This window comes from Miniopterus natalensis, chromosome 14, assembly GCF_054644295.1.
Source record: "Miniopterus natalensis isolate mMinNat1 chromosome 14, mMinNat1.hap1, whole genome shotgun sequence".
Taxonomy (NCBI): Eukaryota; Metazoa; Chordata; class Mammalia; order Chiroptera; family Miniopteridae; genus Miniopterus; species Miniopterus natalensis.
In genome coordinates this window covers 16,532,139-16,603,078 of record NC_142094.1, presented here as the reverse complement: position 1 = coordinate 16,603,078, position 70,940 = coordinate 16,532,139, and the positions used below count along the sequence as shown (strand labels likewise).

The 70,940-nt window shown below is 45.8% G+C and overlaps 2 protein-coding genes across 5 annotated transcripts; one reads left to right on the top strand and one right to left on the bottom strand.

Annotated features, from left to right (window-relative positions):
* Positions 1-14,751: 14,751 nt before the first annotated feature.
* POLR3A (RNA polymerase III subunit A) lies at positions 14,752-58,988 on the bottom strand. Its single transcript, XM_016216657.2, has 31 exons — positions 58,821-58,988; positions 55,629-55,764; positions 55,224-55,361; positions 54,609-54,780; positions 54,206-54,360; positions 51,755-51,994; positions 51,471-51,633; positions 51,124-51,260; positions 49,914-50,017; positions 49,362-49,503; positions 46,642-46,782; positions 43,306-43,375; positions 42,768-42,895; positions 42,450-42,588; positions 40,958-41,122; positions 38,134-38,306; positions 37,388-37,499; positions 36,109-36,227; positions 34,362-34,499; positions 32,448-32,618; positions 30,979-31,092; positions 26,609-26,695; positions 26,433-26,515; positions 25,711-25,881; positions 24,598-24,691; positions 24,126-24,218; positions 22,669-22,833; positions 22,026-22,190; positions 21,695-21,826; positions 20,414-20,546; positions 14,752-18,593 (listed from the first exon to the last, which is right to left on the bottom strand). Exons 1-31 carry the CDS (start codon positions 58,862-58,864, stop codon positions 18,445-18,447), a joined length of 4,173 nt encoding a protein of 1,390 aa, XP_016072143.1. The 5' UTR covers positions 58,865-58,988; the 3' UTR covers positions 14,752-18,444.
* A 3,078-nt stretch (positions 58,989-62,066) lies between these two features.
* Positions 62,067-68,270, top strand: RPS24 (ribosomal protein S24). 4 transcript variants are annotated; one of them, XR_015715632.1, is made up of 6 exons: positions 62,067-62,149; positions 63,586-63,651; positions 63,742-63,951; positions 65,042-65,152; positions 66,561-67,812; positions 68,188-68,270. XR_015715632.1 is itself a non-coding variant. In XM_016216661.2 (6 exons), exons 1-5 carry the CDS (start codon positions 62,147-62,149, stop codon positions 67,791-67,793), a joined length of 393 nt encoding a protein of 130 aa, XP_016072147.1. In that variant the 5' UTR covers positions 62,067-62,146; the 3' UTR covers positions 67,794-67,812; positions 68,188-68,270. The 4 variants fall into 4 exon arrangements, 3 of the variants coding, with proteins under 3 accessions (XP_016072147.1, XP_087680419.1, XP_087680418.1); XM_016216661.2 differs by having other exon boundaries at positions 67,791-67,812; XM_087824293.1 differs by lacking the exon at positions 66,561-67,812.
* Positions 68,271-70,940: the final 2,670 nt, after the last annotated feature.

Genomic DNA, 70,940 nt, shown 5'->3' with positions numbered 1-70,940 from the left:
AGTGCATGCAGGTTCCCATGTCTCCATATCCTCATCAACACTTGTTATTTTCCGCTTCCTTTTTGTTTTTGATTTTGTTTTTATAGTAACCTCCCTAATAAGCGTGTGGTGTTTTACTTTTTTACAATTCTTGCCAAATGAGCCCAGACCCTGGCATGTTGAGTGTTTATGGAGTGAATGAATGAATGCGTGAATGATGAATTTGACCACAAATGAGCGCGGTAGTTTTGGTTTCCAGGATATATTCTTTGAAGAATAGTCTCCAATAGGTTGATGTCTTGTCCAAGGTCAAGAGCCTGAATTTGAACTGCAAGACCACACACTCTGTACAGAACAGAAACTTTCCTCTGAGCCCCAAGGGGTTTGTTCCTGCCAGCCAGGCCCCAAAGGCCCATCTTCAGTCCTCTCGGTGAGCAGCTCCTACGGGTGGGGGGAGGCAGCTCCTCCCTAGAGTCACCTCTCCAATCTGGTTCCATCTTGCTCAAGGCAAACAAATCTAGGAGAAAGACACCTGCTGGCTTGCAAAATCCAAGGACCCCCAACCCCAGCCCCAGCCCACCAGGGATGCTCTGGTGGCCGAGGAGGAACACAGGCAGTTCTGCCCTCCCACCCCAGTGCTCAGTGGGGCAGAGCGAGTCACACATTTCAGCAATACTCCCAGGCCCGCTTAAAAGCTGAAACAAGTGACCTCCACTGCTGGGTGAGAACTCCTCCGGATGCCTGCAGGCTTATGCTGGGCTGACTCACTTCCTCACCTTAATTCTCCCCTAATACCTTCCCTTTCTCTGCAGCTTTACTCCCGGCACCACTGTCTGGGTGTGGAATGTCTGGTGAAGCTGAGCAGGTGGGTCGCCTGAGCTGTCTGCCCAGACATTAGGGACCTAATGAATGGGGATAGAGGATGTGGGGTGCGAGGGTGGGGAGCAAAAGTAAAGCTAGGTTTGTCTGCTAGCTCTGAAGTGCAACCTGATCCCCTCAGCCAGTTTGAGTCTGCAAGCCTGAGCACAAGTCCTCAGCTCCAGGCAGGAGTCCTGGGACTGGAGCAGGGGCTGGTGGAAGATGGAGCAGAAGATGAGAGGAGCAGAGGAAAGAGTGGGGAGCCATGGCTGCTTGGGGTTCCAAGCACTTCCATCTCATGCCGTCTTCCCTGGGGTAGCTCCCACTTGCCATCCCTGGGGGAGCAGCACTGCATCCTGAAAGTCAAATTTAAAGGTTATGCCATGAGTGCTGGTTTCCTGGATGAGTCTAAGGAGGTCTCGCTACTAGCCTGGGCCTGCCTATTTGAGGAAGTACCACTAGTCCTCTCACCATATGCTCTTTCCTTCTGTCTCCCACTAAACCGTTCTTTGAGAACCCTGGATTCTTCATCTCTAGCTGCCTGCCTCAGCTTGGACATTCTGAGATAGAAATCAGGGCAAAGTTTAAATTTTTGTAAAAGTTATTCATTCATATAGCACAGAGTCAAATAGTGGTGAAGACTTAAGAGAAAAGAGCTCTCTTGCTCATCAGAGGCATATTCCTTCAATTTTTATGACTCATTCTTCTGGCATTTATCACAATTTCCTAAATAATGTAGTTTTATTACTATTTCATAATTTTTCAGTTTTAAGCACTGCTTATTGCATTTCCCACTCCAACAACTCACTCGCACTTCCCGGCCCCCATCCTCCCAACATAGCCATATAATAACTTGGCTAGAGCCACAATCGGTGTTTACATTATTACCACTAGGTAAACACTATTTCCATGTGTTTACACAATAAGCCCTGGGATGGACTATGATTACTTCTCTTTTCATGCACATGTTTTTATTTCCCCTGGAGTTAATAATTATCCCCCTTACCCCATTCACTTAGTTTTCTTTGTACTCAATGCCAAACTCTTCCAGTTATTGAAATCTCCCCTCAATACATTCGGATGATATTCTACCAATTTTATTTTCTTGAAGCCATCTCTCCTGGAGCTTTCTGACCTAATTTTATTTAGGCTGGCTACCCTCTAGGCTTGTTGTACTGTGTTCAGCCTGCAGTATCTCTTCACTAATATCCTGGGGATTCTCTATACCTCCCTCTGTGTCAGATTCCTGTTTCCTATTGTCTGTTGTTTTCTTGGTTTAATGCCTTATTTTGGTGAAACACGTCCTCCAGCAGCCTCCTGAGTCCATGAAAAAAAAGTTTGATCTCAAATGACTGAAAATGTCTTTTTCTACTTTCAAACTTGATTGATAGTTTGGTTGGGTATAAAATTTAAAGTTGGGGATAATTTTCTGTTAGAATTTTAAAAGCATTGGTTAAATGTGTTCTAACTTTCAGTACTTCTATTGAGACATTCAAGCCATTCTAATTACCAACCTGTTCCTCAATTCCTTGGGAAACTTGTAGAACCTCCTCTTTGATTTCAGTGTTCTGAATTATAATGATTTATCCTGATATATGTCTTATTTTCATCCATTCTTTCAGGCACTCAATGAGCCATTATAATCTATACTTCAGTTTTGGAAAAATTTCTTCATATACTTCTTTGATAATTTCCTCCATTTTCTCTCTTTTTTGTTGTTGTTTGTTTGTTTGTTTGTTTCTGGAACTCTTATTATTCATAAGGCAGGCCTCCTTGATTAGTTCTCTAATTTTCTTCTTCTTTTTCTTTTTAATGTCTTTATTGATTTCAGAGGGAGAGAGAGCAATAGAAACATCAATGTTGAGTCCTTGGTCAGCTGCCTCCTGCATGCCCCCTACTGGGGATCAAGCCCGAAACTCAGGCATATGCCCTGACTAGGAACTGAACCAAGATCTCCTAGATCATAAGTCAATGCTCAACTGCTGACCCACGCTGGCTGGGCAATTCTCTAATTTTCTTATCTATTCTCTCCAATTGTCCATGTCTATGCTTTTGCACTACGTTCTAGAATATTTCCTGAATTTTCTCTTCTAATACTTCTATTGAGTTTTTTTCATATTTTTAAGAGCTCCTTTGCCCTTTGATTGTTCCATCTTTTAAGAAAATAATATTGTGCTCTTATTTCAGGATTGTATGACATGTTTAAAGTCTATATAAAAATATGTCTATATGTGTATTATATACATATGTATTTAATAGTATTGTGTTTCTGTTTTAGTGATGAAGTATATTTTTTAAATTACTCTAAGGGTCCTAGCTGGTTTGGCTCAGTGGTTAGAGCATCAGCCAACTGAAGGGACCTGGGTTCGATTCCAGCCAAGGGCACATACCTTGGTTGCAGGCTCAATCCTGGGCCCCAGTCAGGCGTGTGCGGGAGGCAACCAATTGATGTGTCTCTCTTTCATCAATGTTTTTTTTCTCTCTCCCTTCCACTCTCTCTGAAAAGCAATGGAAAAAATATCCTTGGGTGAGGATTTAAAAAAATTAAAAAATAATAAAATAAAATCACTCTAAGGATATTAATGATCCATTTTTTGTTGTTTTAAAATTTTTTCTTCTCCCTGACTAAGCCATTTCCTCCAAGTTTGTTTGTTTTTTTAATGCCTGCCTTTCATGTTAGATATTTTTATAGATGTCTGATGATGTCGGTTTTCTGAGTGGGAGCACTAGAAAGCTAATTGGAAACCGTGAGCACGTGGCAGGAGCCTTTTGACTGGTTGAGCCATTTCATTAGTGAACCTATTATTAGCATCCTTAGGTCTTTGCAGGGGTGAGGGCTAGTTAGATTCCCCAAAGTAGTCTTTCATCCATCTCTTAGCCTTAGTGTCCTGGGTGCTGAAGGCATGAAGTAGGCTGGGGCTCCCCACTACTTCTGTAAATATTTGCTTAATCCCATGCTCTAAGTACAGCCCCCCATTACTAGCTTAGCTGGTATCCCCCGCTTTAGAGACCATCTGGTTTACTTTCTCCTGAGAATAAACTTTTAGTCTCCCACTAATTATCTAGGTGGTAGAATAGAAGAGGGCATTTGGGATGTCTAATTTCTTCCTAAATTTTAGAACAATTCTCTTGTTCTTACCCACACCTTCAGCCCTAATTCTGATGCCACCAATTCCTGAGCTTTTTGGAGATTCCATGTAGTAAATCTACTTGCTTTTGGCTTCTTCCCCTGCTGATTTAGTATTCAGCTATCTTGGATGTGCTAAGTTAGTTACCGCTCATTTGTTTCTCAGCTTCCAAAGTTGTGTAGTTGTTGCTGTGTTGTTGACTCCATTCCCATTCCCAAGGCATGGCCCCTTTCACATGTGTGTGGCCTTTCTGGCACCTCAACTGAAAGCCCCTTCACCTCGTCTGTCAACTCTGGCTGGGGCCAAACTCGAGCTCTCCCAGCAGTGGACAGCCTCAGAGACCAGGACTCAGCTGCCGTACCACAGAGGCTGTTCCCTGCTCTGTGCCCTATGTATGGGTGGTTTAGGAGTCAGCCAAGCTTCACAGGGAATTTTTAATTGATCAACTTTATTGATATTAAATATAATATATTGATTTACTTATAATAAAATTCACTCATTTTTAAGAGTGCAATTCAAAGACTTTTGGCAAATGTAAATAGGTGTGTAAACATCAACACAATCAAAATATGGAACATTTTCATCACCTAAAAGAGCTTTCTTGTGCCCTCATTGGGGATTTTTATGTAGATTTTTTTTGCTCCCCTGCATCTCCTCCCCCACCCTCAGTTAACCACTGCTTTAGACACTGTTTTCCATAGTTTAGAAAACATCCTCAGGGTAAATGCTGAGGTAAACTTTATCTTGATGATCACAGCCCCACACTAGCTGATGGCCCTTACGTGCAAAGTGTTGTTTAATATCTTTTGTCCAGCCGCTATAGCTGCTTATGCAGGGATCAGGGAAGCATAAATGTGATACCAGCTGCTCCATCATACCTGGAACCAGAAGTTTAAAAACAGCTTTTTAAAAACAAACAAACAAAACAAAACAAACAGACTCATAGAAACAGACCAAAGGGGTGGTTACCAGAAGGGAGGGGTGGGGGCAGGGGAGAAAAAGATGAAGCGGAACATAGTCAATAACGTTGAGATGTTTGCACAGTGACAGATGATTAATAGAATTAGTGGAACAATCACATTGTAAGTTAGGAAAGTGTCGAATTACTATATTTTACACCTGAAGCCAATGTAACCAATATAATGTATAAAAATTATACTTCAGATTTTTAAAAAATGTTTTGAAATACACATTTTGTACATTTTTTAATATGCTGGCTTAGACAGAGAACATGCAGAGAACACCTGCCAAAGTCTTTCCTACAGCAATCAGGTGGGAGCCCTTGTGTTTGGAGCCCTCCTGGGACTTGAAGGACATTCAAAGAAAGGGATAAAACGTTCAGAAGATCAAGTCATACGCTGCCACGTATTCACTGCGTGGCCTCCGGCCACCCCTAAGAGGGAGGTGTTGTGATTCTCAAATCAACCACTTGGGGAGGTTGGTAACTTAGAGCCAGGTGGAGCTGGGTTTGCTTCGTTCTGACATTGACTGTGTGCCCTGAGAAAGTGACAGAACCACTCTGGTGCTTGGTTTTCTCATTTACAAAACAGTAATCCAGCCTCCAAGTGATCCAACCTCCAAGGATCACTTTAAGAATTAATGGCATAGAAGATGCTTTGTACCCCCCTGAGTACTTCAGAAAGTGGGTGGACATTATCTTTTGGACAGTCCAGTGACTAAATCCCCTCTTCCTCCACATGTGAAGGCCTTCCCTTGCCTCCTGCTCCCCAGGACAGGAGTGACACTGTCCCCGGCCCCTGGCTCCTGGTGGCCAGCGTCATCAACAGGATGCTCCTGCAAAGGGAGACCCGTGAGCCTTTCCTTGGCAGTGGGGCTAAGGCAGCCCAAGGCCCACTGGCACAGTGCCCCGAGTCTAACCAGCCCAGAGCTGGGTGCTACCCAGAGGCTGCGGCTGCAATTTGCCCTTGGGTTTTGCCCACTTTCTCATCATGGGTTTCCAGCCTTCGTGATGATCCTGTGAGCTGCCTGTTTCCAAAAACAAAACAACGAAACTTTTCCACATCATTAGCCAGATGTGGTTTCTATTTCCTGTTACCAGGAACTCTGATTAATACACCTGATGCCAGACAAAGCAAGTTATCCAAACAGGGCGATGGTGCTTGAAACGGTCATGGGACACTTGCTGTCCTGGTTGCTCTCGGAGGGTTAAAAACAAGCCACTCGTGGAAAGCAAAACACAGTCAACAAAAAGCGGAACCGGAGTAGAGAGCATTTTTCCTGTCAGATTAGCAAATGTACGTACATACATGTATGTGCCTGTTTGTAATTAAATTATAATAGCTGGGGTGACAGGGGAGCCAGGTGGCCCACCCGTGACAGAGTGCTCAGCCTCAGCCCAACAAGGGTGCCAGCCTCGCTGGTGGAGAAACACTGAAGGACGGCCTCCCTCTGCCTTGAGCAGTGTTTTGTTGCTGCTGCTCCTTTTAAAGATCAAGAGGGGTTACTCCCAGGTGCACGGATTTGTTGGGAAGCGTGACTGCAGCATTAATTACAACAGCCAGTATATGGAAGCAGCCTAGATGTCCATCGGTGGGTGAACGGATAAAGAAGACGTGATCTATGGCACAACACGGAACAGTAGCAATAAACAGGATGAGATCTTGCCACTTGTGACAACACGCATGGACCTAGAGGGTATGTGCTAAGTGAAACAAGCCAGACGGAGAAAGACACATACCGTATGGTCTCACTTACATGGAAGAAAACAAAATAAATTAATATACAAAGCAAAACAGAAACTGGCCCATAGATACAAAGCACAGGTGGATGGTTGCCAAAGAGGAGGGTGTGGGGGCACGGGAATAATAATAATAATAAAAAGACAAGCCACTGGCTGTGCCTTTAAAAAAAAAAAAAAAAAAGTGGTAAAACATACATTACCTGAAAGTTACCATTTTTAAGTGTATAGTTTAGTGCTATTCAGTACATTCACATTGTTGGGCAGTCAGTCCCCGGGCCTTTCTCATCTTGCAAAACTGAATCTGTACCCATTAAACAATAATTCCCTATCCCCTCTTCCCTCAACCACGCAACTACCCTTCTACTTTCTGTATCTATGAATTTGACTACAGATGCCTCATATGAGTGGAATCCTACAGATTTTGTCCTCGGGTGTCTAGCACAATGTCCTCAGGTCCATCCTCACTGCAGCATGTGCCAGGATTTCCTTCCTTTTTTAGGCATGCTGCTTCAGGGCCTCATAGACAATTGTGCCGTGTATAGACCAATAATAGTCCATGGCGTGCATAGACCCCATTTTGTTTATCCATCCACCAGTGGACATGGGGTTGCTTCTGCCTTTTAGCTGCTGTGAACAGTGCTGATGCAAACCCGGGTGTGTAAGTATCTGTTCATTAGTAGCCCGGGTGTCCGTTCAGGTCACCTTCCTTTGAGACTTAAATAAAGCCAACTTGAAGTACACCTACAGCCCCACCCGCCCCTAAACAAAATAAATGAAAGCCGTTCTTGACATCAGCACAGCACTAGAAGCTCCCTCCTGCCTTCTGAAGATTGCTATGACACTGTTTCTGGAGTGCTAGGTGCTATGCTAGGTACTCCACACACCTTACCTCTTCTAGTTCTGATGACAGTCCCATGAGGTGGGTGAGGGCCACTCCCGGCCCATTGGGGTCTTTGCATAAATTAGGAAAAGATGCTTGTTCTTCCTAACAGATCTACAGCTAGGCAAGCACAGTGGGGGCTGGACCAGCGTCCCTGCTCAGGCTCTTGGCAGGCTCCCCACACCCCATGCAAGCCACAGCTAACTGTATGCACAGCACTATTGCCTATGAGGCCCTGAAGCAGCACAGCTGGAACCCGGGTTTATGGAAAGGGACAGCAAGGTGTGCTGGTGCAGGAGTTTGCCTGAGGTCTTGGAGGCCAAGGCAAGCTTAGAGCTCAGCAGAAGGAGGCCTGTTTTAAAATGTAGACATGATTTTTCTTTAGGTGTGGTGAGACGGTACCTTACTCACACTGCAGGGCCACACTGGGAAGCACCAGGGTCAGTCAGGAGGCTGGGGGGGGCGGTGGCGGGGGTAATGGGCAAGACTGGAAGGATGGGCAACGCAGGGAGAGCAGGTTTAGGACAGGCTAGTCTGAATAATTTCAGTGGGCTCTGGGGTGCAAGAGCTGTCCCTAGTTGTCTGATACCTGGCCCTGGGGTATTTAGGGCAGGGGAACAGTGACCCAAAGTGTGAGAGCCAGGTAAAAAAGGTGGCTGGGGTACAGGCTCCATTTGGTTGGTTTACATATGAAAGATGCACTCACAGGAGAGCCCTTTGCTATCTCTAGGAATCAGCTAGTCCTGGGAGGGGCAGTCTCTCCAGAGCCAGCAAGCCCCAGAGGTCAGAGCATCAGAATAAAAGGCCTGCTTTCTACGAGGCCAATGCCCAGGTTCTTAATCTCTTTGTCTTCCCTCCTTCATGCTTTCTCAGTGGCTTTCCGATTTTTACTTTTCTTTGGGAAGTGGACTCCTTTCTCCAAATGGAATCCCAAGGCAGCCCAGTTTGTTGAGGAATGCTGCCCTGGCTGAGGGACATGGGGAGGAAGGCCTGATGCGGAGCCCTGCCCCTGGGCACCCACTCACCACAGAAGCAGCTTTAGAGCCCTGCTGGCCCTCTCCAAGAGAGCAGAGGGTGAGAGAGAAGGCCAGGCAGGAGGTAGGACCTTAGAACAGCCACTCAGTGATGGTGTGACCTTGGGCTAGTGCTTTCCCGCTCTCTTTTTAAAAACCGCTTTATTGGGATATCACTCACATACCATACAGTTCACCCATTTAAAGCATACAGTTCAGTGGCTTTTAGAATATTCAGAGTAGTGCATCTATCACCAAAATCAATTTTAGAACATTTTTATCACCCCTGGAAAGAATCCTCATACCCAATATTCCCATGCCCTAGCCCTAGGCAATTACTAATCTACTTCCTAACTTTGTAGATTTACCTATTCTGGACATTTCATACAAATGGAACCACTTTAATGTGGGCTTTGTGAGTGGCTTCTTTCACTTAGCATGATGTTTCTGAGGACGATTCCCATTGCAGCATGTGTCTAGTACTTCATTCCTTATTATGGCTGAATAATATTCCATTGCATGGATATACCACATTTGCTCATCCGTCCATCCATTGTTGGACATTTTGTTTGTTTCCGGCTTGCTATTATGGATAAGTTTGCTATGAACATTCATGCACAAGTTTTTGTGTTAACAGATGTTTTGAATTCTCTTGGGAATATGCCCAGGCATGGAATTACCGAGTCATGGGGTAAGCCTATGTTTAACCTGAGCAACTGCCAGACTGTTTTCCACAGTGGCCTGTTATGAATTGAGTGTTTGTGCCCCCCCCCCCTTACCCAGCCCCATTCATGTGTTGAAGCCCTAACCCAATGTGATGGTATTAGAGGTGAGGTCTTTGGTAGGTAATTAGATTTCTGTGAGAACCTGAGGGTGGAGCCCCCACGATAGGATTAGTGACCTTATAAGAAGAGAGAGACCAGAGCTTCCTCTCTACCATGTAAAGGTAGAGCAAGAAGGCAGCCAGCTGCCCGAAAGCCTGGGAGAGGGTCCTCCACAAAGCACTGCATCTGCCAGCGCCTTGGTCTTGGGCTTCCCAATGTCCAGACTGTGAGAAAAAAGCCTGTTATTTAAGCCACCCAGTCTACAGAGTTTTGTCCGAGCTATGGCATGACTGCAGCATTTTGCATCCCCATCAGCATTATATGAAGGTTCCAATTTCTCAGCATCTTCTCGAATAGTTGCTATTGTTGGACTTTTCATTATAGCCCTTCTCATGGGTGTGTGAGGGACCATGAGCATGGTTTTGGTTTGCGTTTCCCCGGTGGCTCACCTTCCCTCCTCCTCTGCTAAGACAGAATCTAGAGCTTCTCCGACATCCCAGCCCGACATTCTGGGTTCTTTGAGTGTTTCCTTTAGAGCCCTGAGCGCCCGCTGCTGTGGCTGGGGGCTAGGGAGTGGGTGAGGGAGAGGAAAAGGGAAGGAAGGGGTTCGATTCCAGCCCTCAGGAATCTTTCTGAAGAGTCATAGTCGCAGGCTGTGGGAGCAGGTGGGACTTTTGCCTTCATCCTGCCCAAACTGCCAAACTACTCTACAGGTGAGGAAACTGAGGTCCAGAGGGGAGACAGTTACCTGACGGTGCTCAGGCCACTTTCTGAACCAGTTTCCCCATCTGTGTGATGGGGGTAATATCTACCTTATGGGGTTGTTTGAGGGTATAAGTAACAGTAAATACTCTGTAAATAACGTATTTAATTTTAATTTTGGGATAATTAATATTTACATACCTATGTAAAAGAAATTCAAACAGTGTTCAAAGCAGCATACAATGAAAAATAAGCTTCCCTTCCCCTCCCCCTTCTTGGGGCCCCACTCTCACTAGTTTCCTGTCTTTGCCTTCAGATATATTCCATGCATACGGTAGAAGTTATTTATCACAGGGGGCCCCAGAGTTGGTGGAGATCATTAACTTGCCTGCCTCTCCAAGCTGGTCTTTCCCACCCTGCCCCTTCAGCCACCTTCTCCCGCCAGTACACAGAACCGTGGGGTTCCCTTATTTGTCTAGCTCCCCCTTCCCAAGCCGCCTCCACCTGGTAATGATTTCCTAGAGAGTCTCCCAGGGGTCTCCATGGGGACGTTTCCTGCTCCGATCTCCATGGTAACTCTTCAGGTTGCCATGGTGACACTTAAGTGATTATTTGGAGGCCCTTAAATAAATCACCCATGGTGGTATATGCTAGAAGCATTTGGCTCCGACTCTTATGTTCAGGGCCAGGGTTGGGGCCCAGGCCCGCAGGCAGAAAGGGGAGGAGGTGGGGAGGCGGTTGTCAGGGCCGTTGCCCTTGGTTCTAACGTGGAGAGGGGCCCTCTCGGGGCGAAGGTGGAGTTGAGCCTTTTGGGAAGCGGTGCCAGGACGAGCAGTCAGGCTCGTGCAGTCCTTGAAGAGAGATCCCGCAGCAAGGAGGGCACCCGCAATAGGGCTGTGGGCGCAGGGTGGGGGCAGCTGCGAGGAGCTGGAGGGTGACTGAGCAGGGATTCAAACCAGGCTTAATTCTCACCTGAGGATATTTTTCCATTGCTTTTTAGAGAGAGTGGAAGGGATGGAGAGGGAGAGAGAGAGAGAAACATCAGTGTGAAGAGACACATCGCTTGGTGGCTTCCCACTCTCGCCCCCGACCAGCTACGGATCAAACCTGCAACCTTAGGTATGTGCCCTTGACCCAGAATAGAACCCGAGACCCTTTGGTGCACAGGCTGAGGCTCTAACCACTGGGCAACACCAGCCAGGGTTCAACCAATATGTATGTATATTTAAATATGTCTTTATTGATTTCAGAGAGAAGAAGGGAAAGGGAGAGAGATAGAAACTATGATGAGAGAGAGTCATTGATCCACTGCCTCCTGCACACCCCCTGCTGGGGATCGAGCCCGCAACCTGGGCATGTGCCCTGACCAGGAATCGAACCAAGATCTCCTGGATCCTAGGTCCATTGCTCAACCACTGAGCCATGCCAGCCAGGCTCAACCAATATTTTTAAAGCACCTATTGCATGTCACGCATGTGCTGAGCCCTGACGATACAGCAGTGACTGAAAGGAAAATACCTGCCCTCGTGGCGCTGACATCCTACTGGGGGAGGTACAGTTAGCACAATAAGTAGTAAAATACAGAGGCTGGATGGTGGTTTAAGTGTTCGGAAGGGAGCCAGGGGCTGCGGGACAGGCCGTGGCATACACTGGCACAGGGGCTCCGGTTCCTGGGCAGTCGGGGGGTCAGCTCCGGGACCCTCCCTGGGGGGGGTGAGGTGTGAGGTGTGGCGTCTCCAGCAGCAGGGCCCAGCTCCTGCGCGAGCTAACACAGCTAAGCAACTTTCAGGCTTCCAGCTTCCCGATGCCTCACGAGACACCCCGAAGTCGGCAGGCCTGGCCGAGTCTGACCTGTTTTACAGACTGGGGAACCGATAGCAGCGGAAGGGGGGCGGCATGCCGGTGGCAATGCGGCTGATGGCAGGAGTCGAGGGTAATGGCCAGAACTTGAGTCCTGGGTATCTTAGTCCAGGACCATTTCTGCCAGACCAATGGACTTACCGCCAAGTCTGCAAATTTGTACCTCCCCCGGCACTGTGTTACTGAAGGCTGAACAAGCCGCTTGTGTTGCCCAACTGGCAGGCTGGTGTGTGTCTGGGAGTGGGGAGTTTGGTTTATTTTATTCCTAATGTCAGCCTCAGGAGGTTATGACACGCTCCCGACTTGTCTGGGGTGAATCGGCCGTGCTCATTCTTTGGTGATAGAACAGACCGAAGGGCATGGTTCTTCTAACCCCTGGCTTCCCCGGGAGGCAATACCTCCTCCAGGAAATGGAGAAGGTTGGAAATGCAGGTCCAAGGCACACAGTGTGGCCTCTGCCAGAGTCTCCTAAGGAGGTGGCGAGACTCAAGTCTTTCCACTCCAGGCTCCCTCTGCCTTTCCTGAGTGCGAATTACGCACCGTCAAACAGGCCTTGGGTTTTGGGCCTGGATAACAGGCAATAGAAAAGGATTTCTGGACAGTTAAGCCCCAAGAGGCGTTCACTGGAAAGTTCCTCCGACAGCGAGTGGACGAGCTGAGTCCAGCTTCAGGAGGCGCAGGAGGCCATGGCACCGGGGCCTGGACTCAGCTCAGACATCGGTTGTTTCTGGAGAGGATGGGATCGCTCTCCTGCTGGTGGCTCTTGGCCATTGGAGGGCCCAGGGTCTCCCCTTCCACAGAGGCTTCCTGCACGCTAGTCTGTCGGCCTGCAACACCCTCCCCCGTGCCCTTCTCAGTCTTCAGGCGTCAGCTTCGCCGTCACCTCCTCACGGAGGCCTTCTCGGACTACCTGGTGGAAGCAGGTCTCCGCGTTTCTTCTGTCACTGCAGCTGTCTCTTTCCCAGCTCTCAGCACCTTGTAACTGGATGTTTGCTCTCTGTTGCACTAGCCTGTGCTTTCGTCTGAACACAATGCCACTAGTCACATGGCTACTGAGCACTGGAAACTTGAGATTTGCAGTTAAATGTACAACATATACTGGATTTTGAAAACTTAGTATGTAGTGTAAAATAGCTCATTCATAATTTTTATATTGATGTTTTGGGTATGATGAGTAAAATAAGTCATGTTAAAATTAAGTTCACCAGTTCTTTTTAAATACTAGAAAATTTAAAATTCCGTATGTGGCTTGTATCGGATTTCTGTTGGACGGTGGTGCCCAGATTAATTCTACAAGGACAGGACCATAGAGACTGCTCATCACTCTATACCCAGCACTTGGTCCTGGGGCCAGGACACAGTAGGTGAGCAATAGTGTAACTTACTGAATAAGTTTGACAGTTATATTTTCCATCAGTTCAGATATATTTTGCACAGTCTGCTAAGAGAATGTGATCTAATTTAAAAGTCAGTTTATTAAAAACAATTCAGGCATAACATTTGTAAGAAACAGAAACAAAGGGAGAGTGCAGGGGTCAGGGTCTCCTCAGCCTCTTCTGAAGAGGAAGGTTTCTTGGTCCTACCCACCCAGCAACATTCAAGTTCCGAGCGCTTTGGGGGATATTCTGACCTTTGTTAAAAAACAAAATCCTGATACACCAGAGGCCAAGACACAGTTTCCCACTTCCTGTTCCTCCCTTTTTCTGAGCAGAGGTGGGGCAGGAGTTTATCTAGGGAAGCCTGACCTCCAAGGCCACAAAAGACAGCTCTATCTGGATGAATTAAAAAGGGTCAGAGGATTGGATTTTAGTTGTGAATTCCCAGACTGTATTTTTTTAGTAAAAATAGTGATAGTAATTGCAAACATACTGAATGAGTGCATCTAAGACTTTATATGCACAATCACGCTGAAACTTCACAATGACTGAGTTAGGTACCCCTCAAGAGCATTCCTGTCTTATAAATGAATGAGGCAGAGAGGTTAAGTTATAGGTCACCAGATAGAAAGGAGAAATTGGGATTTGAGTTCTAATAGTCTGATTATGGAACCCAAGCTTTTAACCACAAGATGACTGCGGCCAGATGGGTAAGTTCCATGTATACAGGGACATTCTCTAAGGGCCCAGCACACTGCTGGGTACAGAGCAGAAGCTTAACAAATATTCAGACTTAAATATCCACTCGCTAACACTGCAAGTATGTTGGGGTTGCGGCGAGGATGGTAGCAGGCTTTCTCAGTGACTGCAGGCTGTGTCCTCTGCTCAGGAGACAGCCTCTAGCATACAAGCCCAACGGGAAGAGACCAAATTGGGGTCCTGAAGGGCCCTGAAGGGATGATTGGAAGCTGGGGGTGGGAGGGCTGGGCTGCTCTGGCTCAGAGGGACCTTAGTGAGGCCTGATGTGCTGAGCCTGCCGACGTGAACAGGCCCTAGATTATGCTGGGTGCATTTTTTGCCAAGTTGAATGCAGAACCTCTTTTCTCCACCCCCTTTTGCTGAACTATTTTAAGATGCATTTGTACCTAACTTACCTGTCTTGCTGTATTTCTAGTACCTAGCACAGTATCTTGGACATAGTAGGCCCTTATTTGTTGAATGAACAGTTAAGCTGGGAACCTGATCCTGGCCAGATGGCACTTCTAGTACAGATGTAGGGGGCACTGCACTGCACTGCCTCCACTGGGTGTGAATTAGCTCCACCACAGGGGTGGGGCTGGCGCTTACCTTTGACAGTGGGCTTACTGCAGGGAAGATTAGTTATTTTAGTTAATCTCTTCCCATCCACCTGCCCCCCCCCCCCCCCCCAAGATCCCTCAGTCTGTTCCATGCTTCTGTGTCTCTGGATCTATTTTGTTCATCAGTTTATTTTGTTCTTTAGAATCCACATATGAGTGAGATCATGTGATACTTGTCTTTCTCTGACTGGCTTACTTCACTTAGCATAATACTCTCTAGGTCCCTCCAGACCTAGGGCAAGAGATCCTTTTTTATAGCTGCATAGTATTCCATGGAGTAAAAGTCCCGCAGCTTTTTTATCCACTCATCTACTGATGGGCACTTGGGCTGTTTCCAGATCTTAGCTACTGTGAATTGTGCTGCTATGAACATAGGGGTGTCTGGGGTTTCTTAGGATATATTCCCAGAAGTGGGGTCACTGGGTCAAATGGCAGTTCCATATTTAATTTTTTGAGGAAACTCTATACTGTTTCCCACAGTGGCTGCAACTTTAGTTATTTTAGGAGCCAGAGCCCACGCGTACCCCAATCATCCTGTTTCACAGCACACAGCAGCAATTTTCAACCTTGCTCATCTCACGGCTCACATAAACTAATTACTAAAATTCTGCGACAAACCAAAAATGATATTTTTTTGCCAATCTGACATAAAAATAGGTGTGATTTTGATTCATTCACACCAGACGGCTATTGTTGTGTTGGCTGCTGTCATTTTTTTATTTGACAGCCTAAGGGAAAAGAGGTCAGTGCCCCTGACTAGTCAGGTATTGCATGTTTTAAAAATTCCTGCAGCACTGACCTACAGAGATGAATTGCTACAGTTTTATGTACAGCAATTTTTCTTCTTTTGAGCTTTGGTAGAAAAAAAGAATTCTGCCAAGAGACAGCAAAAATTTACGAAAAATCGTTATACAGTGTCAGGTTCAATCAGACACAAGTCAATGTGAATACACACGGATAAACCCTGAAATAGAAACACACCGTAATTTAACTGACAGACACTGAGACTCCGGGATGTTTCTCCTACGCTCAGCGCTGAACAAAGCAGGGGGTTGTAACTGAGTCAATAGCTATTTTAATCCCTTGTACAAAAGATAAAGAAGGGCAAACAACTAGACAGATCACTAGTCAGAAATATATATCCGTGAGTGGATGAGACAGACTTTACACAGTTTTCTCATTTCTTCCAAGCAGGCCCAGAATAAAATCCTAACCTACTGACTCACTCTTGAGAACACAGAGCTATCTGGTCTTCCAGCTCGGTGCCTGCTATAAGGCCTAGTGCCAAGGGCAGAGCAGATGGTCACATTAGGGGACATTTCACCACCCACCCATAGCACACACAGTGGGGTGCAGAGTAGGTTCACCAGCCAACGCTGCCTATGCCAGTGGTGCCAGCAGGGCAGCAGTACCCGAGGAGAAGCAGCGCCTGCAGGGCCATCACCTCTCACTGGGCGGTGAGACCCTTGCATAACCCACATGCTGACCTAAACCCAACTCCTTGTCTGTGCCCATCGCAATCGCATCTCAGGGACTCATCAGCACCCAGAGCAGCCCCTCAGGCAGATGGGACTCCTGGAGATGTGTCTTTAGTATCACAGAAGCACACTATGGCGTGCTCGCTCCTCCCTCGTTTCAAGTATGTCACAGAGGAAAGTGGGCGCTGCTGGTGTTCCCTCCCGCTACCCAAGTCACCTCCCTGGCCCTAGCATGCGCCCTGTAGTCCTGGATCCGATCAGGCCTGCGCTTCCTTCCCAGGCAATTTTTCAGGAAGGCAGCTTTGTGGCTCTGCAGTTCTTCGCAGATTGAGAGGCACTGCCTGTGGCGAGGTCTCAAGTGGCAGCCCTGGGTGAGTGTGTTAACAGGCCCGGATGGGTCAATTCAAAGATAGAGGGGAGGGGGCTGACCACGAAGAAAAATGACATTTTCCCCACATCACTGATACCCTATGGAAAGCTCATTGGTCAACCTTCTGGGTGCAGGGGGACCACAGGGCCAAACTACAAACTGCAATACAATTTTAAAGCTGAGTCTTGGTCAAAAATAACTCAGGTCAAGAATTCCTAATTCAGAATCACATTAGCATGGGAGAGAAGGCACTCATTCTAACACAGACCCGAGAACCAACGGCGGTACTAAGTACCTTAGCAGCATGAATGCAGAACGTGGGAAATCAACTAGGGAATGTCCAAAGAGCCTAAGTCAGTTTGTAAAATACCACTTGCGTTTCCTGAGCCTCTCCTACTTTTTCTTTGACCCTGTCCATCTCTTAATCATCCAGACCATCTTCTGGCTCAACAATAAACTCTGATCTCTTCGGTTTGGGTTGCTAGATCTTCCAGTGGCTTTATACAACTGGATAAATCAGCTGAGTCATTTTAGAACTCTACTTCAAGTGCACGGAGCCCGAAGAGTCAGAAGAGTGGGACCAGGCTCCAAGGACGTTCTCCTGAGAGAGGAGCTGCAGCCACTGCCACTTCTCCGTGGCCCTGGGCCAATCCTGAGGAGCAATTCAGTACAAAGACAGCACTGTCTCCAGAAGCAAACCTTTCTGCTCTCTAGGAGACAAGGGTGTACATTCTTCCCTAGTTGCAGGAAGCCCCCTCAGAGCCTTGAAACCGCCCAGCGAGGGTGCAGTCACCAGCAGAGGTCTGAGCAGAGGGTTATATGCGGATCTTTCTGGGATGCCCTGCTGGGTCTCTCTGCACAGCCTGACATGTGCTTCCTACTGTCAACAGCATTTACTCTTCAAAGAGCCTGCTGTTGCCAACTAGGGCAAGTCCCCAGCTCCAGCTGACCCTCACCCCGTGTGGGCCTCCTCCCATCCTGTCTGGGTGACTCTTCTACCCCTTACAGCTGGCACTTGCTGCCACTGACCCTGGGGCACTTTTCAGGCCACCAGCTCTGCACCTGTCCCACGCACACATAGGCGATTACTTTAGGAGGGCTGTGGATGCCGCCCAGGTAGTGCAGGCAGCCTGGCCCAGCCTCACTCACCATCTCCGAGTACACCGACAGTCCCCACCTCAAATCCCAGATGCCCGCAAGGCTTCTCCAGACCACGAAGAATGGGCCTGTCACAAGGTAGAGTGACAAGACAGTGCCACCGCCTGTGGGAACTGGAGGCAGATGAAAACAACGGGGCAGCCAGGGAATCTGTGAAAGGTGTTTCCGAGCAGCTGGGGCTCAAGATAGTCTCAGCTCAGTGTCCAATCCTAGACAGACTCATTTGCTCAACCAGTTTTTCTAGTGACGTCAATGCTGGCTTTCTTGGTTTCTGCAGCTTCTTAGTTTCAAAAGTAAAACCAAATAACAAAAACTCCAAATTTTTCAAACTGAACAAATAAATAATAGTAACAATATTTACATGAGTATATTACACTGAGATTCAGGCAGGACTCAGCAACGGAAAACCTGGGACCGTGCTCTGGACCCCTCATTCCTGGGCAGGTGTGACGCCCCTGGGAGCCAATGGGTAGACAGGTGAGGTGGGGATGAGCAAGGATGTGTGGCTGGGCCTCGTCACAAGGAGGGTGGGTGGCAGGTGTGAAGGAACCTTAGTTGTCCTGACCAAGCACTGTGGGGTGGTCAGGGTCACTGGATGAGCAGCTCCCGGGGGTACAGGGAGTCTGCCCTGGCTGCTGGCATGCTGGGGACATCAGGGCCTCTGTCCCAGGGAGCATGACGTCGAGGCAGCTGCTGCTCTTGAGCCCCTTTCTAGATAGGACAAGGAGCCAAGGTCAGGAGTGGTCCCTCATCCCCGGACTATGTGACCAGGGGGATGTGGAATTCGGTTGTGTCGAAGATCAGGGGCCTCCTGGGAGGGCTCGGGTCCCTGTTGGCCTTGTGGAGCAGCTTGAAGAGCCCAGTTCCAATGTTCATGGGGATCCCCATGATGATGCACTCAGACACCCCTGAAACCAACCAGAAGGAGATTAGAGAGCTTCTAACACACACTGGGTTGTGAGCACAGAAAGACTGACAGAGGAGCCAGAAATAGGGATTCAAGTCCCAGTTCTACTACACAGCAACTGGTTGAACCTGGGCTGGTCCCTTTGCTCCTCACCTATGACATGGGGATGGCTGTGAAGCACAGGCTGGCACCATGCTCCTAGATGGTGGAGAGATTTCTGACACTTGGGGGAAGGGCAGTGCCTACTCACAGCCTGGCTGCTGGCTGGAGACTGACGGCTCAGCGGTTCTCTCCGTCTGAGCCCAAGACACTCTGTAGCACTAACTTAGACAGCAAGACTGGTGAGTGATGCTCAGGGAATCCTGAGTTTGCCACCCAGTGCTTCCTTAACCCAGGGCCCAGAAAAGCAAACAGTAGGACAACGTCACCAGGTGATGAGCTCCCTGGAAAAAGCAAGGTGCTTGCTGTGATCAGGTGCCAGGGCTGGGCGAGGTTCAAATACAGTCCCGAGCCTTGGGAGACCTGCAGCCCTAACTGGAAACACTCAGGAGGCAGGGCTCCCTGTAGAGCGACAGAAATAAGGAGGTGGCGCAGATTCTTTCTCTGAGCTCCGTTTCAGCTTTATAAGATCCAAATCCTGGCCTCTGCACCAGGCTTCTGGCTCTAAAACAAGCAAGTGTGTCCTTATTACATTCTGGGTTTTGTGCTATTGGGAAACCAGAGAGGCAAACCACCAAACTAAAAGCCATGCCCAGCTGGTGTGGCTCAGTGGCTGAGTGTCGACCTATGAACCAGGAGGTCAAGATTTGATTCCCAGTCAGGGCACCTTTGCTGGAATCGAACCTGGGACCCTCCAGTCTGAAGGCTGACACTCTAACCTCTGCACCAAAACAGCTTGGCTCCTATACCCCTTTTGAAGGAGGAAGAGTTCATCTTAGGTGTAGACTGACTGAGGCCCCACGTGACCATCACCTGTGAGCAAGTCCACACAAGAGTAGAAGGTGAGGTGGGAAATGGCCACTAGGAAGCAGAGCTCTGGAGGGGGGGACGGTGGCCAGGCCTGGAATCCCCATGTGGGCTTTTGGAAGCTACTGAGCCTCCTTCGACCAGCCCCTCACAAGCTCCCACCTCAGGCCTGCAGGGTCTTAGCAGGAGAAAGGCTAAAGTGGGCACTTGTAAAGGACTCAGAGCCAGGTGGGTAGCCGGCACCTCTGTGACAGTACCCCTCACTCTCCCAGGGTCCTGTCAGACGTGCTGTGTGGTCGGGGGTAAGGCCAGCGCAGGGGGAGACTCTGCGGTGGGACTCAATGGCAAGCAAGCTAGTTTCTTTCTTCTCATTTGTGCAAGGGTTTAATACCTACACCTCACAGAGGTGCTGAGACACAGGCATTTAAGGTGCCCAGCACAGGAGATCCACAAACGTAAAAGGCAGGCTGGCTGCCTTTGCTGGGGGTCAGGGCAACAGGGATACCTGGCACAGGCCCCTCCTGCCAGCCAGCCTTGGCATCACAGAGGTTGTAGGAGCGGTATGGTTGACTCCGCGGGCTGGAAAAGTTCCCACACACCCAGGGTCAATCTCTTCTTCTTGGACTAAAAACTGTCCTGACAGAGCAGCCCTCTCGGAGGTGTGGGGGGATGCAGGATGCTACAGCCAGGCTTTGGATAAAAGATTGACTGGTTCCAACTCCATGACCTGTGACTTTATTCTTACGCAATAAAAGCTCTTCCTATTCAGTTTGTCCACCTCCCAGAAAGCCCCGGCCAGGGTCTACGTTGCCAACAACCCAGGCCTCTGGTGATGCTCTTAGATAGCAAACCTACCACACACGGAGTCCTTCTGCCCAAAGTAGGCGGCGTCAAAGAGGTGGTCAGCTGTCTTCTCAAAGGAGGCCAGCATCAGCACACTCTCCTTCATCTTAGCCAGGCCAAACCTAGTAATGCCCAGGACTTCACCCTGTGGCAGGGAGGAATGTGTCAGACTGGCATCCATGCCCCCGTGACAGCTCAAACCAACCACGTCCATGGCAGCTTCTCAACAGAATGAGCAAAAATCAGCCAAATACAGTGGTTGTTCAGGTCCCAACCTCAGGTGTGCACAGGATCCTAGCAGCTACTGTCCCACCTGTGTCTCAGTGAGGCTACTAGTCACTGACAACACGGCCTCCCAAGCAGCGGCCACTGGAACAGAGCATCAAGAACAGAGAACTAGAATTAAGAATCTAACTTTAGAAAAGGAAGTAATTCTCAAGGTATTTGTCTCAAAGAGCTCAAAACTCAACTCAAAAACCTCAAAGCACCCTGGCTGGTTTGGCTCAGTGGTTAAAGCCTCGCTCGGCCCGTGGACTGAAGGGTCCCGGGTTCGAGTCCAGACAAGGGCACATACCTCTGTTGCAGACTTGATCCCCAGGCCCGGTCAGGGCACGTGCAGGAGGCAACCAATCGATGTTTCTCTCTCTCTCCCTTCCACTCTCTCTGAAAAGCAATGGAAAAAATATCCTCGTGTGAGGAATAAAAAAAAAAAATTCCCCACAAAAGGGTGTGCCCACTGTTTACTGCAACTGCAGTAACGCAATATGTGCACAGAGTAAGACTGAGGGGAGACTCAGAGGACAGCTGCTCCTTCAGGGCTGGGCTGGGCATCTCTCCCACCACTTTTCTAGACACTCTGCCGTCCAGTACAGGTCTGAGTGGGAAGGGGCATGGAAACCTGCTGCCCTATAGCACTGCCAGAGGGAAGACATTTTGGGGAAAGGAAAATAAATATAACCAACCAACCTCAGTCCCCGCACAATCATGTTAACTTAATTCTTTTCCTGAAAGTGGCTACAGAAGTATGATAAATGGGTTTAACAGGGCTGAGCAACTCAGTTTGCCTGGAAATCCTTGGGCTTTTGGCAATGGCTGGCTTTGCTTTAGGATAAATTTTCGACTGAGAACAAAACCATTCTCCACCTCTAGCAGGAGGCTGCAATATTCATGCTGGAATTTGACCAGAACACCAGCCTGACCACCAGGCTTCAGGTTTGGGGGGACGGTGGCATCTGATTTCCTCTCAGTGGCCACCACAGCCTCATTCTCCTGAGCCAGGGCCCCTCCGCGCACCTTGTAGGTCATGAGGTCGGAGAGCAGCATCACGTGCCTCCTGTCAATGCTCATGCCATGGTTCACCATCGTGTACTGGATCTCGTTGATGATCGTTGTCCGGGCAGCCTCAATGCCCAGAGTTTTCTCCACCTACAAGGAGCCAGGGTGAGCGGGAGCAGCCACTTCTGGGTGCTACCCAACCCCTCCCATCTGCCCTGCAGATTCACGGCAAGCCCCACGCCCTTTCCAGAAACAGCAAGGCCCGAGGAGTGTGCCAGGAGCCAGCTGGGCCCAGAGGGGGCTCCAAGGGAGACAGGATGACTGTAGGGGACCTGAGTGTGAGCAGTACCTCATACGTGTTATTGGAGGTGGTTCGGGTGCCCTTCACACCGTGAGTGGCCATGACTGCCCGCAGGTTATCACCCTCCACCAGGAGCTTGTACTTCTCCCTTCCACTCTGCTCGTCGATGTGGATGACAGCTCTGGACACCTCTGGGATGCCCTGCACCACCACCTGGACTCAGAGACACAGAAGGTTTGAGACCCTGCAGCGCCCATGGCCTCCACCAGCCTGGTAGCCTCAGGAACTGCAGCAGCAGTGCCAACGTGGACATCGAGCCCCGGGCTTGTTCCCGGGATCACCCCTGTTCCTCAGGGCTGGGTGTCGGTAACATAGCAACCCTAAAAGTGCCCGCCAACTGTGCTGGGGTCAGGGAGGAAGCATAGTCAGGGGACTGCGTCTCTCTCCACTGTCAGTTTTATGGGAGAAGAGAAGGGAATTTACAGACGGAGCTGGCACAACAGTGCTAAGAAAGAGAAAGAATGAATGAATTCCTTAGGAAGAAATGGGTGCCATCCTCAGTCTTGGTAGGGACAATCCTTAGGGTGCGCTGGCACCTAGAGAGTCACGTTAGAGGTAAATGTGGCCTCTCCTTTTACACAACCCCTGGCATTCGGCTGGGCAGGGCCCTGAAGGGTGACAGTCGCCTCACCTTGGGTAGATCCTCTTTTAGGAACTGCAGCACATAGTACATGGAGCTCTTGCTGTTTTCTCGGGGGGTGACACACACCACAGCCTCGCCGTGGACAGCCACGTCGCCCGGCTTTACACGCAGCTTAGACATGCAGATGGAATACCGCACTGTCTCCGCGTTCACCTGCAAGGGGTCCAGGCATGGGCCACAGGCCCAGGACATTAATGACAGAGGATTGGAGACTCTGATTTCAGTTTCTCAGCCTCTTTCCTTCACTGCCCCTTCTAAGAAGCCTTTTCAGGCATTTTACCCCTAATCTCTCTCCCCTCCACGGAATTTTAATACCAGAGATATATTGTGTACTTGTTTATGTACTGTATGCATATTTCTACTTTATTCATAAAAAGACCATAAAAAGTTTTTTTATAGTCCCTCCACACCCCCCAGTTCATAGCCACACGCATGGGCTCCAGGGGAGCCCGGAGGCTGGTGGCCAGGACAACTTAATTAGCGATGCCTCCCCTGTGCCGGCCTCACCACTGCTGCTCCTGTGCTATACTCCTGGATGCTGCACCACACTTCTGGTAAAAGGGCCGCAAGTCAGGTGGCCAGAGCCAGCCTAGAGACACCCCTACCCTAAGAACTGGCTGCTCAGTCTGGGCCATCTTTCCCATGGACAACACATGAGCCTGGTGTTCGAGAGAACAGGGTACAGAATGTGTAAAGACTAGTACAGATTTTAACTACCCGAGGGAAGAAGGAAGCGCCAGGAGTTTACTCAGTGTGCATCCTGCTTCAGTCCCTGAGAAAGGCCCCTACGTAAATGCCGAGACAATAAGCACGGTTCACCCGCCCACCCAAAACCAGTCACCAAGTAGCTAGGCGCTGCGCTGGTGCTGGGGCCGCGGATGTGTAAGACACAGGCAGCCCTACGGTCCTTCCAGACACGGGGAAGACGGACAAGGAGACTAATTATTGTAATACTTTGTCACAGTGAATGAGTATGGTGGCCTGCACAAAATTTCAATTGATTTCCTGTGCGTCTTTATTTAAAAAAATTTTTTAAAAAAATTGATTTCAGAGAGAAGAAGGGAGAGAGAGAGAGAGAGAAATGTCAATGATGAGAGAGTCACTGATTGGCTACCTCCTGCACTCCCCCAGCTGGGGACTGAGCTCGAAACCAAGGCATGTGCCCTGACCAGGAATTGAACCGTGATCTTCCGGATCCTAGGTCTACGCTCAACCACTGAGCCACACCCGGCCGGGCTCCTGTGTGTCTTTAGATGGTAGTGTCTGTGTCAGGGTCAGGTGCAGAAAGACAGACTGTGAGGGTGCAATGGACTCACACAGAACAACCAAAGGCAAGCTTCTGCTATGCTTCCGGAGTCCTGCCTCGCTCCTGCCCTAGTCTATCAGCGCCTAGCTTGGGACTGACAGAGGATGACTTCCTCTCCACATTTAATTACATGACTCACTTCCAGTCTCAGAAGTCTAATCCGTTCCAGGGAGAGCTTGACGAGAATAAAGCAATCATCGGGAAGGAACACTTCTTCGATATACTCTGAAATCTGCAGTGTCAGAAAGTCAGAACGTTAGTCACTTTCCCTCTTCCCAAGAGCACTCACTGCTTGCTCTTTTCTTTAAAATTGATTTTAGAGAGACAGAGGAAGGGAAGGGGAGAGAGAAACATTGATTTGTTGTTCCACTTATTTATGCATTCATTGGTTACTTCTTGTATGTGCTCTCCCTGGGGATCAAACCCGCAACCTTGGCGTATTGGGACAATGCCCTAACCAAGTGAGCTACCCGGCCAGGGCCTGCTGCCTCTTTTTAAGGATGTAGAATAGCGTGGACACACTGACTGGTATATCCAGTGCAGCGTGTTTTCATACCTCCTTGCAACACTGCTAATCTAGTTTGCTTGTTATAAGAGGGATTGCGCCCTACCTCTCCCAAGAGGGTTTTCTCAATTCTCCCCTTCACAAGGCGGGCGTAATCAGCGTCGCCATCCTGGTCTAGCTGGGCTGTGATGATTGGAGTGCTGTGAGGAGCGAAGGAAAAACAATCTCAGCACTTGAAGGCCACTGCTTTGGTAGATCGAGTGCTGCTCAGAATCATGGTGTAAAAAGCAACGGCAATTCACTGAGTCTTCACTGTGTCAAGCACGCTCCTCTCAATGTTCTCATTTAGGTTTACTATTTTTGGAGTTCACGAGGCAAACGACTCTACCAAGGAATGAAATGACTTTCAGAAAATTCTTTCTGACCAAGTGACCCTACCTCTTCCTCTTTGGTCCTCATAAGTAGTTAATTTAGTTCTGTTCCCTGAGTACATTGGCCCTTTGTGTACTATAGCTTCCTCCATTCCTTGCCCCGCTCCAATTACCTGCTCTCCAGGACACCTCCAGCATCACCAACCACAAGCTTTCAGCTTCCAAGCTCACTGTGCTAGACAGTGTCCCCTGAACACTCACTCCTGGAATAGATATGACCAGCCTGGGGAAGGGAAGTGGAGCCCCTGCCACCCCAGACGTCTACGGTTGCTGCTCTAGAGCCAAGTGCAGCTTTTCTTAACTTAATGCTGTTTCTCAGTTTTTTAGATTCAGATCATAGATGAATCATTTTGTCATCAGATGCACTGTAATAAATTTCTATCTTTTCTAGTCTCAGGTCACCTACAAATTCTACCATGAAATCATGCGGGAGCCACAAAGCATGGCACAGCCCAAGTGGCAGACACATTAGTCAGGTCTGGTTAGGCTGGAAACATGACATCAAAAGTCTGAAATCGACATTGACATGCTGCTATCACTTTTCCAGTCTTTTTTGTTTTTCTCTTTCATGTGACCTGTGGCCATAAAGAACCATTTTTCAATTTTGACTGTATCTAGTTTCAACTTATTTTTTCTCGAGTGTTTTTTTTTAAAACTAAAATATGATTACACATTATTATGCCAGTGAAGTTTGGGATACTGCCCATTTAAATAGCACATCTGACAAGAGAATCACTGTTCTGAAAAACGTGGCAGTATGGGAAGAGAAGGGAACCGGAGGCGGGCACCTGATGGCCTTGGAAGCATTAATGATCTCTTTGATCCGGGGCACACCCAGGGTGATGTTCATGGAGGCCACGCCCGCAAAGTGGAAAGTCTTCAGGGTCATCTGGGTGCCTGGTTCGCCGATGCTCTGGGCACAGAGTGCGCCTACTGCAGAACCAGGCTCCATCTGTGCCCTGGAAGGAAAAGATATGGATGAAAAGTCCAGCAAAACTGCTGGGGAGAGGTTCTGGTTGTCTTCTTTCAGCAGAGAAAGTGCAGATGCCTTTACGGTCAGGAAAGAATTGGAACTGAGCCAAGCTGTGCTCGTGACAGAGGAAGGACCTGGCACAGATCAGTTAACAGTTGCAAACAGGATGCTCAGAGGGTCCAATCATGAACGTAGTACTGTGTGGCTACTTGTGGTCCATGTGCAATGACTGGGCCCAAAGGTCTACTGCCTGAAGATGATATGAGAGCCTGCAAACTAACAAATGGTACTGAAGGTGGAGAGAGTGGGTGGCACCTGCCAAATACATTAGTAGTTTCTCTGTGGGGAGGAAACACTTGGATGCTTCTCTGCATTATTCCCACATCCTGGAGCATCCAATCTAACTACCCACCAGAATCCCGAGTAAGAGGGGGCAGAGCCTGCTCAGTTAGTGGTGCTGGTGCTGAAGTTTGTCTCTGTGGGACAACAGGAAGGACATGAGACTGCCCCACAGTCTAAGACAATGAGTGTCCCTACCTCATGTACTTGTCCCTGCAGGTCTCCAGAAACTTTTCTATTTGGGTGGGGGTGATCCGGTCCAACTGGTACAGTACACGGGGCTGGAAGAACAAAACCAAGTGCAGAGTTAGGGCTGGCAGCGCTTGAAAATACCTTAGTGTCTGTCCTTCCCACCGTTGGGGAAGGCTCTTTACCTCTGTGGTGCCGTTATCATTGATGCCGTATTTGTCTCTGGTTTTCTTGATCTTCTCAGAAACCCCCTTAATGAATTTTTTTATTTCCTGAAAGATTATACAGCAAACATCAGTTGCATATTTCTAAGTAATTCAGATGACATGATGTATTTTATGAACTTCAGTAATATGACTAGCCAATCATATTTTCGTGACTGCTAAATATATACTATAAGGGATACAACATGGATAAAGTTTCTATTACAAAATGTTTTTTCCAAGGGGTATACCAAATCATCCACACCCTGGACACAACACTCATTGGTTCAGGTGTTTCTTAGGCCTTTTAACACCAATGATGTTTCAGCAATGGCCTGCACCAGCCACTCTCTAGCCCTGACAGGTTGCCCTTACACAGCACACAGGAGGGACACCAGGGAAGCCTTTATACCTGCCATTTCCTGTGCCTTCCTGGCACACACACTGCCTCTATCCACACAGCTCAGAACAGACATACACCAGTTGTATTTTTAGTCTCTCGATGGATTAATTTTAGAATCCCATAAGTCACTATGATCAATTTAAATACAAGCTAACGCATAGCTTTGCAGACACTATACACATTTCAAACATGTGCTTTGAGCTTGCTTGCATTTCACAGGAAACGCTCCCACACTCAGCTTCTCCTCTCTGCCTCTCACACTGCATCACTTCCCCAGGCTCACACTCCCTTCCCACACACGCATGAGTTGGAAGGATTCCTGGAAATCACTCTCAAAGCTAGAAATGAAACATCAGTGTATTTGCTATTCCTGCGTATCTAAGAAAAGTACTCTAAAAGAAAAAAAAGGTAAAAAGCAAACAAACAACAACAACAAAGGCTGGAAAGAGCAGCACTCCAAGCCACAGGATGGCGACAGAATGGAGCAAGGAAGGCGAGAGGTGCATCGCGTTGGGGGTACATGGGGCAGGGCTAGAGACTAAAGACTTGCTGCAAAGTTTTCTGGCAGCTGCTTAAAGGGAAAATTTACAATTGACAGTGTGCTTGTGAAATGAACCCAGTCTCATGGTCACTCCCAGAACCAGGATCAGCCGGCACCTGCTCCCAGGAGTGCTTACAGAGCAGTGTGCTGTGCTTTAATGAACTGCCCCACCACAGTCCTACTCCCAGGCGGTCAGACTTGAAGCACGACAGGACTGACAGAGTACTTCTCACCATGTAGTACAGCAGTCCTTTAGAGGTCACTGGAACGCAGTCCTAGGGACCAGCAACTGGCTGCTGTTCTGATCCAGGGGCGTTTTGAGAATATGGGGAGAGCAGGCAGACTGCACTTCCCCTCAGCAGCCCTCCAGAAGATACCCTTGAGGATTTCGGATAACCCCCAGTGAGTGAGCAGGAATGGTACTCTGTAGCCGTCCAGCTGCATGGGCAGACCAGTGAGCTGGCCCATGGGTGGACTGCAGATGGTGGTGGCTACAAAGCCTCATGAAGTCTTGATTCTGGATTCTGAGGCTGGCTGAGGGGCCCCCAAGGAGAATACCAGCATGCCCTGCCCCAAGTCTCCTGAGTTAATATCACAGAGCTGAAAATGCCTAAAGTTTTGTCTGAAACAAATGTTTTAAAAGGCAGACTGAACCAGAAGGTCCACTTTTGCAAAAAATAAATCCTATACGGTACCTATAGAACACTTAACACTTACTAATCCAATTATATGCTAATCCTGCAAAAATAATTCTCTTTAGCCTCCCATAGACTCCCTAGCAATTTCCGTCACTACCTTTTCTGAAAATGAAATAGTCCATGGCTCATGGGCCTCCTTAGTCAGCCACTTCACAGCCCAGTGAGACATCTCTACAAGGTGGCACGGCATCAGCCCCATCACTGAGAGCAGAGGGCACCGAGGGCTGAAGGAGGTCAGGCGCCTGGATAAGACAACAGGTCCCTGCATGAAGTCAGGTGCTTTCTCCAAAGTCTGCTCTCAGGGCAGGGCTTTCTGCAATATTGTCTTTGCCCACAGCAAATTTCAGTCTGCAACCTAGGAGCCAGGTGACCACGAGGCTACCTGGGAGTCCATCACACCTTGGCTCTTCCTTGTTTATGAACACGGCCTTTTCATGGCCAACTTCCCTTCTCCTCATTGAGAGAGCGTGCAGATACATGGAGGGTTACTGTGTGCCATTCAGCCATCATTGAACACAGAAAGGACTTTTATTAATTTGTTTTCAAAGAGAAACTCTCCAGGCTTACTTACTAATTATGAGTTTTGAGATAGCATTTTCCGATAGTCAGTCATTGCAAACCAGAGAAGGAAACAAGAGCCGGATGGGAGAGGGCGGTGGAGCCATCCCTCCTGCTGTGCCTGCCTAAAGGGGAACATTCAAAGGCAGTAGTGCCCCTGCTGCTTCATGTTTCTGTTATTCAGTGTGAAGAGCCTCTTTCACTGTGCTGGTTTCCTCCCCAAGCCTGCTTGTCTAGCCATTGCTATATACTTTAGGGCAAGCTCCTGAAAGCCCTCCTGGTGCAGACACTGCCCTTCAATGGGTGTTAAAGGCTACCCCCCCCCCCCCCCCCCCCGGAAACCAGAGCCTCTGGCAGAGCGGACCCAGGGACTTTCATCTGTGAGGGACTTTGCACACACAGTAGAGAGGACACACTTAAAACCACTCCCCAGCTTTGGCACTGGAAACAAGACCTTTCAGCTGCCACCCACAGGGACCCACTTCCAGTGGCTTCGCTGAAAGAAATGACCTTCCTTACACAAAAGTTAGATAGTCTGGAGGTTAAAAAAAAGCTCACTTTGCAGAAATGAAAACCGAACTAAGCTACTAAGAATTCAGCTGAATCAACCCATGCATATTACAGGGAACTCACAACATGGCAAATGACAGGCAATTAATCACACGATTAACCAGCAGTTAAATTCTCACACACGCCACAGCAGTCTGTGAACACGGGCACCAGCCCGGCAGGCCCGGGCTCAGCGCCACTCAGGGGCTGCCTCTGCGGCCTCAGCTCTGGCACGGGCGAGAGCCTGGGAACATTTCAGAGGCGCAGACAAATGTCTGGCCAGTGGATTTTGAACTCTTTTGGCAACTGAGTTCATCAGATTGTGAGCCACTGAAGGGCAAGGACATGTTTAGTCATCTTTGTGTCCCCAGGATCTGCACCATGTGTGACACAGTGACGGCTGAACGAGTGATTGCTGACTAAATAAACACTGCCTAGCAGAGGTCAGAGGTCACCAGTTAACCCTTGTCAAAGGCAAGCAAGTGACTTTGTCCAAAGTGATGAACAGGGAAGCCTGTTTGCCAGCACTTGGATGGAAAGCTGTCGTCTCCAGGGCTGGCAAACAGCTGAGTGCTGCTCGAGTTCACCCCTCTATGCTCAGCAGTCACAGCATGCGTTTGCAAAGTGCGTTACCTCGTTATATTTCTCATAGCCTGTCTCAGTTAAGGTCTTCAAGGATAAACAGAAAAATAAATAAGTAAATATGTAGAAAAACAAAGTCACAATTCTAATTTGTTAAAAAAAGAAAATCAAAACAAAGGCACCCAGCCTAGACATACTCTTGATTTTAAATATATTAAAATCTGTAAGATTCTTTTTTTCACCTTTTACTCAATACACAAAAGGAAGAACTGAAGAGCTTCCTTACCTAAAAGGACTCCTGAAGTTTCACTTTGTGGTTTTTATTTCTGATACATTGAAAAGAACACATTCCTGCTGATTTTTGGCTGCATTTGAATCACCAATCAGTACACAAAGGAAACAGCTTACTGATTCCTGTATCCCGCTGCTTTAGGTCAAAAACCACGATTATAAATAGAAAGCAGCTGTTTAAGAGGGTCAGTGACATTAAAAAAACAAAAACAAAAAAACCTTAAGGAGACATCAAGGTGACAGCCCCTAGAAGAAAAGGGAAGGCGGACTCCATGGATTTCTGACCCATAGGAGAAAGAGCAATTTAAAATAAAGGGCACTGAAACATCACCACTACCAATAAATATGGGGATTCAGAATGGCTGAGGGAAGGGCTGGTCCACAGGGTGAGAAAGTCATTGTAGGGTGTGGACAGGGGTAGGGTTAAAAAAATCGGTTCTCTAGGTAAAGCATTTTTCTTCTAATAGGAAAATACTTGTGTAAAAACCATAAACTAAGAAAGACATAAGATAAATTCTTCACGTTGGCTAGTGAGATTTCACCTAGGCCATTCTTGAATTTTTTTAAACAAAGAAACACTCTTACATAAAAAGCCCTCAGCTTATGAAATTCACCTGCTGGCACCTGGCAGTTTTCTTGTGCCAGCCAAGTTGGAGGGGGGGGAAGCCAGGTTGGGGGTCACCAGCACCATGGTGCCAGCCAGGTCAGGGTGATAGCAGCAGGGCCTTACCTGCAGGAAGCTGTCCTGGCAGCAGAGGAACTCGCTCTTCTTCATGATCGACTCGGTGGTCAGGACCAGCTCGTTCCTACTGAGAGCAGGCTCACTCTGACATGGGAAGACTGCCTCAAGTGTTAAAAAGAAACAGTGTGATGTGTGGGGGCAACGGCGAAGGGAGGCAATATTAAATGAAAGAAATTACGAGACAGGACAACCTTACTTAGAGGGATCTTTAGCAACCTGTGATGTTTTCCCCCTTCAAAACAGATTTTAACCCGATGGGAGTGGCTCAGCGGTTGAGCATCGACCTAGGATGGAGGAGATCACGGTTCGATTCCCAGTCAGGCCACATGCCTGGGTTGCAGGCTCGGTACCCAGTCGGGGGCGTGCAGGAGGCAGCCGATCAATGACTCTCTCATCATTGATGTTTCTTTCTCTGTCTCTCCCTCTCCCTTCCCCTCTGAAATCAATAAAGATATATTTTTAAAAAAATACACACAAAACAACAACAGATTTTAGGCTCTATCTTTAACATGAAGGTTAAAACAGACTAAACTCCTACTCCATCTTACACAGACTTCTGGGCTCGTCAGTGGGTTTTGTTCCATTACTCCCCAAACTTCAACACAATCCAGATTCGCATTAAAAATAGAAATTGTTTCCTGGCCAGGCATGGCTCAGCAGTTGAGAGTCGACCTAGGATCCAGGCGATTGGGGTTTGATTCCCGGTCAGGGCACATGCCTGGGTTGTGGGCTCGATCAATGACTCTCTCATCATTGATGTTTCTGTTTCTCTCTCTCCCTCTCCTTTCCTCTCTCGGAAATCAATAAAGATATATTTAAAAAAAAACAAAACAACAAATTGTTTTTAAAAATCCCAAATATTTTAATAGTAAAAATATTCCTCCACCCTCAAGCTCATGGAATTTCCCCAAAGCCTTAACGGCTATGTAGCACCCTAATGCACAGGCAGCCCCCCATGTATCTGAGCTCCCCTCCATTTGAAGGTCTGCCTCTACTACAAACTGTGCTGAGAAACACTCTTGGCACATTTAGATACTTCTGTAGGGCAGATTCCTGCAAGTCTAACTATGGAGTGAAAAGGAACCCACATTTAAGTTCAGATAAGTACTGTCCAACTACTTTCCAAAAAGGTTGTTCTAAATTATCCCCCCAGTTACAACACGTGAAACATGCCTGCTTTTCATACCCATGACTTAGAACACGGGCCTCTAATTCAGAAACCAAGGCCTCTTCTACTGGCATTTGATTACTACAAATACTAGACTTTGAAATTGAGAAAATACTTTTCCTTTAATATTTGGGAAAATTATGCAGAGTAACTTTCAAAGAAAAATACTAAGCCGGTAGTTGGGTAGATATGGTTGAGCATGAACTGTGTGTGATTTTCCAAAGAATACCTCCATTCTAAAGAAATGTCCTCAAAACACTCCAACCCCAGATATAATACTAAATCTTACTTTGATGTTGTCCAGAACCCTTTTAAACTCCAAGGGTTCATCTTTTCCCTCCATGGCTGCAGGATCTAAGCCATCTCCCCCATAAATGAACTGTATAATATCCCCTGTAGAGCTTCGGACTGTCAAATCATACTGTGAACAAAGATCTTCAAGGGACTTCACAAGCCTTCTCTAAAGGGAAAGAAAGGAAACAAAGCTCAGCTGCTTTGGGAAGACAAGTCACATGTACAGAGGATGAGATTTCCAACTCCGAGTTTCAGGGTTACTAGCCCTTTAATCACATAAAAACATTTTATTAGAAATCCCTTAAAAAGATTTCCCTAGCCCCAAAAACAAGGCCAAGAGTGCCTCATTGATTTGTCCAGTGGGATTTAGAATATGCCCAACCTCCAGCGCTTTAGAATACCTGCAATTTAAACCCCACCAACCCGAAGGAATATGTGAACACTGTTTTCCTAGCCTGCTCTGCCTTCTCTCTTTCTCCCTAAGGTATAAATTAATGCCAACAGCTTTGCATTCCTAAACACAACTTAATCTAGGACCCCTGTGGACATCAATATGAATTACAGAGGATCAGGTGCAGACCCTCTTCTGGGACTGGGGAAAGGAGAGAACAGGGACAGCATTGTGTCTGAACCAGCAGGCAGCAGCCGGTTCTCAAATCTTCTCAGGGAACACCTTCCACTAGCAGAACACACGGCAGCAGCAACGTGATGGTGGCTCAGTGAATTAGGGAGAAAGAAACTTCCTCCAGGCAACTTCAGAACAAAAATCCCTCACACCAGAACTAATCTGTTCTAGGTTAACACACTGCTCTGGGAAAGCCGTACTCGACTCCAAAAGGTAAAGGCAAAAAATAAAGTCAAAAGATATTCTGGCAAGAGTGGCAAAAGCATTTCACAGTCTGTTGGGTTTTACAAAAGCAGCACACTCCAAAACTGAAGGGCAATTTCCCATCAAAAGCAGATTAAAAGGGAAGTGGCAATAATGACACACGAGGTGCGGAAGAGGTGACAGAAATAGATGTCTCCTGCTTCGAGTCCATTGCCCGCTCATCAGCCTGGCTTGCCCTGGCCCACTCATTCACATCTCTGGATTATCAGCCCTGGTTTCCCAGCTTGCAAAGGGCCAAGCTTTGCAGACTGGGATCCGCAGTGGGGAGAGAGGGGACACAAAGCCACAGCAACTCGAAGTGCTAACTTTACTTGGTGTTATAAGTAGGTAAACAGGTTAAAATTAAAACAACAATATATATTAAGGAGTAGAAGTGAAAATTAGACTAAAAAAACCCCCCACCTTTGCTTGTGGTTTTATGGGAGAAAAAAGCAGGAATGTGTCCGCTCCTCTGCCTTTAGGGTACCTCTGTGGCAGCCTGAGCAGCACAGGCACAGGAAACCCTCTAGGTTAGCTCCATCCCCTGAACCTATTACCCCAGACTGTACACAGTGGAGCCCTTCCTCCAAGCTCTCCTGCGGGTGGGTGCCAAAATAGGTTCTTGGAATCAATTAGAATGATCTAATAAGGAGTTAGATAGAGTTGCAAAGCGAGAAGCAGAGTCCTCGCAATGAACAGGAGGGACGTACCACCACGCTGATGTGCATGCATTTGGAAACAGGCCCGGTGAGGCCCATGTGTGTCCCTGGACGTGCCTCTGGTCCACACCCCCTCCAATAGAGCCCTGGTATGTGTGGCTCTGGCCTGCTTGTGACCCTTCACTGTACACAGGATTTGGAACATTAACATTACCCTTTTTTGTTGTTCATTTCTAGGGCACCTCTATTTCTTAATTTTTCCCTTTAAATACCAAGATCGGATAAATTTTAAGTCATGTACAAAACATGTAAACACTCAGCAGTCAAAATCCACAGAGCCCTGCCCTACTCTGCTGTTAGTGGCCTCCATGGCTTCAATTACCTGCATGTATCCTGTTTCAGCTGTCTTTACGGCTGTGTCGACTAGACCTTCCCGGCCAGCCATTGTGTGGAAGAAAAACTCAGTTGGTGTCAAACCAGAATAAAAGCTATTAGCCACAAAGCCTTTGGCAGCTGGGAGCTAAAGAGAGGTAGAAAAAAAGAAAAAACAAACAAAACAAAGTTCAAGGTCCACTATTCCAAAACCCATTCAGATCAGAAAATGCCACACCTTCGACCTATAAGTACCTGGCCAATGCACTCTCATGAGGTGGCAGGCTGTACAGACCTCGTCATAAAGGAGAAATAATTGGACACAACCCATCCTTACCAGAGACAAGGAGGGGGAGGTCCCAGCCAGGGCTGGTACTGGTGCCAGTGGCAGGCAAGTGGCACAGGAGAGGAAACCAAAGCCTGGGCTGCTATCCACAGAGCAGGCAGGCAGTCAAGGACCTCAGAGGGCATCCACTGACTGCAGCAACTGGCCCGTTCCCTGGGAAACAATGACTCTCTTAAAGACAACCTTCCTGTGGGCCAGGCCTGCTCACCTCCCAGACATAACCATTTGATGTTAATGTTTATGGGGTTTCATTTGGGGTGCTGAAAATGTTCTAAAATTAGATTATGGTGATGATCACACAACTATGTGAACTGTCACTGAGCTGTATACTTTGAATTGGTGACTATGATATACAATGTATTTCAACAATACCGTAAAAAATGCACACATATGTAAAACACCACGTGAAATGGCCAGATGGCCTTTGATCTGGATAGGTCTATGCTACTTAGAGGACAATTGAGATGATTAGGCCAACCTCCTGCTTCCTTACTTTGTTTAAGGGGCAGGTGATGTACTCACAGACATTTCTTGGCAAGCACAGAAATCCCAAAGTCTAATCTAGCACGGGTCCAGGGACTGAGATGTCTGGATGCCCCTGGCCTCTTCTCTTAAGCTAGTCAGCTGCCTCACAATTCTAAGCCTGACAAGCACAGGCAGGTACCATTCCAGGATCACTTATCTGCCTGACCTCTAGTGAACTCGGATCTTGGGCAGAGGACGTGAACTGTTCCTGGGGCTACCTGATACAGAGACTATCCACATATCTCAGCACAGCAGCCCTCTCTCTCTCTAGAAGGGGCTGAACAGAAATACTGCAATTCCATGGGGCAGGAGCAGCTGGGGCTCCCAACTCAGAATTTACTGAGCAACCAAATCTACGTTAAGTTCCTTAACTACAGGCTTAATAGTTGTCTGCCTTGTATCCCAGAACAACCTCAGCACAGGTTTGTCCCTCTCTGCTTACACTAGCACCCAAACCACAAAGGCTAACAGAATTCAGAATTCTAGAGGGGAGAACCTGAAATTTCCTGGTCAGTTTAGTATGGTTTATACTATCGCCATTTAAAAATCCTTATTCTTTTATGTAAGTCCCCCCAAAGCAAGCATACAGATTGAACACATATATATGGTAAGCATTTGTTTTGATTACTTAAGTTGGATGGGAACCTGAAATCTTGACCTCAGAGAAAGTATACAAGGGGGTATTGTCCCAGTTTTATAGCTGAGTTGAACAAGGCCCCTTCTACACAACTCAGTTTGGTTTGAAGAGGGAATAACAACCCTGAGCAGCGCCTGCCCTCCTACGTCACCTCCAAGAGTCGCTCAGCTGGCAGCTGCAGAGCTTCAGTTACTCTCTTCTGCGCTGCTGATGGTCCTCCAGTGTTCTGCCTGATCCACCAATGCTTACCTTTGAGTGTTTTTCAAAGTGAGGCAAGGACCTGTTTTCAAAGCCATCTGGCACTCGGGAGCCACTGATGGCTTGCTGTCCCACACAGGCAATCATCTGTGATATGTTAATGAAGGAACCTGGGAATGGAACATTCATTTACTGAAATAACATTACAGTAAAGCAGACAGGTCTGTGAAATAAAACAGGACCACAACGCAGCACAGCCCCTCCTCCTCAGTAAGTCCACAGCCTAGGGCAGAGCTATCAGTAACACAGGAAAGGCAGAGTGAGGGCTAGAGGTGCTTGGGAGCAAACGGGCACTCAGGGTTGGAGGCAAGACATCCAGGTGCATCTTCAAGAAGCAACCCGGTTTGCCTTGGCCTGTGTGGCTCGATTGGTTGGAGTGTCATCTCATGCACCAAAAAGTCGCTAGTTCGATTCCCAGTCAGGGTACATACCTAAGCTGCAGGTTCGATCCCCGATCGGGGCGTGTGCAGGAGGCAACCAATCAATGTCTCTCTCAAATTAATTAAAAAAAAAAAGCAACCAGGTTAGACCTTTGATTTAGACATAAAAAGGGGTAGGGGGTGGAAGAGTGGGAAGCAAAGACACAGGAATGGGAAAGGGTAGGGAGCAAAAGGTAGAATATTGGGGTGAAGGGCAACAAAGTCAAAGAGCTTGGGCTTAATCTGTAAAAAACTTTCAGAAATAAAAGCATGGAGGTTTTGAGTTTGAGCACAGTGTCATAAAACCTAATGCTTTAAGGTCCTGGGTAAGTGTGAAATTAAAGCCTTTTGCCTCATCACTAAATACTGTATATTATTTTTAAAATGCCAAGCTTTTAAAAAAGTTGTTTTAAAGTTGCTCAAAACACCTTCAAACTCAGAAACCCACATTCCTCTAGAATAAGTTCCAACAAGTTCCTCTAGAAAATTCAACTCCCAAAATATAAATAATTCCTTTTCTATATACAGCTGACACTTGAACAATGTGAAGGTGAGGGGCACTGGCTCCTGCACAGTAAAAAATCCACATGTAACTTAAGTCAGTCCTCCGTGCACGTGGATTCCCAACTGAGGATTGAACATACATTTGATTTAAAAAAAAACCAAAATGGCATATGAATGAACCTGTGCAACTGAAACCTGTGTTGGTCAAGGGTCAACTGTAAGTTGAAAAAGATATGCCTTTATAAATGAAAGGCCTGTATGAAGTTATGAGTCTTACATTTTCCAGAACAAAACCAGCCAGTCCGTATGGAGAAAACAATGACAGCAGCAGCCAGAGAGCCACTCACCTTTGGAGCCACACAGAGCCATCGTGAGGGGACTGTTGCTCTTGTCCAGCTCCCGGAGGCAGGCACTACCGGCGTGATCTCGGATCACCGACAGCTCCTTCAGGATCAGAGCCTGGTGGAGGAAAGGGACGTGTGGGGGAGTCACTCTCACTGGCTCTGCTCATCACAAATGTACAAAATCCCGGTGTAGTCAGACTGCTGATCTGCCTGCTTCAGAGAACATGCAGAGCTCTCAGAGGATGGCGGCAATTCTGATCTGATTCTGACATGCACTGGTCCTGTTCTCAGCTAACCTATTTCCAAAGGGGGGGACGGGGGAAGCAGCAGCTTGGTGACTCTCGACATGAATTTTCGGTCTTCTGTACCCAAGTCTCTTTCAAAGACCATCCATTTAAACAGCTGCAGTGCCAGCCTTTAGTTGAAGGATGTCGGAAATAGCAAAGGGAGAAGCACTTAAGTATCAGCTCCAAAAGGGGCCCAAGCGTGATGTAAGAACAAGAGCAGCCCCATGTGGCCAAATGAACACATAGGGCTGTGTCTTCATGACCTAGAAGGGATGTAAGGGACCAATCAAAGGCCCTCCCCTCATTAAACAAAAGAAAATACACACAAGCAGCACAGGGTCAAGGTGAGCCAAAAGCCACTGCCTTTGCTTCCCACTCCTCTCTGCTACCTTCCCTTCATGGTTTACAGCACAACCGAGGAGCATGAAGTGGCTGAACTGACCGCTGGAGCGCCAGACTCACCTCCAGCGTCTCCTCGGCAGTGCAGCCGGGCTGCTGCTGCAGCTTGCCTGTGTTTAGGGCTTCGATGTACTCATCACATTTTTTGTAGCCAGCGTTCAGCAACTCATACTTGGCCTTTAGCAGCCCTTGACCAGGTGTGACATCACCAATCCCAATTGAGAATCCACGGTTTGCTGTAGAATAGTCGGCAGGTAAGGCAGGAAGAGAGAGTCATGGATGTCAGTCAACCTACTATGTGGAAACAAGTTTACACCTTCAGAGAATTTATCATAATTCAATTACCTTAAAATATACTGTATCAGCCCCTAGGGAGTCATGGCTAAGACTCACTAACTCCTCTCAGACCTTACCACTTTGTGGGGAACGCAGTGCTGTCCCAACTAACTATAACATAAAGCAGACTGCCATTAAATACTAGAGAGCAACCTGAGAAACCAGCTACGGAAAGTGTGACATCTGACTTTTGGTTCTAAAATAGCATCACAGGGACTTAGATTTTGCCCAAATCCTGGTATCTCTTCTCAGAAATCATTCTAAAATGCAGAAAGTAAGAAACAAATGTAAACTCCACCTTGATGGGACTATGCACCATCAATAACCCTCAACCTAATACATGTAGAAAGTGAGCAGGTGGGCGGATAAAATGTCTAAAAGTGGCTACGGAGATGAGGACCGAGGGAAATGCCCAGACACTAAATCACCAGGTTTTGCAGGTGCTAGAGATGGTGTGTGTTGGAAACAGAGAAACCCAGAGCAAAGTCTGCATAAAAAACAGGTCCCAGGGCCTGACCCCTAGGGAGGTGGAAGCTTACTACCCAAAAAATGGAGGTAGAGAGGCTCTGGACTGAGGGATTCTAGGTGCAGACAGATGGGGATGACTACAAATCAGGCACTAGGGAAAGTCCATACTCCATGGCTAAGATTCCTTTGCCCCTTTCCCTGTCCAGCTCCCATAACCCTGGGAGCCAGGTCTCTATCCTTGGGAAGGAGGCTGAGATTGAAAGATGTCTTTGGAGAAATCAAGTCTCTCTGGAGAAAAACATTACTAACAGGGATATTGGGTAGTTCCTCAACCAAAAACCTGGTTTCCATCTCAATTAAGAAACTGAGAGGTCACCCGGATGGCGTGGCTCAGCAGTTGAGCATTAACCTAGGATCCAGGAGATCACAGTTCGATTCCAGGTCAGGGCACATGCCCGGGTTGCGGGCTGGATCCCGAGTTGGGGGGGTGCAGGAGGCAGTTGATCAATGACTCTCTCTCATTACTGACATTTCTCTCTCTCTCTCCCTCTCCCTTCCTCGCTCTGAAAATCAATAAAAATATAATAACAATAAAAAGGAACTGAGAGGTCTATCAGACAATTGGCTCCATTTCCAACCAGTATTTTAGTGCCTCACTCATAAAATACAAATGACAGCCAGGGGACCAGATATTTGAGGAAAGTCGTTATCATGAAAGACAGAAGATAACAAACACACAGAAAAAAGAAAATAAAGAATACTCAGGGAGCACATAAAATAAAGTGAGTGATACTCTCTCAGAGTGAAGATATATCTGGGGAGCAAGGACAGGAAGCCTTAAAAAAAGGGAAAGAAAGAAAAGAACTACATGTGGATAAGAACAGTGGTTGGAAATTAAATGTACCATAGTGAAAAAGGATGTTTAAATCAATATAAGTGCTAAAAGGAAACGTGAAACCAGAAACAAACAATGAGCAAGAAAAAGAAGATAAAATCAGAGTCAATCCCGGAGCTCTAGTAGGCAATTAATAGGAATTCCAAGAAGAAAGAACAGAGGAAGAAAAGGAGAGAAAATTATCAGAAAAATAATACAAGAAAATTTCCAGAACTGTCAGACACAGAGCTGCAGATTAAGAGAGTGTACAGAGCACTCAGCACAATGAATGATAAAACTCCATACCCAAGGTGTACCACTGTGGACTTCCAGAATGCCAAAAACAAAGAGAGGATTCTTAAAGCTTCCAGAATAAAAAGACAATTCAAATACCAAAAAATTGTACACTTTAATAGCAACCCTGAGAGCTAGAGTAGAATAAAGAAATACCTTCAGAATTCTGAGGGAAAATAATTTTCTTTTATTTAAAAAAAAAAAAAAAAGTATCTTTATTGATTTCAGTGAGGAAAAGAGATAGAAACATCAATGATGAGAGAATCGTCATTGATTGGCTGCCTCCTGCCCGCCCCTGACTGGGGATCACAGCCCGCAACCTGGGCACGTGCCCTGATGGGGAATCAAACTCTGATCTCCTGATCCTAGGTCAACTGTTGAGCCACGCCTGGCCAGGCAGGAAAATAATTTTCAATCGAGAATTCTATACCCAGCCAAAGACTCAGTCAAGCGTAAGAGTAAACTAAAGACGACTTTGGGCAGTAAAAATCTCTTGACTCAAGGCATGTTCAAAACATGAGCAAACAAAGGAAATAGAACAGTGCAAGGATAGTAGGAAAATATTGAGAAACCTGGTAGGGCTGAATCATGGAAGGCCCAGAGGGCTACAGTGAATGCACAGAAACCTTGAAAGCAGTTCATGAAGGGCCCTTTATGTAACACAATCCTATCTAGTAGGCAACATGGAGCCATTATAGATTTTGAGAAGAGACTGAAAAGCAAATTAAAATCTGCAGCGAAATTAGTCGGTATTACATTAATTTCATTAAGAAAAGCATAAATGTTTAGCTTGGAATGAATACCCTTTTCTCTGTGTATGTGTGTGGGGTGAGAAGAGGGGATGAAACAATAGCAGAAGAAACCCCTAGGACCCCAATAAATACAGCAATAAAATGAGGATGTGGAGATGCTCACAGAGGTAGACAGGAGCCAGCCTGGCAAGCCGTGACATGGCATCGGCAGCTTCATTCTGCCCCCAGTCTCGCAGCAAAATGTAAAAAATATTGTTCTTAGATCCCGATCCCAGTGTTCCTTTGTCCATGCTGCCACTCATCAACTCACTGTTCTGGATAGTAACATCTGGAAGGATAACAATGATTATGCATTTAAACAGACAATTAATATACCGTTCCTCATTCCAGAAAGAATTTGAGGTAGCTGAGAAAACTTGTTCCCATATTGAAAGTTAAGGCAAAGCAAAGAGAAATTCTCCTTACATTTTTCTTTGAGGGGGGATAAAAGAGAAATCTAGCATTTAAAAAGCATGAAAGGCTCAATTAATTATCTTACAGCCCTAACTCTGACATGTACTAGTTGACCCTCATTCTCTTCATCTATGAACGGTGCATGACAATATCAAGCACTTGCCATCTCTATGTCATGGGGATATTTTGGGCATCAATGAATCATGCACAGCAAAGTGCTTTGCAACTGAAGTGTAGAGCACTACGTTATTCACCTAAGACACTGAAAACTAACTGGGACTATCATGAAGTCTGTCCAACAAAAAAATGAAATTCTTATCTAGAAAGAAACACAATCCAAAACAACAGGCCAAAAAAAAATCTAAAAATCCAGGGAGTATATTTTCAAAGGAATGGTTATAAACCTGAGGAAAATCAATGTTCTTCATCTTCATTATAAGACAGGAGAGACCTTGACCTTCAGAGAGCCTCTATAGTTTAGTCCTTCAGTCTGAAGTCCTAGAGAGCCATTTCTTGTCACAAGGCCTTGCTAGCAAAGCTCATTCTTGTTAGCAGTCTGGATGAACTAAGGAGCTCATGTCTGAAAGTAAATGCTGGCTCAATGGCACTGGTCTGTGGGCTAGACTTTGGGGTGAATTAGTCCACTTGACTCAGTTGGCCTGTACTTAAATACTCTGTTACTCTCACTGATAACTGATCTTCATGTTATCAGAAAATTCACTGACCAAGTGAGGCAGGTAAAAACATTTGTCTTTTCTGTTATACTTTTTTAGTCACACTCTTAGTCAATGAACACATAATAAATTATATGCCTTAAGTAATGAGACCCTTGTTGATGAAAAAAACCCAAAACTAAAAAGGTAAAATAAACGAATTGCAGTGAATGACAGAAACTAAGCCAATGTTACCCCAATAAATTTAATTTTTAAAAAATACCAAAAAAAAGGGGAGAAAAAAACAGAAACTTGTCACTTAAGACAAAATGCATGTGGAGAAACATTCTAATCACTGGACCACATGTCTACAGGATCTCTATCTTTTAGAGAAGAGAAAGGAGAAATACCAGCTACATTTCCCTGAAGAACAAACTTCCTGCCTAAGGCTAAGGCCATAAAGGAACATCAAATTTGCTCACGAGGTGAATGTAAGTTATTGGTCACTTGCTTTTCTGTCCCCCCGACTCCTCCCTTGCTTTAACTCACAGGAATCATTGACACAGAGATCTTCTCCTTTGCCACAGTACTGCTTGCCCTTGGTTCGAAGGTTGGCCCTCACTGGATTGTCATCACTAGGTCTGAGGATGACACTGAAGATCTGCTTTCCTGTCCACAGGGTAACAGGCTGAAGGAGAAAAGGAAGCCAAAGCATCACCTGTCCAAGCCTGGTCCCAACTACCTTTCACGTAAATAAGACAAGACTACGGCAATCATGCAAACCCAGCAAGGGCATGGGCACGGGCACAGCCATAAGGGCATATGGCGACAGACGGAAAGACGGACACACACAGCTCCTGCACAAACCTTTAATATTGTAGGAGGCGGGAGGCGAACTTTAATTTTCTCATCCTTGCCCACTAGTATGGAAGCAATGATTTGGCAAGCCTTGGCCCGGTCAAAGAAAGTGTCCTTAAGAGTGAGGAGATAGGCACCTAAAAGTGTTAAACACACACACAAAGGAATGAAACTGTGAGGAAATCACATTTCAATTTTAAAATAAATATTTACTATTACTAAAAAAGTGGCAAAACATACAGCTGCTTATTGTTTTTCCTCTCCAGCTAGAATTCAAGCTCACTAACAAAAGCACCTTGACTTACCCAACTGCTGTATCCCCAGTGCTTAAAAAGATGTCTGGTCTACGGTAGGAGTTCAATAAATGCTTGCTGGTTCAATGAAGAACCAACCAATACAAAACATCTCAAGTGGGTTCCCAGTTAAACTTAGTACAAAGAATTAAACACACGCAATTAAGTAGCTTTGTAAGTTGTCATATAAAACCACTGTGAATGAGAATCACTGTGCTCCACAGTTTCCTTTCAAGTGAATTTCACAAACCCACCTGTTAGAAAATCCTGAATAGCAGCAATTAGTGGTTCTCCATTCCTTGGGGTTACCAGATTTGCTTTAGTCTAAAGGAAAAATGAATACAGTAAGTTAGCCATCCTAGGAGGCATGATGCAGTCCAAAGATCTGCACGCCAAGGCTGAGAAATGGAAGCTGGGGGCCTTAATCCCAGCTTTGTCACTAACTTCCAGTTCCTTCATCTGTCCAGTGGAGAGAAGACAGACCAGCCTGACAGGCCTCAGAGGTTCCTACCAACACTAAAATACAATACTGAGTGAAGTTTTTTTGGATTCCTGTAAAGACCTCTACCATCCAAGACTTTATTGTTATTAATAAATGCAGTTCTCCAAACAAAATTCGCTTCTATGAATGAGTACTGTGTTATCTTTGAGTGTGATCCCCAAGTGGACAGGAGATAGCTGTTAACTTCTGATTAAGAGAATTTCTCTGGGGTGGACAGCGAGTGGTCTGAGACGGGAGAAGGGTGTGTGAGCATGAGATGTGCATATTTCGGAAAAGTTTCCTGGGTAATTTGGGCCACATTCAAGCTACAGCCCCACCTGCTCCACTGAGAAAGGACTACTGAATCAGTACAGTAGGTAGCTTTCTCACAGAAACTGAGGGGATTTGTCACCTTGAAGCCTGTTTTAGTGTTCTCATTTTAAATTGATGAAATATGTTGTTATAACAAAATGTCTAACAAAATGGATCTATAATAGCAAAGTGAACGGCAAAGTCTAACTGGATGCAGGCTGATAGCTATTATCACTAATAACATTCTAAACATTACTTTTTAATTACAAAAAGAATATATATCCATTATTTTAAAAAATCTAAAATATAAATCATAAAAAAACTAAAACCTTCAATGCGCTGAACTGCGAAACAAAAAGTAGTGTTTTAAGATTTTGGTACATAACCCTTCTAGCTTTTTGCTATAAACACTTTTACAAACATATAAGCATCTACTTACCAAAGTACTATGTATACAACTATACTATCATTTAAAATACATATATATATATATATATTTAATTTCAGATAGAAGAAGGGAGAGAGATAGATAGAAACATCAATGCTGACAGAGTAATTGATTAGCTGCTCCTGCATGCCCCCCACTGGGGGTCGAGCCCACAACCCAGGCATGTGCCCTGACCAGGAATCGAACCGCGATCTCCTGGATCATAGGTTGATGCTCAACCACTGAACCACACCAGCCAGGCTACGTTGTCATTTTAAAGAGCCACAAAGGGTTTCGTTGTATAGATGTGATGTAATTTAATATAACCAATTTCCTTTTGGTGAGCATTGCCTGTGTTCTATTATTGCAAGTAATTCTGCAACTCTGATTACTTCCTCTGGAGAGCTTACTAGAAATGAGTTTAAGTCAGAAAAAATGACTGTACTGATCTATTCACCCTTTGACTATGGGAGCGCAGAACAAGAACTCATTCCTGGCTACGCATCCTCCATCCACCACCCACCCATCAAGCATTCTGTCCTCTTGTTTCATCCACTAATTCCCAGCACAGCACTCATCACCACTGCTACAGATATTGAGGCTCAGGAGAAAACAGACTAGGTTCTTGTTTCCCCGAATGTGCTCATACCACAGGGCCTTTGTACCCGCTGCTCTTTGACCTGAATTACTCTTTCGCTGACAGGCCCACCACTCATTCTCCTACTTCTTTCAGAACCTGGCTCACACATCGCCTTTCTAGTGGCCCTCCCAGACTACCCGAATGTCAAACAGGACCCTTTCATTCTCTCTTCCTCACCCTGAGTGATTCTTTCCTTCCTACCACTTACAACCACCTGACATGTTTACATTTGTTATTCTCTATCTCTCCCCACACAACAGGAATGAAAGTAAGAATGCACCTTTCTTAGCCACACATAGTGCTCAATCAGCATCAATGAAATAATCTGAAAAGGCCGAGGAGTCTAAAGAAATAATTCAAAGGAAGACTCTAAATGCATAGAGGCGGCCCTGGAGGGACTAATTCTCAAAGCAAAACAAGAAAAACACCTTAAATTCTTAACACTAGAGGGTAGGTGAATCATGGTGTGCTAACGTGGTGAAATGCTGCAAAGCCAGTATAGTCAATCATGAAGACTCTATAACAAGTTGGGTATTTATATGTTAGGCAGAGAAAGGGAAATAAAGGCTACTTAACCGTGACAACCACCATCTATATTCATGGGTAAGGAACAAACTGATTCAAGAGGCAGAAATAAAGAAAGTTGTGATGTGTAGAAACTTTACCTTATTTAAAATAACTTCCATTACTATGCTAGAATGTCTGAACAAATAAGAACCAAAGTTTTAAAAAGCTGAAGACCTTAGTTTATTTTGGCACATAAATTTCTTAGAATTATTAAATTCTCTAAAGGATAATCTAAACATGTATATACAAAATACATTAAGTATTTTATTTATCAGAAAAATACATCAACTCTGGCCATGAAGAACTCTGGCAAGGGCCATGAATGCAGCCCACCCCCCCTTTCCCGTCCCCACCAAATGTGCGTGCACTTTAGCAGATCTGCTTGCAGAACCGAATCACCTTTACTTTAGAATCAATACTAACACCCTAAACCAAAACAGATTAGAAGCATCATATCACATATGATAGTATTTTCAGAGGAAGGAACACTTACAAACATAAGACACATAAGCACATAATACAGAAAACAAGAATACTAGAAAAAAGAAAGACCTAAGTTCTAAAAACTCAACACGTGGGGCCATTAGGTTTAGGAGGGAAGAGCCTCACACAGCAGGTACCACACACCCCTGCTATGGCTGGGTTCAGAGGGAACAGCACACACAGTACAACAGTAAGCTCCTCAAGAACAGGCATCTGCCTCACTCATAGCTGAACTCCCCTGGCATCTAATGGGCACTCCTTACCCATTAATAAAATAAAATGGTGATAAGAGTCATTACAAAAATGACTATTTAGTGTGCCCTTCAGAGGACCAAGAAGCATTAATACTTTGGCAAGGTTTCAGTTCAGAATGTTCAATAAAATGTACTGGTGCTTTAAGAATCTTTAGCTACTGGAAAATCCACTTATGCAGAACATCTTTGCCCATGATACCCAATGGTTAATCTACTGCTACCCTCTGTCTCATCTTTTCATAACTGGTGCTCATGTATACTTTCTCTCAGGAACACACGTTATAGGTCAGGAAATAGCAACTCCCTCCAATGAGCAACTACTACAGGCACTAACTCACTTACGTACTAAAGGGTCTTTTCTAAGAGACACCATCCCTTTTCCCTCCTTTCATGGAGCTTTAAGCTGGGCTATACCACCCTACGTACCCCCATTAGAACAAGAGCCTCTGCTTTAGCTTCTTCTGTTTGAGGAAGATGAAGATTCATTTCATCACCATCAAAATCCGCATTGTAGGGTGTACACACACACTCGTTAAATCTGAAGGTCCGGTGGGGCTTGACCCTGGCCTATGGAACACAAAACAAGAGAAGGATTAGGTCATTTATCACATAGCTTCTTAATTTCAAACATAAGAAAATGGTTTCCTGAAAAACTGGAAGATTTAGATTAAAGAGAGAAATTTCTAGTGTGCTCTGTCAAGTGACATAGTCACTTGTAGACTCATTCATGAATGCCAATGGAGGGAACTTTTTCTAATACTGTGAGGCAAACACCAACACTGGACCCATACAAAGGGGCTTCCCTGGCCAGTGACATCACAGCTTGATATCAAAAAGATTTATGGCAGCCCTAACAGCATGGTTCAGTGGTTGAGCATTGACCTATGATCCAGGAGATCAAGATTCGATTCCCGGTCAGAGCACATGCCCAGGTTGTAGGCTCAGTCCCCAGCAATGGGCATGCAGGAGGCAGCCGATCAATGACTCTCTCATCATTGATGTTTCTATCTCTCTCTCCCCTTCCTTCTCTCTGAAATCAATAAAGACATCTTTTAAAAAAAAGAAAAGATTTATGGCAGAAGCTGATTAAAGCACACTGACTACATAAAAACCCATGAGTTTACAATGACACTAAAGAAAGGGAAAGTCAAAACAAATGAACAAATAAAGAACTTAAAACAACGGAGCTTGAAGTAACTGGGCACCAACTTTTTACTTCCCAAGATGAGAGTAAAGGAAAAAGAATTAGGTATTTAGGCTGTCTTTCCTTTGTAAAGTGTACTTTTAGGGAAGCAAATGGCCCCAGTTTTTCAGTAAGAGAACCCTATGTATTAAAGGTGAAAGAAACGATAGATTCACCATTTTGCAGCCCCAATGACCTGAGAACATGGACCTTTTTCAAGACAACTAACCTGTTCTTTTCAACAATGACATTAAAATTTTAAAAAGGAGGAAGAACTCTACTAGATCAATAGAGACCTAAGACATGTATCAACCAAATGTGATGTGTACTTTCATCCAGATTCAAACAAACCAGCTGCAAAAGAGTTTTGAGACTCTTGGGGAGATCTGACTGTGGACGGGGTACTAGACACTATGAAAGAAAGACTGCTCATTTTGTGAGGGGTCATGGCACTGTGGTTGTTCTGTGTGTCTTACAGAGCTAAACTGAATACATATGGAAAAAAACATGGCATCCGGGTTCACCAAAGAAAAAAGGAAGACATACAAGTGAGGTAAAATCAAGAAAATTACAGAATAAAGAGGGTGGGACTATGTGAGTTCATTACAGTATTCTTTCTACTTTTGTGTATATTTGAAAATATTCAAACAAAAAAATTTCTTCTATAAAAATGCTCCAAAGCCAAGCAGAAGCTTTTAGAAAAGGAAGGCTTCTGTTCCCCCCTAGGTCCCATAATCATAACCTCACAATCATAAACTGCTGCTCTGTGGTTTCCCCCGTTAGGTAAAAACACTGATGCAATGTGTTCATTAACTACTGAAAAACTAAATCCAGAAACACACCACTTTAAGAGTCTGTTAAAACCCTGTTTACAAATGCTCATGGTTTAATGGCTTTGAAGGTTGCAGAATTGATGAATATTTTAAAAATTAAAGTTGCATCCCATTTCCATTTTAAATTTCCAGAAAAAGGAACTGCTGCTGTTGCAAAACTAAATCACCAAAAAAATATGGTTTAGAGTCTTCACTGGAGGACTACTGCAAAGAAAAGTATTTTAAGCATTTTAGTTCCTTAGTTAATACACTAAGTTAAATCAAAAATCAATTTTCTGCCATATCTATTTTACATAAGTTTGTGTACACATATATGTATATTTTCGTTTGAAAGTGAAATCATGCTAGTCACTCTTACACTAATTTCCAATTAGTTCCTCTCTGTTTTACTGTGTGTGAATATTACATTATAAATATTAAAAACACTGAAAGGAAGCTTGAAATTTAGAAGTTTCCCTCACACAAAAAAGTGAGAGCCCTAGCCAGTTTTGCTCAGTGGTTAGATCGCCAGGCTGCAGACTGAAGGTCCTGCATTCAATTCCCGCCAAAGGGCATGTACCTCGGTTGTAGGCTCGATCCCTGGCCTTGGTCAGGGCATGTGCGGAGGCAATATGTCTCTCTCATATCGATGTTTCTCTCTCTCTCTCTCTCTCTCTCTCACTGATGTTTCTCTCTCCCCCTCCCCCCCCTCCCCTCTCCCTCTCTGAAAAGCAATGGAAACAATATCCTCAGGTGAGGATTAAAAAAAAAAAAAAATTAAAAAGTGAGAGAAAAGGCCCAGCTGGTGTGGCTCAGGGCTTGAGCATCGACCTAGGATCCAGGAGATCACAGTTCGATTCCCAGCCAGGGCACATGCACGGGTTGCAGGCTCGATACCCAGTTGGGGGTGTGCAGGAGGCAGCCGATCAATGAATCTCTCATCATTGATGTTTCTATCTCTCTCTCTCTCTCCCTTCCCCTCTCTGAAATCAATAAAGATATATTAAAAAGAAAGTGAGAAAAAAGGAAAATCCAAAGTTATGAACATCTGAGATTACTGGCAATTTTAATTTTAGATGTCTGGAGTTTAGCGCTGCGTACACAGCATATTTCCACCCCACAGAAAATAAAACCAGAAATCCCATACTCACCAGATGCGCCATGATGCTCAGTTTGTGCAGGGAGGGCTGCCGGTTGAACAGCACCACGTCCCCGTCTATGAGGTGTCTCTCTACGATGTCCCCATACTTGAGCTCCTGAGCCATCTTTTCCCTATTCCCGTATTTCAAAAACCTTAACACACAATAATAAACATGATGTGTGAGAGCAAGGTCTCCTCATCAAGTTCCTACCTCCTCGTATCAGGATTCAAACTCTAAAATGATATTTCATTAACTCTAAGGTGCCTCCAGAGCCATCAATTAAACTGATTATGATTCCGCTTCATTTACCCCAATGTGTTTTGTCCACCCAGATCCAATAACACTAAATGCTAGGGAACAAATGAACACTTCATTCATCATCAATCATCAAACAGGGCAAATGGCATACATAGGCTCACTGCAATCTGAACACCTCTTTTCCACATGCTAAAATGTCCCAAAGCTGTACTTTGGACTGCATTCTGTGGCTAAGCAAGGCAACAGTGAACTTGGTTGGTCATGAGAAGGTAGTTACATCCAACTAGACTGAGAATGCATTACCTTTTCATCTGGGTGTGTCTCTGCTGAATGAAATTGGCTCCTGGGTGAACTTCAGGTCCATTTTGAACCAGTTTCCTCAAAAAGTTAATGTTTGCTTTGTTTACCTGCAGGATCACAATGAGATAATATTAGATTACACATGTTATACTTCTATCAGTTGTTCAATATACTAAACTGTGTCCCAGTCTTCACTCTCTTTGTGTGATTCTAGGAGAAAGAGTGGCAGTGCCCTGCACAGCCTGCTGCCCAGGGTTTTGAGTGTAATGACAACTGACTGGCACACAGGAGCCCAGGTTCCAGTCTGAACTTGGTCATTCACTCACTGGATGAGACAACCAAGTCCTTCACTGGCGTATGGTATCCCCATCAGAAAAGTAAGTGAGCTGGACTGATCTGAAGGAACATTCCAGCACATACTGTGATCCTAAAAACAGGTGGCAACTTCATCTGCAATGATTTACCACGGGCTTCCAAGGTTTCAAAGCTGTGACGCTAGCATGAGGCCCTGGTCTGCATCGCGGTGCCCTACAGCATTCTGGACAACTCTCCAAGAACACCAACTCAGAGCAGAAAACTCAGGATCATTAGTAACTCAACTGAAGACACTTCCCACAAATTTTACTAGAACCATCTATGATCTGAGCTAATTATGCATCTCAGGGGCAAAGGCAATTAATAGCCTCCTGTTATTAGGCCTTGTATAGCCCAGTTAAAAGTACTGTGTATTGTATATTCACGACGAGTGTCAGCTGAGGGTAAAGTGGAGCAGCCTTTCCGGTTATGCATCAATAGTTTTTAAATACTCAAAGCCCAACTCAGTGATTCTAAGGTTTTAAAAATAAAGATCCATCCCAAGAAAATTAACTGTGTGTAGTGTTTATCATTTAGTTACTTTAAAACATGAGGTATGAAGCAACACAGAAAGATGTCAAAGGTGATGATAGCACTTGGATAAAAGTTGCAGACAGTATATTTAATGTACCTACGAGTACACACACAGTCGTGGTTGTACATGTTGAAGATATTACATAGGGCGATGTATGTATAAGACATGAAACAAACTGGAAAGATACACATATTAACACATGCCAAATTGTGTGTGTGGGGGGGGTTACCAGGGATTTTTCCACTGTCTGTGGTTTGGAATCTTGAAATACAACGTAAAAGACTGTATTCAAAACAAAGACTCAATTAGCTGAATGGTACTTACTTTCTCAGGAAAAGTGAGAATTTTGGCCACATGAACCGGCACAGCTACCTCATCGATCCGGAGGTTGGGGTCAGGTGAAATGACTGTTCTGCCAGAAAAATCCACCCTCTTTCCTGAGAGATTGCCCCTAAATCGACCTAAATAAACAAACTTGTGTCACAGGTCTCCATGGCACAAGGTGTGCCATTTGAGGCTAACAGGACAGAAAGACAAAGGAAAGTCTGTGATCTCCAATTAGATAAGCTGCACGGTTAGATAAGTTGATCTCCAATTAGATAAGTTGTTCTGAAACAAAGAAACAAACAAAGGTAGTACACTGTCCCCTGCACATGTTGTTGGCAACATACCCTGCTTTCCCTTTAGGCGCTGCACAAAACCCCTGGTCCATTTCTTGGGCGCCATGTTAAGGGGAATGCCCGAGAGCTCGCTGTTGATGTAGAGGGCACACTGAAGCTGCAAGAAGTCCCAGTCTTCCATGATCATCTGGGTCTTGGCTCCTGATATCCGATGCTAGAAATGAGCAGAGGATGAATAGAAACAAGCCTTGTCAACTTGACTTTCTCGATCACAAGTGTTTGCATGGATAAATTCTAAAACGTAGGGCTTGCCAATGCTAACGGGAAGCACTGACCTTTTTAATGACATCATTTAGGAAAATGATTTCTGTCAATTTCATTGTCAGATCATCTTCATTGGTGCCAGACTTCAAATCGCTTACGACGGAGGGTCTGATACACAAGGGGGGCACTAAAAGTCGCGTGAGAATCAAATCAGAGGGCTTCCCAGCTTCTGGGTTCATCAGAAGAAGAGGGACATCTTCAGCTGGGATTTGCTTAAATAAATTCAGGACTACTAAGGGATTCAAGTTTTCCTATGGAAAGGAAAGAGAGTGGTTAATTTCCCAGAGCTTGGGCAAGGGCTTACTGCTCCATGCTCTCAGCCTATTCACCACTTGGAATAAGTATAAGTGATGACAGAGATTTCTGTTAATATGCTATGTTATGAGAGCCCTTAAAATATGCATGCCATTTATTCCAATTATTTAAACCCATAATTCCACTTCTCATAATTATTCCAAAGGGTATGATTTCAAAAAGTAACACAAAGATTTAGCTACAAGGATGTTCACTAAAGCTGTTCTTAACGGTGAAGTTGGAAACAGCCTGGTGGGTTACTGGCTAGATAAAATTATGGTATATCCACACATCAAAAACTATGAAGCCATTAAAAAAAAAACAAAAAAAACACTACAGAATGTAGCTATTTGCCATGAGAGATGTTCACAAAATACCGGTAAATGAAATAAGCATGTGTACAATATGATCTCATTTAGGATGTACACCTATACAGAAAAGAGGAAATGGAAGAGTTTACCAAGGTTTTAACAGTGCTGTCTTTCGGTGAGTGGAATTATAATCATTTTGCTTCTACTGTTACATTTTCTGTAGTGAACTTACATTGGTCTGTATTAACCTCATTTAATAGAAGTGCCATGCTGTAACGACTTACTCATAATATAAGAACTAAGCAAATTATTAGATATTCAAAGATCAAAGGGAAGAATGATCAGCTTGCATCTTGTCACTGCTTATTAATTTTTCTTGGGATCAAAGATCGTGTGACTAAGACTATGTGCTATAAGCAGAAGTTGCTCTGCATAACTTAATGAGAAGGGGAACAAAGAAAGCAATGTCTGAACAGCTGCTGTCCTTAGAAGAGCAGCGCAAAAGAAACTTACTGCAGTCGCGCCTGGGAGGAAATAAACAGCAGTGAAGTAGGGGAGAAGCAAGGTTTTCCAAACCATATCCGCACCCAGAAAAGAACTCCCTTCCTCAATTTCCCTGTCTCCCAGCAATGGGCACCTCACTACCACCTGAAGCAGTTAGGGACGCAATTGACAACTGTTCACAGCATTCTAGGAAGGGGATGAAGGCCAGCCGTCACCTGCGGGACCAGTCAGTACCAGGCGAGGACACCACGGGACTGAAGGCCGTCCAGGAGGGCAGGAGCACTGGCAAGAGCGTGGAAACCATTTCTCTGCAAGAGCAGCTACCCCAAGACCAATATAACTGCTTCCCAAGAGGCACCTGGAGGAGGCTGGTGACTTATTCTGTTATCACCAGGAAGCAGAAATCAGGGACCCGTGCAAAGATAGCAGCGAAGGAATAAGTTCTGTACAGGGCAGAACATCCTAACAGCTAGAGCTCTAGTGATGAAGCGTGGGCTGCTTTGGGTGATGGTGAGGGAACATGGCTGGAAGGATGACAGTCGGGCAGCCTGTCACTCAGTCTGCCAGGGACCTGGTGGAATGCATTTTACCTGGTGGGGAGGGGAGACAAGGTTGGTTGCAGGTCTACCAACCCCTAGATTTGCATTAAATTGGGAGTGATATACACTAGTCTTCTGGAGATAAGAGTCCAGAGGTTCTGTTCAATTCCTAAATGGATGTGTAACCCAGACCCAATCATGCTGTGCTGCCCTAAAGGCATGGGGTCCACATTCCTGAAATTAAATGAGCTAGGACCAGCTGATGATCTCAGAGGCCCTGCATGCTCCAAGCACCATAAATGGCATCAAACAGGACCTCAGAAAAATGGATCTTGTTATGGACCAAGCTTAAGCAGAGGAAACCACCAAAAATATAAGACAGAGCACAAGTGTTAAACAACGCACAGAAAATATACACATGGTTGAGGCAAGGCTAAGATCAGAAAGGGGGTCCAGAAAGCAGAGGAGGCTGCATGGGAGCAGCTAAGGGGAATCAAACTGGGGACCTTTCAGCGCACAGGACGAAGCTCAACCAACTGAGCCACGCTGGCCAGGGCTAATTTTACAATCTTATAATAAAGATGTAACATGTTACCTGGACAATTGAAAATTTGTTAGTTACAAGGCCAGTCCACATTAAACTTAGTGCCAAACACTTGTCACATGAAGCATTCCTGCAGATCTAACTTAACTGGACATCTCATTTAAATGTGTATATATCAGGGGGTGGAGAGACAGAATGTGTGTAACACCTAGGTGGAATTAAAGCGAGTAAGGGAGGCAGGAAGAGGGCAGGCATGCGTATCAGGCTCACCTGTGCCCTCCCCAGCAGGGGCTCCACTTCTTTGTTGTGCTCGATGGCAGTTTCAAAAGAATGAAGGAAATTTGATACGATAGGATCTACCACTTTTTTGTTGGTCTTGTATTTCTCATGGATTATCTTCAGTAATCCACATTTCTTTACAGTACCTATAAGAATTTATTTACCAAGGTTAAGTAAATGAGGTTCTTCGTTAGGCTGGCCTGAGGTTGCAGCTTGGTTAATGAAGTCACTGAAATTGCTACAGCTATGAAAGATGAGAGGTGCACCAGCTAACAGTGCATCGGCTGCTAGGCTCCATAGCCTCATCTGCAAGAAAGCACTGCGTAGAACCAATAAGCTAAGCAGAGAATGAATGGAAAGGGTCACTGCTGAGCCTTTCCTGCATTCTGCTCACCATTGAAAGCGCCACAGTGATGGCAGATGTTTTTCTTTCGGCATTTATCAGAGATTTTCTTCTTCAGGCCTCGCTTCTGGAGGTAGGTCAGGCCAGGCCTCTTCAGATAGTCCAGAAACTGCTTCTTTTCTTCCTGGGACAGCATGATGTGGCAGCATGTTTTGCAGATCATCTTTCAGAAAGGAAAGAAAACTTAAAGAATAAGAGGATGAAAAAGTGCTTTTCTTTTTAAAGTGCACCCCCACCCCTTGCCCAGGACACTGAACTGAGTGACCACATGCACAGATCTATGTGAACATCTGCACAGAGGCAGCCCAAGTTCATGGGATGCCGGCCAGTCACAGCTGGCTGGGAGGATTTTTAGCATTTTTTTCTGTTGTTCTGTATTACTTGAATTATTATCTTTTACAACATGTATCTACCACTTACGCAAGGAAATTCAAGGAATAAAGAATCCTTAAGCAATTTAATTTATTAAAGATAAGATATTATGTGTTCAGTATAAAAATTTTCCCTAGATGTGTCTCCCACCTCTCCTAATTCCTAAGCTCACTCCAATGTCCTAATTGATAACTCCCAAGTTCATGCTTGGGACAGGAACACACACAAGCTTACCTGTAAGATGCCTATGACTGCTCTGAAATACCCCACGTGAAAGCATGGCAGTTCCAGGTCAATGTATCCATAGTGGCCCAGACAGTCAGCCAAGTTTTTCCCACAGGTTTCACAAGGACGGTCCTTCTCACTCGTACCCTTTGGATAAAAGCACACCCAATAATCAGTGAAGACTACTGGACAACAAAGTGGGGACCAGCCCTCACAAGTGGCAGGTGGCTCAGAATCAGAATCACGTGGTGACCTAAAGTGTATTCCTATCCAAGTGACCGAAGGCTAGAGTCCCTGCGATGTGCAGGAGACTAGGGTGGATGGAAAGAAGCCCTTGTTTCTACCAATCTGGTAAGTCACCAGTTTCATCAGCGAGTCAAAGCACATGGAACCAGGGAGGGGAAGCAGTCTTACCATCCTATGGTCAAGCACCCCATACAGCAAGGGGGCGTGGTTGTTGTCCTGGCTGTACAGGTTCTTACTCACGACCTGGATGTGCGCCTGTTGGCGCATCTCCTCAGGTGACTTCATCCCAAAACAGATGTGGCTTCTGGAATGAAGAGACACAGGGGAACCATTACATCAAAACCACTCACCAAAAATGGCAATTACATATGTGACCCTCCATAAGCAACCATATCCTTCCAACTCTCTATGGGCTCTGCTCCTCCATTATTATATATTCAAACCTCTCCCATTTTTCCTTGGTAAGTGCCCCTTCATCCTGCTGGGATAGTTTCCACTCTATCAAATGAAATGTTGCTCACCAAGGTCATCGAGCCCACCTGTTGGATGCTACATCTACTAAGAATATTCTCATTTTTCCTAGCTGCAGCATCAGCAGTTCATGCCTCCTTCCCCCCTCATCTTGAAATACTGTCTTCTCGTGGCTTTGGTGACACCATGTACTCTGGGTTTTCTTCCCTTCTCTAGCTGTTGCTTTTGTGGTCTCTGCTTTTACTGCCATCTCCTAAATGTTGGCATTTCTCCCTACCTGGGGTTATAAACCTCATCCTCTCTTCTTTTCATTCTACACATTCCTCCTGAGTGATAGTGTCACTTCAGTGTGTTGATGTTGATGTCTTTCTAATCTCTAACTGTAGGCCAGCTACTTCTATTCAGCTGGAGACCACAGACACCTCTTCTGGACAGCTATGCTTGGATATCCCACAGGCACCTCGAACCTGACACATCTAAAACAGAACCTAATACTTTCTCTCCCGAATCATTCACTTTCCTCCCAAATAGGGGGTTTACAATGTGCCAGGCACCATCCTGAGGGGCTGAGAACACAGATTACATAAGACAAGGTCCCTGTCAACATGGAGCTCACAGTTCAGGGTGGGCAAGACAGACAATAAACTGATACACAAAAGGGAATAAATGCAGAGAATGAAAATGACGTAAAGTGGGAGACAGAGTCTGAGGAGCCTATTTTATGTTGGTGTGATCAGAAAATCTCTCTGTAAAAGCGACTTTTTAAAATTTATTTTAAATAATCCTCACCAAAGGATATTTCTTCTATTGCTTTTTTAGAGAGAGTGAGGTAAAGGGGGGGGGGAGAGAGAGAGGGGGAGAGAGAGAGAAATATGAGAGAAAGACATGCCTCCCACGAGAGAGAGACAGAGACAGACAGACAGGGAGAGGGAGGGAGAGAGATATAAGAGAGACATATCGATTGGTTGCCTCCCACACACGCCCAACTGGGGCTGGGGATCATTAAGCCTGCAACCTAGGTACATTCCTCTGGCGGAACTGTCAGAACCCAGGACCCTTCAGTCCGCAGGCCAACTCTCCAACCACTGAGCCAAACCGGCCAGGGCTAAAATTGGCTTTTAAGCTGAATTTTGAATAAGAAGGAACCAGCAATAAGATGACCATTTGAAATAGAGCATAAATAGGGCAAGGGCAAGCTTGGCATTTTCTTTCTTTTTAAAAAAATAAAGGTGTTTTTATTTATTTATTATTTATTTATTTATATTTATTGATTTGATAGAGAGAGAAACATCAACTTGTTGTTCCACTTATTTATGCATTCATTGGTTGATTCTTGTATGTGTCCTGACCAGAGATTGAACCCGCAACCTTGGTATAACGAGATGATGCTGGTGTAAGGAGACGATACTCTAATCAACTGAGCTGGGGAAAGCTTGGCATTTTCAAGGAACCAAGTGAAAGCTATATACTAGAGCACAGTAAGCTAATGGTACAAGAAGTCAGTGAGGGGTGCAGGGGCCAGGTCACGTAGGACTCAGGAATTTAAATGCTAGTGCAATGGAAAGCTGCTGGAAGATTTTAAACTGAAGTGTTAGGGATGTAATTTTCATCTCAACAGAGTCACTTGGGTTGCTTTGTGAGAACAGATTACATCTGAACACAGGCCGGGGTTGGGGTGGGTGTGAGGGGCAGGAGAGATTTGGAGAGAAAGCCTGGGGGGATTCATCCAGGTAAGACACAGGTTCCTCATTCCAGTGAGTGGCAACCATCCACACAGCTGCCGAAACAAGAAATTCTGTGTGCCATCTCATTTCTCCCTTACACCGTCCCTACCAATCTTATACCCTAAACCCTTCTGAAATGCTCTTCTCTCCAGTGACTCTACCACTCTAGTGCAGGCCACCATCATCCCCAGCATGGATCCCTGCAGTGGCCTCCAAGGTCTCCCTCTTATCCTGTCCCTTTTGAATCAAGAGACCTTTCAGAAGAACTTTGATCAAGCTACTCCCCTGCTTAATTAAAGCCGTCCAAAGGTCCCTCACTGCTTGCAAGCTGACTCCTGAGCACGGCCTCAAGTCTCCGGCTTCCTTCTCATCACCCACCCTTCCTCCCTCCGGTGTGCTCCTTAAAGGAGGCTGCTTGGTCTGTTCTCCTCTGCCTGAGCCCCTTTCACATTGGGTGCTCTCAGAAGCACCTATGCGCCCGTCCTTGCTCTTGCCATAGCCAACCTTGACTTGTCTACCTTCTCCAACTACAGGAGGGCAGTGGGGTGTGCTGTATCTCTAAGGCCTATCACCGAGCCTGGCACACAGTCCCTTCTGGAGTAAATGCTGCCAGAACGAGTGATTTTCATTTGCCTACTGGGGGCTCTAAGGAGAGGCCACGGCCTAATAAGCAAGCTCTGAAGGAGAAGGCCCAGGAGAGCAGCCTCGCCTCGGAGACTGCTATGCATGCCGGCGGACCAGTCCCCTAGCGCACAAGGCTGTCCTGAGGTCAGCAGCACCGCCTCCCTGTCATGTGCTCTACAGCAAGACCAGGATTAGTCCCTGCCCCACGCTGCAGTGGCGACGGGTTCGCCGCAGAAAGGGACCATCGTCTGAGCTCGGGAGAACGCGAGCTGCGGCCACGGAGGCGCATCGCCACAGCCCGGCCTCATCCCGCCCACGCCCAGGGGGACCCCCGGCCTGCTGTGCCCTGGGTGCCGATACGCTCTCTGCCTCATCAGTGTTCTCTGACCTACCCTGGTAGTTCTGACCTCTGCCACACCTCTGGTCCCCGCCCGCCCCTTCCAACTGGCCCCCACTCAAACCCTCGCAGCGCCGGGACCCCTGGCCTCCGACCCCCTGCCCCGCCTTCCTCCGCCCTTTGGCCAGTCTCGCTCCATCTTACATTTTCTTGGCCACATCCGTCTCCCGGAACTGCTCCTTCACCATGGTGACCGCTGCCGGGGAAGCGCCTCGGGCCGCGGGAGCAGGATTAGAAAAGCGACGCCTTCCCGCACCCGAGGATAGCGCTCCTCGCCTCCTACTGACACATCCGCCGCAGACTCCCGGCCACTGCAAAGCACCTCACGTGGTCGCTTCCGCTTCCGCTACTCGCCGGCGGGTCCGGCAAGAGAGGCAGCGGGAGCGCCGAATTTTTAGTTCTACCTACACCGCCTTCTTGTGGCGCCTCCTGGGAATTGCAGGAGGGGCTCCTGTATTTTCAAAATCCCGTTTCAGCTTCGTTTCTCCAGGTCATCTGACACCTGCAGATAAACGACAGCCCATTGCCTCAGGACCTTTCAGACAGCCAGAGAGCCAAAAACTGCATAAAATAAACAGTAGTCATTATTAACAATAATACCACCTCTTTAAAAAACATAAATTTTGACTGATGTCAGAGAAAGGGAGAGATGGAAACATGGATGGTGAGAGTCATTGATCAGCTGCCTCCTGCACGCCCCTGCTGCAGGTCGAGCCCACAACCTGGGCCATGCGCCCTGACGGGGAATCGAACCGCGCTGAGCCATGCGGGTGGGGCAACATTAATACCCTCTTCATTAAAGCCTCTAATTGTTTGAGAGAGTTGGAGGCTAAAATGAACCCTCCCAAGGAACAAGGGCACCATCTGGACAACCAACAAAAGAAACAAGGCAGAGAACATGGCCATGCATGCTCCTCCAGTTCTCAAAGTTATTTTGAAAAATAAAATAATTAAACTCACTCTTTTTAAAAAATATATGTTTTATTGATTTGAGAGAGAGAGAGAGAAAAGGAGAGGAGGGGGAGAGAGAGAGAGAAAGGGAAGCATTTATTAAAGAGAACCACTGATGGGCTGCCTGCTGCCTCTTGCACACCTCCACTGGGGATGAAGCCGGCTACCCAGGCGTGTGCCTGGACCAGGAATCGAACCTCTCAGTGCAGGGGGTGATGCTCAACCAACTGAGCCACACCAGCCAGGGCTAAACTCATATTCTTGATTGCAGAAACAGAAGCTGAAAATGTCCATTTAGAGTGAAAAGTGAGCCATGGTGAGCTAGGGAAACAAGATAGAGAGCATAGGAAGAAAAGAGAATTCATGCATCGAAATAAATTGCTTGCCTACAGTCTGTGACAACCTGTGGGAGGTGATCCTAATGTGACATCTTACTTTAGTGCACGGGACTAGGAAGGAAACCACACCACCATAGGACTTAGAGCTACAGAACCTGAAATTTCTTTACTATTTTGAGAAACTCTAAATAGAACCCAATAAAGTGAATCAACAATCTTTGAATTTTATGAAGGAATGCTATCTAAATTTCAGACTCCATGAATCCGCACTAGTAAGACAATAATGTGGCAGACAAAAAGCAAAGCAAAACAGATTTTCCTAACCTATTTCAGCAGTTAATCACTTATTATATCTTTGGAGAAATATTGAAAATACTATACCAACAAGATTTGACGAGTGACTGGAGGTTTAGAGCAAAGATTCTGGAACCACAGTGCCTCCAGGTTGTGTGATTTCAGGAAAGTTATTTAACCTTATTGTGTCTTGGTTAGTTATCCATTTATAGAGGTGGTAAGTAGCCCAGCTTGCATGGCTCATCGGTTGGGCATTGACCTAGATCCAGGAGATTGAGGTTTGATTCCCAGTAGGGCACATGCCTGGGTTGTAAACTCGATCCCCCTGGCAGGGAGCATGCAGGAGGCAGCCGATCAATGACTGTCATTGATTGTTTCTCTCTCCCTCTCTCTGAAATCAATAAAGACATATTTTTAAAAAAGTGTTAAGTAATAGGTACCCTATTTCTTATAGTTGGTGGGATGATTAAGTGGCATAATGAAGGTAAAAGTAATTAGGATGTAACAGGCACATGGCAATCGCTCAATGAACATTAACTGTTCTTATTATTCTGAAGCATACAGGAAAGCTACCCTCAGAGCCTGCATCCTGGTCTCCTGGTCCACACTAACCTTGGGGAAGTTCTTTCTTAATGTCTCTCTTTGAACATGTACACTTATATTCTTTGTATTTGCATGTTTCTTTCCCTTTAAACAACTAAATTTCTGGATCAAGCAAGTATTCATTAAAAGCTCAATTTTTGTTAAGAACTAAGATTTGCAGAAAAAGATACAGTTATTCATTTTTTAAAAAAAATGTATCTATTGATTTCAGAGAGAGGAAGGGAGAGGGAGAGAGCGAGAGAGAAACATCAATGATGAGAGAGAGTCATTGATCGGCTGCCTCCTGCATGCCCCCAACGGGGGATCCAGCCTGCAACCCAGGCCTGTGCCCTGGTGGGGAATCCAACCTCCACATCCTGGATCCTGGGTCTATCTTTGCTCAACCGCTGAGCCACGACTGGCGGGGCAAGTTATTTCATTTTTAATAAGAAAATCAACAGAGAATCTCAGAGTAATACTAATTAGCAATAAATCAAAACAGTCAGCTTGTGCACTTGAAACAGCAAAGGTTTTGAGTCAGGGTTTCTGCACTTTGTTTAGTTGTAAAATGAGGAGACTGATTAATAGGGACTCCTATGATGTCTTCCAGCTTTACTAACTTCTAACTCTGTTGCAGGTAATTTTTTTTGTTTATTTCATTTTTAAACTTTATTTTTCAATTATAGTTGACATTATTATTTTATATTAGTTTCAGGTGTACAGCGTAGTGGTTGGACAATGGTACACGCTTCCCCTGATAGTTCCAGTACTCAATTGGCACTGTCCATAGTTACCACAATATTATTGACTATATTCCCTACGCTTTACATCCCCTGACTATTTTGTAACCACCAATTTGGACTTAACCCTTCACCTTTTACGCAGTCCCGCAGCCCAGCCCCTCCCCTCTGGCGACCACCAGTCTGCCCTCTGGGTCTATGAGTCTGTTTCAAACTTATTTATTCGTTAGACTCTACACATAGGTGAGATCACATGGCATTTGTCCTTGGCTGGAGCTCATTTAAACTATGATTTGATTTACAGAAATATTAAGTAGCGATAATTCAGATAGTAATGAACTGAACTGAAATTGAACACGAGCTTTTGTAAACCTAGTCCTCCAGTCAAAGATGGAATGGGCGGGGCCGTCGGCACTTTCAATCCGGCATTGGCGCGGTCGGCCTCGCTGCCTGGCCACGCCCCCACGCCGGCGCCGCTCGGGGTCCTTCCGTACGCGTTGATATGATTGGCCGGCGCAGAGTGGCTCTCTTTTCCTCCTTGGCTGCTTGAAGACTAGCCTTCATCATGGTGAGTCTCCCCGTACCAGGCAGTCATCCGCTGCGTATCCGAGCCATCCTTCGTCCCCCGCTTCCCTCGTCTGCGCGACGGCCCCCCGAGACGTGGTTTCTCCTTCCTGGCCGCGTCTGACTGAGGCCGGTTGCCGAGGGCCGCGGAGCCGCCGGCGGGGTTTCCAGGCTGCGCTGCCGACCCGGACACGCCGGGCGTCAGAATCGAGGGCCGGCTGCTGCATTTGTTGTCTCCGTGGCGCTTAGAGGATTGGATTGGGATGGGGTGGGAATGGGGTGGGGTGGGGTGAAGTGGGGTGAAACACCGCACCTACGGTCGCACCTTGGCCTAGGTGGTTTGCAGGAGATGGCAGCCCCCGGGCGAGCTGGGGCGAATGGGACCCTTACCGTGTGTAAGCCGGAGTGTTGTCAGCTGGTTGCGTCCTTTCGTTATACTTCGGGGAAACTGACGCCCGGGGAAGAGACGCCAACATCCTTGTGACTGGTTACGTCTGTCATTCGAAAGGTTCAGCACCAGTTTTCAAGTCCACTCCACTTGGCGAGCCAGTTTTCCCTGACCCTTTATTTTCATAAGTATTGAAGAGAATTTGGTGTGGTTTTTCAAACAAATTGGAACCTAGCAGTCAGACGTTGGCGTGTGACACCCTCCCCCTTCTCCATCCTCTGGGTAAAATTTATTTTAGTCCGTGTAAACATGCTAAGTGCCAACATCTCTTGGTAGTTACTGTGTAAAAGAGCTTAATGGGCTGTAGGGAGTTGGTCATTCAAGAAGGGTAGTTTATTTGCAGGTAGGCGTAGGCAGCGTTTGTGTCAGGTTTGTGCAGGATCTTAAACACGGTACTGGGGCTGTAACACTTGTGTGAGGCCCCCCCCCCCTTTTTTTACTCCAGAGAAGCTGTTTCTTAGTGGGGGTGACTTTTGTCTCAAAGGGGTCAAAGTCTGGGAACATTTTTGGTTACAACTGGGAAGTGGGAGTGCTACCGGAATCTAGTGTTTAGAGGCCAAGGTTGCTGATAAACATCTTAAAATGCTTAGGATAGTCCCCACAGCTGGGAATTCCTGGAACCAAAATATCAGTAGTGCTGAGCTTGCCATACCGTGCTCCACGATTCACACATGGCTGTTGACTGCATTTTCTCAGTGCTTAGTGCTTGTGAGGTATGCCCTGTGAGTTAGGCACTGTGATAAGTGGGTTAGGGGGAGGTAGGAATTCGTGCCTTTTTTCTTTGTATTGAAGCTTTCCTGCTACTAATCAATGTGGCTGTTGAACATTTGAAATGTGGCTTCTGCTGCTGAGGAACTGCTTTTTGAACTTTATTTAATTATTCACATGTGGTTAGTGGCTACTGATTTGGACAGCAAAGTTCTAAGTCTTGGAAAATCACAGCAAGGCCAAGGAAAGGAGTAGTTTTATTAACTAGTGTGTTATGTTTTCAGAATGACACAGTAACTATCCGGACCAGGAAGTTCATGACCAATAGACTACTTCAGCGGAAGCAAATGGTAAGGAAGGGGCACATCAAAGTTGGGTTAATTGTTCTTCAGTTTTAAAGATGTGTTTCATTAAATGCTAAACTTGATATTTCCTTTTAGGTCATTGATGTCCTTCACCCTGGGAAAGCAACAGTACCCAAGACAGAAATTCGGGAAAAACTAGCCAAAATGTACAAGACCACACCAGATGTTATCTTTGTGTTTGGATTTAGAACCCATTTTGGTGGTGGAAAGACAACTGGCTTTGGCATGATTTATGATTCCTTGGATTACGCAAAGAAAAATGAACCCAAACATAGACTTGCGAGAGTAGGTATCTTTATTTTGTTCAACAACTGCTGAAGGCATTTTTCAATAGCACTGTATTGTGGGTACTGTGAAATAAGCAAGAGCAAGCAGTCTGGGGAGGGACAACATACAGATCTAAAGAACTCTTAAGAGGTTAAGAGAAAAGGTTCTTTGATAAAGGAACATGGAGACTATAGGGGTTCAGAGGTGGAGTCTGCAGCATTTGAGGGGGTAGCTTTTGAGCAGGGTCTAGAAGGGCAGGTGAAGTATTATTACTGGAGATAGGAACTGGAAGTAGGGATGAGTTTGGAAAGGTAGGTTGGCACCAAATAAAGTGAGATCCTTAATGCCAAACGTCTGAGTTTGGACTTAATTCCCATAGGTAGCCAGGAACTGCAGAGGTTTTTTGATAATTTCCTGAGTGCCAGGCACTAGAGTGAACTACAGTATACTATAGTAGTGGGCTGGGCAAGCTTCCAAGCTTATGTTCTAGATAGTAAACTAGCAAGTGGATTGTTACTTTTTATATCTATCCTCTTAAGCCATTTTCTTCCTTGCTATTAGATAAATCTTCCTATAGAAGAGCTGTGAGGGAAGTCACTGTGGTGTGGTAGGTAGATGCTGCACTCTTTAATCCGGTGGTCTTAGAGGTGTTGAGTAGGTGACATTGAAGCTGAGGTCCTCGTAAAGATGTGGAAGCAGCCTTCTAGGCAGCAGGAACAGCAAGTGCGAAAGCAGGCAGAGCAAAGAGGAGTAGATTATAGCAGTCTCTATGGCTAGTGGGTGGCACTCTTGGAAGAGGCTCCTGTCAGCTGGGAGTAATAAATCTGGAGATGAAATGGAAGAGACCCTGAAGGAGTCACATGGGGGGACCTTGTTAGTTGTAGGTTTAAGGCTGGACAATAATAGCCTGTTCCCCTCAACGTGCCATGCAGGGAGTGCTGAGTGGACGGACATTTATTTCCTATACTATTTTGTATGCACTGTTTCTTAATTTAATGACCCTTTCTGTTCAAGTATTAAATGCACTTGGAAAGTTTCAGTTTGGGGAGCTGCATTTCTTGAGGTCTAGCCTGGTCCAAGTCACCTGTATAGATCCTTTTTCTTCCAGCATGGCCTGTATGAGAAGAAGAAGACCTCAAGGAAACAGAGGAAGGAGCGCAAGAACAGGATGAAGAAGGTCAGGGGCACGGCCAAGGCCAGCGTTGGTGCTGGCAAAAAGGTATGGTGCCTCGGGGAGAACAAGTGTCTACTGCAGGTCTTGAGTTTCTAGAAAAGGGGTTTTATTGTCTAATAACCTTTCTTAATGTTTCTTCCCTTCCACTTCTTCTGGATTACAGAAGGTAATGTATTTTGAGAAGCTGTGTAATGTAGTATCTTAACACCACCTCAGTAGAGTAGCTTCTCCCACAGTAGCTTTGCCACAGCTCACAGATTAGCATAGCGTGGGGGCCACATCGGTTCAGTGGTCATCCTGGTGGGCGCCTTGCAGGCCCAGTCAGGAGAAGTTTTCATTTTACTGCTAATTGGCATAGACTCACCGGAGGAGCAGATCTAGTTTTCTGAGACTGAACTTACTTTAAAATGGACAACTGGGTTAAGAAGCAGTTGAATCAATGTGGCCCGTGTTTTCCTGGCATGCTGGAGAGGCAGCTGAAATCTCGGTTGTTTACCTCTCCAGCTAGCCAAGACTTCAGTGATTTTAATGATAGCAGCTTTTTACCAGCTTTGCCTAGCTAATTCTAAACAGTTGAATTAAGGTGTTGGGTTGTTAAATTAACAAATAATCAAGTGTTCTGTGAACTTTGTTTTTTTTGCCTTTTCCGTCTTTCTTGGATTTCTTGTTCATCAGAAATGAAGTGTCTGGCAGGTACTGAGATTTTGAGCACGGTGTGGGATGCATCACCTTCACTGAGTTTGCTTTGATGCTTTTTGTGCATGTTGGCTTTTGAACAACAGAGTTTCACAGTATGGTTTGTTATAACGCCACTGCTGTGTTTTAAAATAGTATACTGTGAACAGAGGAGGAACGGTTTTGATCACACTTATTTTGGAAACTCAAATGCATGTTTTGGTGTGAAGGGACCCAGTGGAGGAAGGTGGATATCCTACTAAGTAGGCACCTTTTAATTACACTTGGGAAGCTGTGTCCCAGAAAGTTACATACTCGGGAAATGGCTTTACTTAACACGGTTGGGAAAGGTTCTCTCATCCAGTTATGAGCGGTCTTTCCTTGGGGACTTTGGAGACTGGTCCATTCTCTGGGAGCTCTGGTAATAAACTGGTCCAGGACACCTGGCAATGCCTGTGTCCTGGGATCATCCACGCAAAACTGCCTTGTACCATCTCCTTTACCATCTCACTGTTTTTCACTGATCTCTGACTTTTCATCTGATAGATTTTTTTAGTTGAAAAATTTCCTGTATAATTGTATATTCACATTAAAGCTTTTGATGCATACGCTTTTTCTACAAGTATTTGGTCAGAATGGTCCACTAACCAATTTTAAGCACATTTTGCACATTTGAGCAGCCTAAACCAGTTGTAAAGTGGGCTGAGCCTGGGTTGGGGGTAGTAGGGTTCTGGAACAGTGGTGGTCACTGCCCCTGTGTGCTGTGACACCCTGCCAGGCCATGTCGTAAACCTGTTCTGCCTGCCTGGAACTCAGATCACATTGACTTCCCAGCACCATGGAGTTAACAGTAACCAACTGCCAGAGGAACTACTTGCTGCTTAAAGCCACTCCCTGTTTGTGAGGCTTACCCCTGTTGACAGAATTCTGGAGGTTGAAGAAAAGAACAGTCAATATTTGTCTTCTGATCTAGATTTGAAGGATGCTTAACACATTCTCTTCTTCATTTAGCCTGAGTCTCATGTGTTAGAGCTCAGTGGTGACAGCTGCAGAGGGGCAACCTGTGGGGACCTGAGCCATCACTTTTCCTCCTCAAGTTGCACTGGTGCATTTCACTAGCACTGCTCTGAAAAGCCACCTGGAAAATGAATGCATAAATGAGCACAAGCTTTTTATTTTTTATTGATTTTAGAAAGAGGAAGGGAGAGAGAAACATTGATTTGTTGTTCATGTATCTATGCCTTTGTTGGTTGCTTCTTATAGGTGCCCTGACGGGATTTAACCCTCAGTCTTGGCTTATCAGGACAGTGCTCCAGCCAACTGAACTACTTGGCCAGGGCAAGCACGTGTATTTTTTGGCTTAAAAAAGTCAGGCATAATAGTGTTCCTTTTATTTCAGTTTTTGTTCAGATGTTGGAATTGGTCAGTTGAAGCATTTTAACATTAGCTAAATTCTGCCTCTTTTAATACTAATTTGCATTACTTTTGTTGGCTGTGAATGGTGGCTTTTAAAGTATTGAGCTGAGCCAAGTTTTAAAAGACTTGCTTGATCATGTAGGGCTCTCCCATCACAGTTAAATTAGACTTTAGTCTGGGATGATTACCACTCTGCCCATGGTGCTAGTGTGTAGTGTGCCCAGCACAATGTTGCTGGACAGAGCAGAGGGCCCCGGGCTCAGGTATGCCTACTTCATCTATAAGTAGTAGGCAGTGGCAGCCTGGGTTGGCATTACCGTTATGCTGATCTCTCTTCACTGTGAAGTCATCACGCCACCTTATTTGCATAAGAACCAGAGTAATCAAGCAAGGTATTCTCAGAATTGGGAGTAATAAAATCAGTGAGTGTGTCTAAGGAGTGTTCTATATACAACTGCAAAGAACAAAATGATCATCTTCAAGGTATCTGATTGCATGCACTTAAATGCAGGTTATTTTGGAGTTTCAAAGGGGACTATTAATGAATGTTTCTTTCCCCTCTTCCCTTCTCCCTTCCCTGCCACTGATTCAGTGAGCTGGAGATTGAACAACAGGTATATATAATTCAAGCTTTTCATTTAGCTTGCTAGACTTGGTTTATTGACAAAATTTAAAAGTAGGGCATGTGAAATAGATGTAGAAGTAGATTTGCAAATGCTCTTGAGTTATAGCCTGTTAAATACTAATAGTGACATGGTTTTGTTTTTAAAATTTAGTAATATTTACCTCATTTTTGTTTCGTTCCTAACTTGAGTGTTTTATTTCTTGATGCTTGCGTTGTGTTATGATTACACAAGCCTAACATGATTCTAGGTTACTAATATTTGTTCTGCATGAGTGTCATTAATTTAGTTTTTTGAAAACTTTGAACTTGAATTTGTGAAGTACATTTCAGTTTCTAACTAAATTTTTTTTTCTTTGATTCACAGAAGGAGTAAAGATTCTTCAGTGACTTTATCTATGGTGATTGTGCAGATTTTTCATGAGAGGATTAATAAACTAAGAACTTTTATGTGTCTGGTTGTTTGAAATATGTTTGCCGTTTACTAGTAGTGTAATTAGTCTGCTGTTTAGTGGACTTACATTGCTGCCCAAGTTCACATGATCCATGAAGCATTCACTGAAAACTTGGTATGATGGGGTGGTGTTTATCCTTCCATTTAATGGCACAAAGACGTCAGGAGTAGAGGATGGGGGGCACCATGGGGCACATAGGGCTCATGTTAGTATTTGCCATCAGTGTAGTCGGTGTGTATCTGAAAGACACTCAAAATCTGAATTCCTTTTTGGTCTTTCTAGAGCCCCCCTTAGTTTTTGTTACTGAAAAGATTATTTGCTGGCTTCAATAAAAATTAAAATGACTAGGTCACATTTTCATTTATCCTAAACAGGATCTATCAGAATTGTTACTTGTGTGTTGTATAGGTTTATGGTTTTGGGATATTTGACTGGTTTATTATGAGTGGGGAATTTGAAAGAGGCTCTAGTGGAATGACTATTTGGGTGTGGTGTGTAATTGCTTGTTAACTCTGATTATACATTTTGTGAAACATTGAGGGTTATCTAGTGCTACTCTTCCTTTGCTGGATGCTGATCATGTTTTTTTCAGGCATCAGGATGTGTATTCCTCCTGAACTTTGGGTTATTGTTCAGTTGTATGGGGTTGGGAGATTTGAGGAGGGTTTTTAGGGTTAGTGTGTGGCTTGAGGTACCTTTTGAGAGGGTAAAAAATACGAAGAGTTTGGGTGTTTGAGAGAGGAGGAGGCATTAATGGCTTGTGGGTCTTAGGTGACATTTTCCCCTGAAGTTTGGCTTGTACTTCGGGTGAGTCCATCTGGGAGTCAAGTTTACAAATTCTATTAAGAACCATGCAGTGGATGATAAGTTCCAGGGAAACCTCAGGAAGCAGTAGAGGACTTGAAAGACCTGCTTGGCTGGGTAGAAAGGGGATCCAGGAAAAAGCAAGAATTGTGACCACAGAAGACATACCAGGTTTGCAGGAGGGAATGGTGAGGGCTTGACTGAAGGAGCTCCAGCCTGGAGGTTTGGGTGTGAATAGATACCTGAGGGGGCTGAACCTGCTGGCTGAGGGTGGGGGCTCCATTTGAGGTTATGCTGAGGCTGCATACCTGTGTGGAACCAGTGGCCTGTTGGGTTCTCTTGCTAGGACCAGGTAATAGCAGATTGTCTCTAGTAGGGAGAGTGAAGGAGTCGGGGGACTTAGGTCTATACACCAGTTTTAACCCAAATGACTAATGGGTGTGGAGTAGGGGATTTGAGGTGAGCGGCGCGGAGGCCAGAGGTCATTCATGCCTGATGACAAATGTTGCAGTAGGGGATGCAGTTTCCAGTGACTGAGTTTGGGAGTAGAGCACTGGTGGAGCAGCATGCAGGGGCAAGACTGGGAAGATGCTGGGAAAACGGAGAGGTTATATTTGGTCTGGCCAGGTATAGGGCAGGAGGTGAAGCTGGAAGCAGGGTTTGGAAGGGTGTGGTCCCAGGAGTTGGGGGTCACAAAGTTGAGCAGGGGTAGTGGAAACTGGATCAAGAACTGAAGGTAGGAGGTGGTTTTCATAGTGGGGTACTAAGGTACTGATAGGATAAAGGGCACAGCTGTAGGGAGCCTGAATGGAGGTGAAGGTTAGCATCAAAGTCACAAGATGTAGAGTTTCTTTTTTATTGGGATATGCGCAGGGAGGGCAGTTTGTAGTGTATCCTCTTTGGAGAAGGGGATTGTGATTAACTCTGGCTGGGCCTGTTTTTCTAGGAGAGCTGCCTGGGCTGGGATGTGAAAGTCACAAACTGGCAGTCTTGGTCCAGAAGCTTTGTTGGACAGGTGAGCATTTTTAAATGACAGATTTTACCAAAGATTCAGATTTCCAGCCTCTTTAAATATCAGGAAGCAACAGCTGGCCCCCCTTCCTGCATGATGGCAGTTGGTAAGGTTTACAGATTTGGCTGCAAGCCTCAGGATAGGTGTTTGCTCTCTAGTCCACCATGGCTTCTGCTCCTGCAGCTAGCCTGCATCCTCACATGTCTGTCCTCTGGTCCTGTGTCCCTTCTGTGCTCCTTTCCTTCCATTTTGTCCAGCTGATGGGCAAGTCACTTGGTCCCCTGATTGGGTTTAAATAGGGCGCTCAAGGGTACTTGTTCTGCTGACCTGACTCTCAAGGCTATTTTGAAGCTCAGATGATGATGCATCTTTGAGAACAGTTTGGAAACTGAAGTGCTAAGCAAGTGTGACAGGAAGCAGGGACTTGCAGGGATTCTCTTTAAATTGTGGGCAATTGTGCTATTGAACTTAAGGGTTCCTGGAGATTCAGCACTTCCTTGCCCCTGACAGTAATCAGACCACACTGGTGCTGTCAACAGGCATTGAAAGCATCTGTAAAAATGCAAGGTTGCATTTACTAATCAGAGTCAACAGGGAGACCACATCTCTTCCCTCAACTTGTTACTAGTGGGGGCTGAGGCTTTGTGAGAATAGTAGCAAGGATCATTGGAGAGTGGTGAGAAGCAGCCAGAGGTGGTTCTGAAAAAGGCAGTTCTGAAGAGCCCAGTGAATACTGGGGTGCTTATAGCCTGCCTTAGAACTACACCCCCAAATTCCTTTAGTAGCTGCACATTTTAGGAGCTAAAGTTCCTAAAATATCTAAAATCCACAAACCATTGTCCACCTCTG

What these genes read in the sequence shown, in the direction of transcription:
- RPS24 (XM_087824292.1), top strand. An exon ending in TACTTCAGCGGAAGCAAATG is followed by an intron (nt 63,652 to 63,741) that starts GTAAGGAAGGGG and finishes ATTTCCTTTTAG; the next exon opens with GTCATTGATGTCCTTCACCC. An exon ending in CCAAACATAGACTTGCGAGA is followed by an intron (nt 63,952 to 65,041) that starts GTAGGTATCTTT and finishes TTTTTCTTCCAG; the next exon opens with CATGGCCTGTATGAGAAGAA.
- POLR3A (XM_016216657.2), bottom strand. Translation starts at nt 58,864, where the DNA reads ATGGTGAAGGAGCAGTTCCGGGAGACGGATGTGGCCAAGAAAAT. An exon ending in GGGTGCTTGACCATAGGATG is followed by an intron (nt 55,362 to 55,628) that starts GTAAGACTGCTT and finishes TTTTATCCAAAG; the next exon opens with GGTACGAGTGAGAAGGACCG. An exon ending in TGCAGGGACAAGTACATGAG is followed by an intron (nt 25,882 to 26,432) that starts GTAGGGACACTC and finishes TTTTCCTTCCAG; the next exon opens with GGCACAGATGGAGCCTGGTT.